Source organism: Triticum aestivum, chromosome 4A, assembly GCF_018294505.1.
Source record: "Triticum aestivum cultivar Chinese Spring chromosome 4A, IWGSC CS RefSeq v2.1, whole genome shotgun sequence".
Lineage (NCBI taxonomy): Eukaryota > Viridiplantae > Streptophyta > Magnoliopsida > Poales > Poaceae > Triticum > Triticum aestivum.
In genome coordinates, this window is record NC_057803.1 from 183,978,114 (window position 1) to 184,050,202 (window position 72,089).

Genomic DNA, 72,089 nt, shown 5'->3' on the forward strand with positions numbered 1-72,089 from the left:
ACAAAGTACGCGATCCCCTTGCCCTTACAAACTCCTTGGTTCAACTCCACAATCTTGTCGGAGGCTCCCAAGTGATACCTAGCCAATCTAGGAGACACCACTCTACAAGAATTAACAAATGGTGTGTTGATGATGAACTCCTTGCTCTTGTGCTTCAAATGATAGTCTCCCCAACACTCAGCTCTCTCTCATAGGATTGGATTTGGTAGAAAGAAGATTTGAGTGGAAAGCAACTTGGGGAAGGCTAGAGATCAAGATTCATATGGTAGGAATGGAATATCTTGGTCTTAACACAAGTGTAGGTGGTTCTCTCTCAGAAAATATAGGCTGGAATAGGTTTGTTCTGATGGCTCTCTCTACGAACGAAGAGGAGGTGGAGGGCTATATATAGCCTCCACACAAAATCTAACCGTTACACATAACTTTCCAAACTCAGTGGGACCGAATGGTTAAACTCGGTCGGACCGGTTCAGCAAAGCTAGTGACCGTTAGGGTTTTCGGTGGGACCGACATGCAACTCGGTAGGACCGATATGATTAGGGTTAGGGCATAACGTAATCTCGGTGAGACCGATTACACAAACTCGGTGAGACCGATTTTGGTAATAAGCTAACCAGAGAGTTGGTCAGGTAAACTCGGTGGGACTGATCGCTCATTTCGGTGAGATCGAAATGTTACGAAAGGGAACCAGAGAGTTTACATTGCAGTTTCGGTGAGACCGAAAGTATTGTAATAGGCAACAGAGAGTTTGCAATCCCATCTCGGTGAGACCGAGATCCCTATCGGTGAGACCGATTTGCCTAGGGTTTATGGCAGTGGCTATGACATTTGAAACTTGGTGGCGCTGGATAGAAAGAATCGGTGGGGCCGAGTTTAACTTTTGGTTTAGGTCATATGTGGATGTGAGAAGGTTGTTGAGGGTTATGGAGCATATCACTAAGCATTTTGAGCAAGAACCTCATTAAGCAACACCTCATCCCTCCTTGATAGTATTGGATTTTCGTATAGGCTCAATGTGATCTTGGATCACTAAAATGGAAAATGTAGAGTCTTAAGATTTGAGCTTGAGCCAATCCTTTGTCCTTAGCATCTTGAAGGGGTTTCACATCCTCTAGTCCATGCCACTTCACTATTGAACTTATCTAAAACGTACTAGATAAAAATGTTAGTCCAACAAGAGATATGTTGACATTAATTACCAAAACCACCTAGGGATCACTTGTGCTTTCAGCCACTGGAACTGCCGCAGCTCACGGGTAAAGGCCGGGCAACCCACCTCGTAGGGCAGGTCGCCAGAGCCCCCCGGTGCTGGGTGGTCGATAGTAGGCCCCGCCCGCCTATCTGATTGGTGGCGCGTGTCGCGTCGGCGCTCGATGGTGGTTCGAGCGTCTTCACGGGCTCACTCCCAAAGAACTTGGCACTGGTCACAGTGGGTCCGTAGGTCAGACGACGCTACAGAAATGTTATCACAAGCGCTATCACGACGGATCGACATCCGCGATGGCTGGCGTGGAGGAGGAGAGTGCACCGTGGCTGCAGTGCCCCCGATCCTTCCACCACTAGCATGCGGCGGCTCGATGGAGTGCCAGCTAGAGGGCCCCACCGGTCGTGGCTCATCTTTGTTGGCAACATCGACGAGGCTTTGGATGGTGGCTCTCCACTCATCGAGTTTCTCCGCAGCAGGAGGAAAGTCGAGGAGCAACTGCATGCGTGCCAAAGGTTCCGCTGGCGTGGGCGATGGCGAAAGCTGCATGGACCGTGATGCGCTCCGACTTCTAACCACGTTAGAAGGATCTCTATCACAGCCCAGCAGCTGTACGCCATTTTCACCAGCACTTCGGTGCGCGTGCTGGCCTTCTATGTCCCGCGAATGATACACAAGACTCTTCCCACAATGGTGCCCAGGGTCGCCAGCGTGGTGACGTTGCTCATCGTGCACAACCTAGGAAGAGCGCGCGTCGGGGGTGCTGGCGTAGGCGCCTCGAAGGTCGCTGCGCCGCCCATGGGTGGCACGATGCCGCCTTTGGAGGGCCCCACGCCGCCTGCAGGGGGTCCGGCTCCGTCTTTGGATTTGGTGGCGTGTGGCCCATCATCTCGCGCACGAACGATGCTGCTCGCCAGGCTTTGGCTGCCAGAGCGATGCGGGTGTTCGTGAGCCACGCCTCGGCTTCCGTCCGCGACCGCCCCACCACTCTCCCGCACTGGTACGGGCCGTTCGGCCCCCGACGAGCGATCGCCATGATCGTCTTCTTCTTGGGAGCCATGGCGATGAAGAACAGCTAAACCAACTGCTAGACCGGATTCTCACAACTGCGCACCCCCTACCTGGCGCGCCAGAGATGTTGGTGGGAAACGACACCTATGGGGTCACTGGGATCCCTTCTACGGTTGGCAGGCGCGGGGTTGTGCAAAGAGCGGGTCTGGCAGTCGGCATACAAATTGTTTACCCAGGTTCGGGCCACGGGGATGCATAAAACCCTCGTCCTGCTTTGGTGTGTATTTAGGTGTTCTTGTGTTCTTGAACTAGCTGCCGTAGCTCTCTAGTCCAAAAGATCCGAATCCCCCCTAGTACGCCTCAGGCCTTGTTTTATAGACAAAAGGGGTCGCCACAGTGGCACACAGGAGGTGGAAAGGTATACAGGGGCTGAGTCTATCCCCTGGCACCGTCGGACAAACGCATTTAATGCGCTGCCGACGTCCCCCTCTTGCTTTATTGGGGACGACAAAGAAGCTTGTCCTAGCTGTCGTTGCTTCGCCTGGCTCTAACGCGCGTCCAAGTTGATGAGGCGTTGTAGCGCCATGTTGGCTGGCTGCTGGGCTGGCACGGTGGTGGAGCCTTCACGAAGATCTGTATGCCACCACGCAGGTGCTTGCTGAGTTGGTGTAGAGGCCGCGCGCTGCCACGCAGACGCCTGCTCAGCTGGTCGAGCTGGCAGCTGTATGGGAGCGGCGGTGGAGTCTTGGCGGACGCAGGCCTGGCTGTGGCTTTGTAGACGTCCTCGACAAGGGTCTTGCCGAGGGCCCGACAAGGGTCTTGCCTTGGCACCGCGGTCGTCCCCGACAAGGATATTGCCGGGGCTCTCGTGGATCTCCATGGCAAGGATTTCACGAAGGACCGTCGTCTTCTGGTTTCCACATGATCTTGTGTGTCTATGATCTCTACAAAGATCTGCATGCCACCACGGAGGCACCTCCCGAGCCTTGGTTCCAATATGTTGTGGGAACCCCTTGGGCTCATGGGTGGCGTGCTCTGCTAGTGTTAGGCAAGTTGCCCCGGCAAAGATCTTGCCGAGGCCGCGGAAGCCACCCCGGCAAGGGTCTTGCCGGGGGAGTCCGCCTCGCCCTCTTTCTCTCTTTGCGTCTCTGGTCTTGGCGTTGCTCTGGTCGTTTTGTGCTCCGGCATCCCTCCCCTGCCCTGCTTAGTGTGGCCATGGGCGCGGCTCTGACTGCCCGTGCACAAGTTAAGGGGTGTAAAAGGAGAACCCCTACTTCTTTACACCGACAACATGATATCAATGAGTCTCTCAAATCCATGATAATTTCCATTGACGAGTGCAAAAGAAAGAACCGCTAAGATGCATGCTAAGAAAGATTGGTTTATAAAGGCGTGTTCTTCTAGTTTCCATAAAAATAATGATGAAGATCTAAAAGTGATTGATGTGACTCCTATTGAATCTTTGTTTTCCAATGTTAATCTTGATGAGGATGGGACTGGAGATGAGTCAACTTTAATTAGAAGGCGTCCCAATGATTCAAAGTTTTTAGATCTTAATGCAAAAAATGATAAAAGTGGGATTGAAGAGGTCAAAACTTTAGATAGCAATGAACCCACTATCTTGGATTTCAAGGACTTTAATTATGATAATTGCTCTTTGATATATTGTATTTCCTTGTTGCAATCTGTGTTGAATTCTCCTCATGCTTATAATCAAAACAAAGCTTTTTAAACATATCATTGATGCTATGATGCAATCTTCTGAAGAAAAGCTTAATTTGGAAGTTTCTATACCTAGAAAACTTTATGATAAGTGGGAACCAACTATTAAGATTAAAGATTGTGAATGCTATGCTTTGTGTGATTTGGGTGCTAGTGTTTCCACGATTCTGAAAACTTTATGTGATGTGTTAGGGTTCCGTGAATTGGATGATTGTTCCTTAAATTTGCATCTTGCGGATTCCACTATTAAGAAACCTATGTGAAGAATTAATGCTATTCTTATTGTTGCAAATAAGAATTATGTGCCTGTAGATTTCATTGTTCTTGGTATAGATTGCAATCCTACATGTCCTATTATTCTTGGTAGACCTTTGCTTAGAACGATTGGTGCAATTATTGATATGAAAGAAGGAAACATTAGATTTCAATCTCCATTAAGGAAGGGCATGGAACACTTTCCAAGAAATAAAATTAAATTGCCTTATGAATCTATTATGAAAGCCACTTATGGATTGCATGCCAAAGATGATAATATTTAGATCTATTCATGTTTGTATGCCTAGCTAGGTGCGTTAAACAATGGAGCTTATTGGGAGGCAACAGAAGTATTCTAAATCTCCAAATTGCTACAGACTATTCTGTTTTTGACAGATTCTGTTTTTCGTTTGTTGTTTGCTTATTTTGATGCATCTATGGCTAGTATCGGGGGGTATGAACCATGAAAAAGTTGGAATATAGTAGATATTACAGCAATATAAATAAGGAATGAGTTCACAACAGTACCAAAAGTGGTGATTTATTTTCTTATACTAACGGAGCTTACGAGATTTTTTGTTGGAGTTTTGTGTTGTGAAGTTTTCAAGTTTTGGGTAAGGATTTGATGGACTATGGAATAATAAGTGACAAGAGCCTAATCTTGGGTATTCCCAAGGCACCCCAAGGTAATATTCAAGGATATAAAAAATCCCAAGCTTGGGGATGCCCCGGGAAGGCATCCCCTCTTTCGTCTTCGTCTCTCAGTAACTTTACTTGAGGCTATATTCTTATTCACCACATGGTATGTGTTTTGCTTGGAGCGTCTTGTAAGCTTTTGGTCTTTGCTTTTTAGTTTACCACAATCATCCTTGATGTACACACCTTTTGAGAGAGACACGCATGAATCGTGATTTATTAGAATGCTCTATGTGCTTCACTTATATCTTTTGAGATAGACAAAATTTGCTCTAGTGCTTCACTTATATCTTTTAGAGCACGGCAGTGGTTTTATTTTATAGAAATTGACGAACTCTCGTAATTCACTTACATTATTTTGAGAGTCTGTACACAGCATGGTAATTTGCTTTGGTTATAAAATTAGTCCTAATATGATAGGCATCCAAGAGGGATATAATAAAAACTTTCATATAAAGTGCATTGAATACTATGAGAAGTTTGATTCCTTATGATTGTTTTGAGATATGAAGATGGTGATATTAGAGTCATGATAGTAAGTAGTTGTGAATTTGAGAAATACTTGTGTTAAAGTTTGTGTGTCCCGTAGCATGCAGGTATGGTGAACCGTTTGGTGATGAAGTCAGAGCATGATTTATTTCTTGATTGTCTTCCTTATGAGTGGCGGCCGGGGACAAGCAATGGTCTTTTCCTACCAATCTATCCCCCTAGGAGCATGCGCATAGTACTTTTTTCGATGACCAATAGATTTTTGCAATAAGTATGTGAGTTCTTTATGACTAATGTTGAGTCAATGGATTATACGCACTCTCACCTTTCCGCCATTGCTAGTCTCTCTAGTACCGCGCAACTTTCGCCGGTACCATAAACCCGCCACATATCCTTCCTCAAAATAGCCACCATACCTACCTATTATGGCATTTCCATAGCCATTCCGAGATATATTGCCATGCAACTTTCCACCATTCTGTTTATTATGACACGCTCCATCATTGCCATATTGCTTTGCATGATCATGTAGTTGACATCGTATTTGTGGCAAAGCCACTGTTCATCATTTTTTATACATGTCACTCTTGATTCATTGCACATCCCGGTACACCGCCGGAGGCATTCACATAGAGTCATATTTTGTTGTAAGTATCGAGTTGTAATTGTTGAGTTGTAAGAAAATAAAAGTGTGATGATCTTCATCATTAGAGCATTGTCCCATGTGAGGAAAGGATGATGGAGACTATGATTCCCCCACAAGTCGGGTTGAGACTCCAGACGAAAAAAAGAGGCCAAAAAAATGAGAGAAGGCCCAAATAAAAAAATGAGAGAAAAAGAGAGAAGGGACAATGTTACTATCCTTTTTGCCACACTTGTGCTTCAAAGTAGCACCATGATCTTCATGATAGAGAGTCTCCTATGATATCACTTTCATATACTAGTGGGAATTTTTCATTATAGAACTTGTCTTGTATATTCCAATGATGGGCTTCGTCAAATTTCCCTAGGTCTTCATGAGCAGGCGAGTTGGATGCACACCCACTTAGTTTCTTTTTGAGATTTCATAAACTTATAGCGTAGTGCATCTGTTGCATGGCAATCCCCACTCACTCACATTGATATCTATTAATGGGCATCTCCATAGCCGTTGATACACCTAGTTGATGTGAGACTATCTCCTTCTTTTTATCTTCTCCACAACCACTGTCTATTCCACCTATAGTGCTATATCCATGGCTCACGCTCATGTATTGCATGAAAGTTGAAAAACTTTGAGAACGTCAAAAGTATGAAACAATTGCTTGGCTTGTCATCGGGGTTGTGCATGATTTAAATATTTTGTGTGATGAAGATGGGGCATAGCTAGATTATATGATTTTGTAGGGATAAGCTTTCTTTGGCCATGTTATTTTGAGAAGACATAATTATTTTGTTAGTATGCTTGAAGTATTATTGTTTTTATGTCAATATTAAACTTTTGTTTTGAATCCTACGGAACTGAACATTCATGCTACAATAAAGAGACTTAATGGGTAAATATGTTAAGTAGCATTCCACATCAAAAATTCTGTTTTTATCATTTACCTACTCGAGGACGAGCAAGAATTAAGCTTGGGGATGCTTGATACGTTCTATAATTTTTGATTGTTCCATGCTATTATATTATCTGCTTTGGATGTTTCATATGCATTAATATGCTATTTTGTATGATTTTTGGGACTAACCTATTAACCTAGAGCCTAGTGCTAGTTTATGTTTTTTTTTCCTTGTTTTAGAGTTTCGTAGAAAAGGAATACCAAACGGACTCCAAACGGAATAAAACTTTCTCCATGATTTTTCTTGGACAAGAAGACACCTAGGAGACATGGAGTACAAGTCAGAGGAGACTCAAGGCGGCCACAAGGGTGGAGGGCGTGCACAGGGGGGTGGGGCGCGCCCCCGACCTTGTGGGCCCCTCGTAGCTCCCTTGACCTAATTCTTTCGCCTATATGTACTCTTATACCCCAAAACATCCAGGGAGCCACAAAACCACTTTTGCACCGCCACAACCTTCTGTACCCGCGAGATCCCATCTTGGGGCCTTTTTCGGTTTCCTGCCGGAGGGGGAATCGACCACGGAGGGCTTCTACATCAACACCATTGCCTCTCCAATGAAGCGTGAGTAGTTTACTTCAGACCTACGGGTCCATAGCTAGTAGCTAGATGGCTTCTTCTCTCTCTTTGATTCTCAATACAAAGTTCTCCTCGATGTTCTTGGAGATCTATTTGATGTAATACTCTTTTGCGTTGTGTTTGCTGAGATCCGATGAATTGTGGATTTATGATCAGCTTATCTATGAATATTATTTGAATCTCCTCTGAATTCTTATATGCATGATTTGATATCTTTGCAAGTCTCTTCGAACTATCGATTTGGTTTGGCCAACTAGATTGGTTTTTCTTGCAATGGGAGAAGTACTTAGCTTTGGGTTCAATCTTGCGGTGTCCTTTACCAGTGACAGTTGGGGCAACAAGACACGTATTATATTGTTGCCATCAAGGATAACAAGATGGGGTTTTCATCACATTGCTTGAGTTAATCCCGCTACATCATGTCATCTTGCTTAATGCGTTACTCTACTCATGAACTTAATACTCTAGATGCAGGCATGAGTCGGTCGATATGTGGAGTAATAGTAGTAGATGCAGAATCATTTCGATCTACCTAACATGGATCTGATGCCTATATTCACGATCATTGACTTAGATATTGTCATAACCTTGCACTTTTCTATCAATTGCTCGACAGTAATTTGTTCAACCATCGTAATAATTTCTATCTTGAGAGAAGCCACTAGTGAAACCTATGGCCCCTGGGTCTATTTTCCATCATATAAGTTTCTGGTGTACAATTCTAGTTTACTATTTACTTTCCTTTGCAATCTTTACTTTCCGTTCCATAAACCAAAAATACCAAAAATATTACTTTACCGTTTATCCATCTCTATCAAATCTCACTTTGCGAATAAACGTGAAGGGATTGACAACCCCTTTATCGCATGATACGTCTCCAACGTATCTATAATTTTTGATTGCTCCATGCTATTATATTATCTGTTTTGGATGTTAGTGGGCTTTATTTTATAGTTTTATATCATTTTTGGGACTAACCTATTAACCGGAGGCCCAACCCAAATTGCTATTTTTTTGCCTATTTCAGTGTTTGGCAGAAAAGGAATATCAAACGAAGTCCAAACGGAATGAAACCTTTGGGAATGTGATTTTCTCAACAAACGTGATCTAGGATACTTGGAGTGGGCATCAAGAAACAATCGAGGAGGCCACGAGGTAGCGGGTGCGCCTACCCCCTGGGCGCGCCCTCCACCCTCGTGTGCCCCTCATTTCTCCACCGACCTACTTCTTCCTCCTATATAAGTCCACGTACCCCGCGAACATCCAGGAGCACCACAAAAACCTAATTCCACCGCCGCAACCTTCTGTACCTGAGAGATCCCATCTTGGGGCCTTTTCCGGAGCTCCACCGGAGGGGGCATTGATCACGGAGGGCCTCTACATCGACTCCATAGCCTCTCCGGTGATGTGTGAGTAGTTTACTTCAGACCTTCGAGTCCATAGCTAGTAGCTAGATGGCTTCTTGTCTCTCTTTGGATCTCAATACAATGTTCTCCTTGATTCTCTTGGAGATCTATTCGATGTAATCTTCTTTGGTGGTGTGTTTGTCGAGATCCGATGAATTGTGGGTTTATGATCTAGATTATCTATGAACAATATTTGATTCTTCTCTGAATTCTTTTGCGGTGTGTTTGTCGAGATCCGATGAATTATTCGCTTTTCAATCAATTGCTCAACAGTAATTTGTTTACCCATCGTAATACTTATGCTATCTTGAGAGAATCCACTACTGAAACCTATGGCCCTCGGGTCTATTTTCCATCATACAAGTTTCCAATCCATTTTATTTTGCAATCTTTACTTTCAATCTATATCATAAAAATACCAAAAATATTTATCTTATTATTATTATTATTATTATTATTATTATTATTATTATTATTATCTCTATCAGATCTCACTCTTGCAAGTGGCCGTGAAGGGATTGACAACCCCTTTATCGCGTTGGTTGCGAGGTTCTTATTTGTTTGTGTAGGTACGAGGTGACTCGCGCGTGGTCTCCTACTGGATTGATACTTTGGTTCTCAAAAATTGAAGGAAATACTTACGCTGCTTTACTGCATCACCCTTTCCTCTTCAAGGGAAAACCAACGTAGTGCTCAAGAGGTAGCAAGAAGGATTTCAGGCGCCGTTGCCAGGGAGATCTAAGCCAATTCAAGACATACCAAGTACCCATCACAACTCTTACCCTTCGCATTACATTATTTGCCATTTCCCTCTCATTTTCCTCTCCCCTACTTCACCCTTGCCTTTTTATTCGCCCTCTTTTCCTTTCGCCCTCTCTTTTCTAGTTCGTCTCTTTTCGCTTGCCTCTTGTTGCTTGTTGCCCTTATGGCTTTACCAAAAGGTGTTGATATTCACCTTAAAAGGTTGGAAGAAATCGAAAACAACGTTAGGAGTTTTATGTCCTCGTAGTTTGAGCATAATAATTTCTTTAGAAACGAGCTTAAGGAACAAAAAGGTTTTATTGGTTTCATGAATAAAGAGCTCGATGATATGTCTAAGAAATTTTATGGTTTGAAATCTCAGTTTTCTCATCTTGAAAAATTAATTGCCCAAATTTCTGACAAGTAGGCCACTTTAGTTAACAAGATGGCCGCTAAACCAGAAGAGTTAGATAACAAAGATGAAGATCTAAATGTTATTGATGTGTCCCCTATTAAATCTTTGTTTTGCAATATGAATCTTGATAATGATGGGACTGGAGATGAGTCAACTTTAGTTAAAAGGCATTCCAATGATTCTGAATTTTTAGCTCTTGATGCTAAAATTGACAAAAGTGGGATTGAAGAGGTTAAAACTTTAAATAGCAACGAACCCACTATCTTGGATTTCAAGGAATTTAATTATGATAATTGCTCTTTGATAGATTGTATCTCCTTGTTGCAATCCGTGCTAAATTCTCCTCATGCTTATAGTAAAAATAACGCTTTTACTAAACATATCGTTGATGCTTTGATGCAATCTTATGAAGAAAAACTTGAGTTGGAAGTTTCTATCCCTAGAAAACTTTATGATGAGTGGGAACCTATAATAAAAATTAAAATTAAAGATCATGAGTGTTGTGCTTTGTGTGATTTGGGAGATAGTTTTTCCACACATGGAACACTTCCCTAGAAAGAAAGTTAAATTACCATATGAATCTATTATGAGGTCCACTTATGGATTGCCTACCAAAGATGGCAATACCTAGATCTATCTTCGCTTTTATGCCTAGCTAGGGGCGTTAAACGATAGCGCTTGTTGGGTCGCAACCCAATTTTATTTTAAATTCCTTACTTTTTGCTCCTGTTTAGTAATAAATAATTTATTGATCCTCTGTTTTGGTTGTGTTTTTTGTGTTTAATTAGTGTTTGTGCCAAGTAGAACCGTTGGGAAGACTTGGGGAAAGTCTTTTTTTATCTTGCTGTAAAAAACAGAAACTTTAGCGCTCATGAGAATTGCTGCCATTTTTATTTGTAAAGTGATATTTAGTTAATTCTTTTTGAAGATGATTAATAGATAAATTCCTCACTTCAAGAAATTTATTTTAGAATTCTTTGGATTCCATAAGTTTGCGTTAGCTACAGATTACTACAGACTGTTCTATTTTTGACAGATTCTGTTTTTCGTGTGTTGTTTGCTTATTTTGATGAATCTATGGAAAGCAAAAGAGTTTATAAACCATAGACAAGTTGGAATACAGTAGGTTTAACACCAATATAAATCAATAATGAGTTCATTATAGTACCTTGAAGTGGTGTTTTGTTTTCTTTCGCTAACGGAGCTCATGAGATTTTCTATTTTGAGTTTTGTGTTGTGAAGTTTTCAAGTTTTGGGTAAAGATTTGATGGATTATGGAACAAGGAGTAGAAAGAGCCTAAGCTTGGGGATGCCCATGGCACCCCAAGGTAAAATTCAAGGACACCAAAAAGCTTAAGCTTGGGGATGCCTCGGAAGGCATCCCCTCTTTTGTCTTCGTCTATCGGTGACTATAGTTGGAGCCATATTTTTATCCACCACATGATATGTGTTTTGCTTGGAGCGTCTTGTATGATTTGAGTCTTTGCTTTTTAGTTTACCACAATCATACTTGCTTTACACACCTTTTGATAGAGACTCACATGATTTGAAATATATTAGAATACTCTATGTGCTTCACTTATATCTTTTGAGCTATATAGTTTTTCCTCTAGTGCTTCACTTATATCTTTTAGAGCACGGCGGTGGTTTTATTTTATAGAAATAATTTATCTCTCATGCTTCACTTATATTATTTTGAGAGTCCTTTAGAACAACATAGAAATTTTCTTTTAGGAATAATATAAAAACTTTCATAGAACTGCATTGAATACTATGAGAAGTTTGGTACTTGATAATTGTTTTGAGATATGGAGATGGTGATATTAGAGTCATGCTAGTTGAGTAGTTGTGAATTTGAGAAATACCTGTGTTGAAGTTTGTCATTCCCGTAGCATGCACGTATGGTGAACCGTTATGTGATAAAGTCGGAGCATGATTTATTTATTGATTGTCTTATGAGTGGTGGTCGGGGACGAGCGATGGTCTTTTCCTACCAATATATCCCCCTAGGAGCATGCGTGTAATACTTTGTTTCGATAACTAGTAGATTTTTGCAATAAGTATGTGAGTTCTTTATGACTAATGTTGAGTCCATGGATTATACGCACTCTCACCCTTCCACCATTGCTAGCCTCTCTAGTATCACGCAACTTTCGCCGGTACCATAAACCCACCACATACCTGTGATAGCCTGGCTTAATAGGGATGATAGACTACTCATATCAATAAGGAATTCCTTCTTTTCCGGGAGCCCATTTAGACAGAACTCCAAAGTTAAGCGTGCTCTACTTGGAGTAGTGTCAGGATGGGTGACCGACCGGGAAGTTGCTCCCGGGTGCGCACGAGTGAGGACAAAGTGCGCAGAAAAGGCTAGTATTGATCTGTGGGGCCAGTCTAGATCCCGCCGGGAGTAAGGACCACCGGCGGGTGTGTCCGGTGTGTTACAAGTTGGTATCAGAGCCGACCCTCACGGTTACACGGATGGTTGCGGACAGGTGCGCGGTCATGTTGTTCATGACGTTTGTGACCCGTCGTGGCACCCGGCATGGCACATGTACCGGACTGGATGCACAGAGGTATGTGCCAAGAGGGAACATTCCTGTGGCCCGACGAGGACGTCGGTTCCTCTGAGTGGGGGTGTATGTGATAGCCTTGCTTAATAGGGATGATATACTACTCATATCAATAAGGAATTCCTTCTTTTCCGAGAGCCCATTCAGATAGAACTCCAAAGTTAAGTGTGCTCTGCTTGGAGTAGTGTCAGGATGGGTGACCGACCGGGAAGTTGCTCCCGGGTGCGCACGAGTGAGGACAAAGTGCGCAGAAAAGACTAGTATTGATTTGTGGGGCCAGTCTAGATCCCGTCGGGAGTAACGACCACCGGCGGGTGTGTCCGGGGCGTTAAAATACCTTCCTCAAAACAGCCACAATACCTACCTATTATGGCATTTCCATAGCCATTCCGAGATATATTGCCATGCAACTTTCCACTGTTCCGTTATTATGACACTCTTCATCATTGTCATATTGCTTGCATGATCATGTAGTTGACATCGTACTTGTGGCAAAGCTACCATTCATAATTCTTCATACATGTCACTCATGCATCATTGCACATCTCGGTACACCGCCGAAGGCATTCACATAGAGTCATATTTTGTTTTAAGTATTGAGTTGTAATTCTTGAGTTGTAAGTAAATTAAAGTGTGATGATCATCATTATTAGAGCATTGTCCCAGTGAGGAAAGGATGATGGAGACTATGATTCCCCCATAAGTCAGGATGAGACTCCGGACGAAAAATAAAAAAATAAAAAAAGAGGAAAAAAAGAAGGCCTAAATAAAAAAAATAATGAGAGAAAAAGAGTGAAGGGACAATGTTACTATCCTTTTTCCACACTTGCGCTTCAAAGTAGCACCATGATCTTCATGATAGAGAGTCTTCTATGTTATCACTTTTATATACTAGTGGGAATTTTACATTATAGAACTTGGCTTGTATATTTCAATGATGGGCTTCCTCAAAATTGCCCTAGGTCTTCATGAGCAAGCAAGTTGGATGCGCACCCACTTAGTTCTTTTGTTGAGCTTTCTTACACTTATAGCTCTAGTGCATCCGTTGCATGGCAATCCCTACTCACTCACATTGATATCTATTGATGGGTACCTCCATAGCCCATTGATACGCCTAGTTGATGTGAGACTATCTTCTCCTTTTTGTCTTCTCCACAACCACCATTCTATTCCACATATAGTGTTATATCCATGGCTCACGCTCATATATTGCGTGAAGATTGAAAAAGTTTGAGAACATCAAAAGTATGAAACAATTGCTTGGCTTGTCATCGGGGTTGTGCATGATTTAAATATTTTGTGTGGTGAAGATAGAGCATAGCCAGACTATATGATTTTGCAGGGATAACTTTCTTTGGCCATTTTATTTTGAGAAGACATGATTGCTTAGTTACTATACTTGAAGTATTATTATTTTTATGTCAATATTAAACTTTTATGTTGAATCTTTCAGATCTAAACATTCATGCCACAATAAAGAAAAATTACATTGAGAAATATGTTAGAAAGCATTCCACATCAAAAAATTCTTTTTTATCATTTACCTACTCGAGGACGAGCAGGAATTAAGCTTGGGGATGCTTGATACGTCTCCAACGTATCTATAATTTTTGATTGCTCCATGCTATTATATTATCTTTTTTGGATGTTAATGGGCTTTATTTTACACTTTATATCATTTTTGGGACTAACCTATTAACCGGAGGCCCAGCCCAAATTGCTGTTTTTTTGCCTATTTCAGTGTTTCACAGAAAAGGAATATCAAACGAAGTCCAAACGGCATGAAACCTTCGGGAACGTGATTTTCTCAACAAATGTGATCTAGGAGACTTGGAGTGGGTGTCAAGAAACAATCGAGGAGGCCATGAGTCAAGGGGCGCGCCTACCCCTAGGCGCGCCCTCCACCCTCATGGGCCCCTCGTTGCTCCACCGACCTACTTCTTCCTCCTATATAAGTCCACATACCCCGCAAACATCCAGGAGCACCACAAAAACCTAATTCCACCGCCGCAACCTTCTATACCCGAGAGATCCCATCTTGGGGCCTTTTCTGGAGCTCCGCCGGAGGAGGCATTGATCATGGAGGGCCTCTACATCAACTCCATGGCCTCTCCGGTAATGTGCAAGTAGTTTACTTCAGACCTTCGGGTCCATAGCTAGTAGCTGGATGGCTTCTTCTCTCTCTTTGGATCTCAATACAAAGTTCTCCTCGATTCTCTTGGAGATCTATTCGATGTAATCTTCTTTTGCGATGTGTTTGTCAAGATCTGATGAATTGTGGGTTTATGATCTAGATTATCTATGAACAATATTTGATTCTTCTCTGAATTCTTTTATGTATGATTGGTTTATCTTTGCATGTCTCTTTGAATTATTAGTTTGGTTTGGCCTACTAGATTGATCTTTCTTGCAATGGGAGAAGTGCTTAGCTTTCTTACGATGCTCGATCCTAGTGACAGTAGGGGAAACGACACGTATTGTATTGTTTCCATCGAGGTTAAAAAGACAGGGTTTATATCATATTGCATGAGTTTATCCCTCTACATCATGTCATCTTTGTCGGATGTGGGATTTCAGCAAACCTTTAAGGTTTGAACACTGGGGTGCGCTCGAAGTCTTCCCTTCCTACCGATCTACGCCCTAGCTCGCTAAGATCTCGCTGACGAACTCGATGAACTCGCAACGCGAAAAGACACGAGGTTTATACTAGTTCGGGCCACCGTTGTGGTGTAATACCCTACTCCAGTGTGGTGGTGGTGGATTACCTCTGGGGCTGATGATGAATAGTACAAGGGAAGAACAGCCTCCTGAGGTTGAGGTGTTCTTGTGAGTAGGCTCTCGATCGGGTTGGATCAAGCTAAGATGAGATGAGATGAGATGAGATGAGATGAGATGTGATTAGATGCCCCTACCATGGTGGCTAGCTCTACTTATATCGGGCCTGGTCCTCTTCCCAAATATCGAGCGGGAAGGGAGCCAACAACGGCGGGCCAATTTGAAGAGGACAGCTAGTACAAGCAATCCTAACAAAAGTGGTCATCGTCTGCGAAAAGCTCTGGTGGTGACGCCGTCTTAGGCTCCACGATGACCTCCGTCTTGCCGTCCTCTTGGTCTTGGTCTTGTTGCACCAATATAGCAACCTTTGCCTGATGCCTCGGTACTCTTCGCCTGCGCTGGCCTCCTTAGCACCAAAGAGGAAACAAGGACGTTCACGTGCTGGCGCCCGCCTGGTGCACACCTAGTGTCGTGCGTCATGGCTCACGTCAAGATGGCCTCGTGAGGTTTGCCCCGCCTTGATATCTCCGGTCCTCATGAGCCTGCCTGGCTAGGCTACTCCAGAGGAGGCCTTGCGCCGTCTTCCTCGCGAGGCTTGGACCCTCGCGAGGGTCTTGGATGCCTTGTTGATGAAGATGGGCCGTACGGCCTGCTGGCTTAGCCACGCCGTGGGCCGCAGGCAGGCAAGTCTAGGGACCCCTGTTCCCAGAATGCCGACAATAGCCCCCGGGCCCAAGGTGCGCTCGGGCTTGGCTTCGCAGCGAATCCAAGGGCCAAGTTCGGAGCACCATGGGCCCCCAAACCCTGCGGCCTCGGTTGACGCGTGGCGGTTGATTGTACGTGGGCGTCTCCGCTTCCCCATGCTGCCTCGACAACTGCACGACTTCACAAGTTCCTGTGACATGAAAGGAAAACCTTCATTACCTGCGATCGTGGGAGATGCGGGTTGGCCTTCTCTTTCTATAAATGGGGCGGGGGGGGGGGGGGGGCGGAGCCCCCGTCGCCCATCTATTCCTCGCTTGCTTGCTTCTTCCTCCTTGCTCCACCGCTGACAACAATGGCGCCCATCAGAAAGTTTTCGACTGAAGAGAAAGGTAAGGCTCCCCGTGATGATCCGGGGCCTCTTCCGCTGAAGAAAAGGTCGATCCATCGCCGTGATGAAGCGGCGATGCAGGTGGTGTTGAGGCCTTGGTGCGAGCGGCCTCCTCCGGGGTACCCGCTGCCCTTGTACGCCCGAGCCGAGGGCTCGGGAGGACGAAGTGACGAGTAGCGCTGCCCACGCCACATCTGGGGTCGCCGCACCACGGTGATGCGTGCCGTCGCCCCTGTGGTTGATGTCGCGGACTCCTCGCGCGAGTTGGTGCTGTGGGCGCTGATGCCTCCAAGCTCCTGGATCCGCTTCCCACGGTTTTTCTCCAACGTGATGCTGCCGAGGGCGCCTCTCGAGCTCTGGCTGCAGCACGCCAACTGGAGCGCTCCGACGACCGGAGCGGAGATCGAAGCGGTCCCCATCGGCAAGATCTTCATGACTCGCGGCTGGGGTGAGATCGCGCGGGTCTGCCATGCGAGGGGTGCCCTCACGATCCACTTCGAGTACAACGGAGTCTCCACGCTCTTCTTCAAGGTCTTCGATGCTGAGGGCCTCCGCCTGGAGTGCTGCTCCGGGTAGGAGTGTGACGCTGACGCGCGTCCCACTCGCAGCCACTCCAGCAGCAGCAGCCCTTAGGAGTCTAGTAGCTCTCCTGAGCTCTATGAGACTCCAGAGACGAGCGATGACAGCTACGTGCCCCCGAGCTCTCGCAGCGCCCGGAGCAGAGCTGTGGCGTCCGGCCGTTGCCGCCACTGATCTGGATGGGGTTGGCGCCGACCTCCCGTGGCCCACTGTTGATGATGGTGTCCACCACAGAAGGATGTAGATAGGATTCCCCTTAGTATCAGCTTTTGTTTCCTGTGAAGAATCATGAATTACCCCGTGGGGGCATGTAAGGGTCCGTAATGTCTTTTGTGCTTATCTTCCCTGCTATGAGAATTTGGTGAACGCATGTCCCGTTAAGGCTCGGTCCCCCCTTTCTTTCCTCGCGATAGCTTGTTGCTCTACGCTGACAGATCCCGGTCCCCAAGCAGGATATAGCCATCGCTTGTATGCCAGGTCGCGTGCCGTGGTCAAGGCCAGGAGGTGTGCGGCCCGAGGTCCAGTAAGAGCCCCTGAGGCGCGATGCTCAGGAGGTCCCCCTTAGCGCTCAAGCAGCCATGGTAAGGCGAGAAAGGGAGTTGACATGGCTGCAACGGGGTTGCAGCAAGGCGTGAGTGACCATTAGGCCCAAACATTTAGCCGATCTGAGTGCGGGACTTATCTTGTTGATCTCGTGGCGACTCCTGACGTTGTGCTAGGGCTGCGCGCCTATTCGTGCGGCATATCTAGGCCGGCACCTACGAGTTTCCCTCCCCTCATGCTCTCCTTAGTGCTCTACGTCCTCAGGTCCCGGCCCTTGAGCGAGCTCAGCCGCCGCTGGTATGCCAGGTCACGATGCCGTGGTCAAGGCCAGGGGGTGAGGGCTCGAGAGCTAGTAAGAGCTCCTGAGTCGCGATGCTCAGGAGCCCCCCTTTTAACACGCAAGCGAATTGCACAAGAGAAAAGTAGACTCGTGGTGCCGCTTGCTATTCTTCCCACAGGATCCCTGTGAACAGGCACAGGAAGAAACATGGTTTGCCATTACATCTATTAGCCTGCCGCTGGTTGCTCTAGATGAGGTGAAGGCACTGAAGGCCTGGTGAGGTGACGTGCGCGGGGCATGCCACGAGCCAGAGCTCGACCGCTCAGATTTGTCGGCGTGGCAGGGACGGACCCATGCACCTGCGCCGTGTGGAGGCGATGATCAAGTAGGTGATAGCAATTGGCAGGTTAAGCATGGAGAGCAGGTCAACTTGGATAAATGTAGGAAGATGCGTGCCACCGGGTCCGGCCCGAGAGGCTTGGGGGTGATGTAGCCCGAGGGGCGCCCCCAACAAGGTAAGCTAAAGATGTAAGCAAAAGGGATACATGCCGCAGGGCCCGACCCACGCGGCCTGGGAATAATGCAGCCCAAGGGGTGCTCCCAGCTAAACGAGCTTGGAAGATGTCACCTGGTTCTGTAGACGAAGTAGAGTTGGTGCAGCTGAATGTGTGCGTTGAAGAAATGAATCCTCATGAGCCGCCAGAACCCCGAGCCTCGGGAGGCTTTGGGGGCTCGGGAGGTTCCCTGAAGACCGTCCCCATCTCCTCCAGAACGGCGTGGCACCTAGCTTCCTGAGCCGCCAGGACACGTCGCATGTTACGCTGATAGGCCGACGCCATGCTCGGCAAGCCAAAGGGCATACGAACGTAGCTGTGCAGCAGGCCCTCGCAGCGGCCCACACGCGAAGGCCAGAAACACTCCTGAGATGCGGCACTGTTGAGCTCTGGGACGTCGATACAGACACGCAGCCCAGCATCCTCGCCAGGATGCGGAGCTGCGCCTCGTGGGCGGCTATCGCCGCGCATGGCTCTTGCTTCTTGCAGTTCCTGTGTGGTTTTGGTGATGAACTCCTGAGTGGTGGGCACTCCTTGCCCTGTGCTCTCCTGAGGGTCACATGCCACGAAGCACGCCTCCAAGTGGGGCCCAAGCGCCTCCCCGGTGAGGTTGGCAAGGTCTGAGGCCCTCCAGCAGAGAGCCCCCGAGCCCTGCCTAAGGTGGAGCCGGGCGCTCCTTCCTATGCAATGGAGGGAGGCGCCCCTGGAGCGGGTGCTGGTCCTGACGAGGCTCCTGCCGCGACACCATCCTCTTGAGGTCCTGCACGGCGTGGCTGTTTCTTCTTGGAGATGGCCTCCAGAGGGCGTCCATTTCTACTGTCGGGGTCGTCGATTGCTGCGGCTTGAAAGGCGCGCTCGAGGGAGCACACCGCATCCCTCTCTTCACACGGGACCGTGATGATTCCTCCGTTTCCTGGCATCTTGAGAATGTTGTAGCCGTGATGAGTGACTGCCATGAACTTGGCCAGGGCTGGATACCCGAGGATGGCATTGTACGGCAGGCGGATGTGCGCGATGTCGAAGTCGATGAGCTCAGTGCGGTAGTTCTTGCGCTCCCCAAAGGTGACGGGCAGGCGGACCTGCCCTATCGGTGTGGTGGAGCCGTCAGTCACTCCTGAGAAAGGCTTGGTGGGCTGGAGCTGTTCATATGGCACTTGGAGGTTGTCGAACGTGTCGATGGACAGGACGTTGAGCCCTGCACCGCCATTGATGAGAGTCTTGGTAACCTACACATTGCTGATGACTGGGGAACACAACATCGGGAGGACGCCGGTGGCGGCTGTGCACTTGAGCTGACCCGCCGAGTTGAAAGTGATGGCGCATTGGGACCACCTGAGCGCGCGTGGCCTCGAGTTTGGGGAGCGCCGCGTTCACTTCGCGAGTGAACTATTCGAAGATGCGCTGAAAGGCTGGGGCCTGGGCGCCGCCCAAGATGCAGGCGATCGCACGCGGCTCCTGGAAGCCCCCATCCCCCTCGTCCTGGTGGTGGTCGTCGTTCCTTCTTGGTGGCGGCAGCGAGGGAAGACCAGTGTTTCCCTGGGGGCGATCTTCACGCGGCGGGTCCCTCTAGGCGCCCTCATGAGGTTGGTCGTGCAAGCGGTCCTCACGAGGCCGGTCGCGCCACTCTTGGCGCGGGCCATGGTCGTCCCAGTGTCCGCCTCCACGTCCTCCTCCGCAGTCGTAGCCCCGGTCGTTGCGCTTGGGGCGTCGACCATAGTGTCCTTCCCGTATGGCTCTGAGCTCTTGACAGTCGCTGGTGTTGTGGGTGTTCAGGTTGTGGAAGGCGCGGAACGGTCGGCCGTTCTTAGATGACTCGGGCTGATCTCTGCCCCACTTGATGTCGGGCTCCGCTGCGAGCACAACTGCCTCCTTGCGCTTCACGTCCTTGGCCTTCTTCTCCTCCGCGCCCACGGCTGGTAGCTCAAGGAGAGAGAGGCGCTCCTCCTCAGCTCTTGCACACTTGTTCGCCAGGTTGAACAGCTCCTGAGATGTGCAGAGCTCCTTGTGGATGGCGAGCTCTTCCTTCATCTTGACGTCACGGACGCCGTCGGAGAACGCGGAGATGATGGCCTCATCCGTGACCTTGGGGATCTTGAGGTGGGTTTTGTTGAAGTGCTGGATGTACTTCTGGAGGGTCTCTCCTGGTTGCTGCCTGATGCGGTGTAGATCACCCGCGGCCGGCGGGCGGTCGCAAGTGCCCTGGAAGTTGGTGACAAAGCGGTCGTGCATCTCGTCCCAGGAGGAGATCGAGCCGTGCTGCAGGTTCAGGAGCCAGGAGCGAGCTCCATCCTTGAGAGCCATGGGAAACCAGTTCGCCATGACCTTTTTGTCGCCGTTGGCCGCTTCGATGCTCAGCTCATAGAGGTGCAGGAACTCCATGGGGTCGGCGGTACCGTCGTAGCGAGGAGGCAGATCCGGCTTGAACTTACCCGACAGGCGATGCTACGCAACTCGGGGGTGAAGGCGCGGCAGCCAGCCGTGGTTGCCGGGGCCCGCTTCGGAGGTGGAGCTTGGTCTTGACGAGGTCCGCGCTGCACCGCTGCGGGCGGTGCGCGGTCTTGACGAGGTGGAGCAGGGAGCACAGGTGCAGCTTCTCGCGGCTGCTGAATTTCTTGGCAGCTTCTCTCTTCGCGCGCGGGCGCCGGGCGCCGCAGATCATGCCGCGAAGCTGCGCGCCTTGGTGCCAAGGCGCCGTCTTGGGGCTGAGGTGGTGGAGGCACGCCATGAGCCCCGTCGCCCGCGGTTGGTTGAGGGGGAGGCAGAGAGTGGGACAGCGCCGGAGAGCCCTCTGCGGCACGGACGAGCTCGGCGACGCGGTCGAGGCACTCCTCGTAGAGGTCTTCGACGGGGCGGTAGCGCAGGAGCTCGTTCACCACGAGGAGCGCGACCCGTGCCTCCATGGGAGCGCGGTGCGCGTGAGACGAAGAACCGGCAGTGGTCAGCGATGGAGTGGCGATGCGGCCGTCCTGCTGCACTGAAGGATGCTGCAAGGACGCCTGCTGCTCGTTCCCCGCTGGGCCGGTGGCGGGAGACAGAGAACGGTGATGTTGCCCGCCGACGGGAGCCTTCTGAGCGACACGGGAGGTGAGTGTAGCTCGACGCTCAGCTCGAGCACGGCGAGCGTCCGCCATGGAGACGACGGAGCGACGAACTGATGGAAGGGAAGCTATGGCGCAACCCTACCTGACGCGCCAAATGTCGGATGTGGGGTTCCGACAAACCCTTAAGGTTCGAACACTGGGGTGCGTGCGAAGTCTTTCCTTCCTACCGATCTACGCCCTAGCTTGCTAAGATCTCGCGGACGAACTCGCAACACGGAAAGACACGAGGTTTATACTGGTTCGGGCCACCGTTGTGGTGTAATACCCTACTCTAGTGTGGTGGTGGATTGCCTTTGGGGCTGATGATGAACAGTACAAGGGAAGAACAGCCTCCTGAGCTTGAGGTGTTCTTGTGAGTAGGCTCTCGATCGGGTTGGATCAAGCTAAGATGAGATGGGATGACATGCGATCAGATGCCCCTACCATGGTGGCTAGCTCTACTTATATAGTCCCTGGTCCTCTTCCCAAATATCGAGCAGGAAGGGAGCCAACAAAGGCGGGCCAATTTGAAGGGGGACAGCTAGTACAAGCTATCCTGACAAAAGTTGTCATCGTCTGTGAAAAGCTCTGGCGGTGACGCCGTCTTGGGCTCCACGATGACCTCTGTCTTGCCGTCCTCTTGGTCTTTGTCTTGTTGCCCCAATATAGCAACCTTTGCCTGATACCTCGGTACTCTTCGCTTGCGTTGGCCTCCTTAGCACCAAAGAGGAAACAAGGACGCTGCACGTGCTGGCGCCTGCCTAGTGTCGTGCGTCATGGCTCATGTCACGAGGTCCTCATGAGGTTTGCCCTGCCTTGATATCTCCGCTCCTCGTGAGCCTGCCTGGCTAGGCTACTCCAGAGGAGGTCTTGCGCCGTATGCCTCGCGAGGGTCTTGGATGCCTTGTTGATGAAGATGGGCCGTACGGCCTGCTGGCTTAGCCACGCCGTGGGCTGCAGGTAGGCAAGTCTGGGGACCCCCGTTCCCAGAACGCCGACAATCTTGCTTAAGGCGTTACTCTGTTCTTATGAACTTAGTACTCTAGATGCATGCTGGATAGCGGTCGATGTGTGGAGTAATAGTAGTAGATGCAGAATCTTTTCAGTCTACTTGTCGCGGACGTGATGCCTATATACATGATCATGCCTAGATATTCTCATAATTATTCTCTTTTCTATCAATTTCTCGGTAGTAATTTGTTTACCCGTCGTAATACTTATGCTATCTTGAGAGAAGCCACTAGTGAAACCTATGGCCCCCGGGTCTATTTTCCATCATACAAGTTTCCAATCTATTTTATTTTGCAATCTTTACTTTCAATCTATATCATAAAAATACCAAAAAAAATTATCTTATTATTATTATCTCTATCAGATCTCACTCTTGCAAGTGTCCGTGAAGGGTTTGACAACCCCTTTATCGCATTGGTGGCGAGGTTCTTATTTGTTTGTGTAGGTACGAGGTGACTTGCGCGTGGTCTCCTAATGGATTGATACCTCGGTTCTCAAAAACTAAGGGAAATACTTACGATGCTTTACTGCATCACTCTTTCCTCTTCAAGGGAAAACCAACGTAGTGCTCAAGAGGTATCATCGTGTTTGGTTGCAATTTGGTGTTTGTTTGTGCAGGTATTCGGTGGCTTGTTGCGTAGTCTCCTACTGGATTGATACCTTGGTTCTCAAAACTGAGGGAAATACTTACGCACCTTTGCTTTCTCTTCAAGGGAAAAACCAACACCAAGCTCAAGAGGTAGCAACATGACACGTATGTATTGTTGCTATCAAGGGTAACAAGATGGGGTTTATTCATACGTGAGTTTATCTTGTCTACATCATGTCATCTTGCTTAAGCATTACTCCATTTTCCATGAACTTAATACACTAGATGCATGCTGGATAGCGACCGATGTGTGGAGTAATAGTAGTAGATGCAGAATCGTTTTAGACTACTAATCTTGGACATGATGCCTATGTATGCTCATTTCCTTGGATATCATCATAATTATTTGTTTTTCATTCAATTTCCCAATAGTAATTTGTTTACCCACCGTATGCTATTTTCTCGAGAAGAGCCTCTAATGAAAACTATGGCCCTCGGGTCTATCTTTTATCATATATTAAAACTAAAAAAACCTTGCTGTAATTTTTTATTTTCTATTTTCTTCAAATCTATCTATCAAAACTTATACAATTTAATCTTGCTCGTAACCGTTGAGGGATTGACAGCCCCTCCACGCGTTGGGTTGCAAGTATTTGTTGTTTGTGTGCAGGTGCTGTTTACATAGTGTTGCTTGGTTCTCCTACCAGATTGATAACCTTGGTTTCATAACTCAGGGAAATACTTATCTATATTGTACCGCATCATCCTCTCCTCTTCAAGGAAATCCCAACGCAGCTCACAAGTAGTGGGGGGCTACTCACTTACCGGGCCATTTAAAAGGCCACAAGGATATTCCCTCGGACAGTTGCATGGATTCAAAAATTTAAACACAACAATTATTCTTGAACAAGGATAAAAGTGTACCTCGAAGCTCATAACAAGGTTCTTGAAAACCTCATGCAGACCGGCATCCGTGGACCAGAAGCCCTCTAGCGCCGCGCCTATCAAGGCACAGTGCTCCTCCTTGAGGGAGGAGCCCTTCAAGGTATCCTCCCTTTATTTGGTCCACCCCATGCTGGCTCGCCCTTGGGTTGGAGGCGGGGATGGCATGACGACCTCGGCCCCAAGAACCTAGGTGTTTGGCCGAGTGGTCTCCAACTATGACGGTGGAGCTAGAGCAGACGACGGCTGGGCCGGTGACTGGCCTAGCCTCTCCTTGGCGACCTCGGGGATCGTCTTCCCCAGATCCTGTTGGGACGAGGTTTCGACCTTAGCCTTGACTCCCGAATCTTTGGCCCCTGCCATATTGACTTTGGGGGCCAGAGTGGGTGTCGCCTCCCCCAGCCTGTCATGAGCAGGTGGGGGGAGCAGCGAGCTCTGGGGCCCCACTGGCAGATGGCAGCCCACTCAAGGAGTCGTTGGGGTGCACCTTCGGTAGACTGCGTAAAAGGACGCCCTATGAGATCACTATTGCTAAAAGGACTTCTCAAAAGAACAAGGTGCAAAGGCAATGACTTACCCTCGGGGTGCCGGTTTATTCCTCCCCATAGCAAGGGGGTCTTCCTCTGATTCGTCGGAGAGCTCAGCTCTCTCAACGACTTGCCGGCAGCCCTGGCTGAGGTCCTCCTCGGCCTCTTCGAGCCCTTGGGCCGCATGCGGGCTTTGGCATCCTTCGATGCCGCCCTCTTCCCTTTGGGGGAGGGTTCTCTTCCTCCTCATCCTCCTCCGCATCATCTTTATGGGAAAAGGAGGTGTGGATCTTCTCGAACTGGGTGACTGAGGTCTCCCGGGTATGAGCACTCGCCTTGCCCTTCTGGGACTTCGTCCCCTTGTGGGCCACCATGCACGGCTCGCCAATGAGGAGCATCGTGAGCAGGGGAGTTCTTGGCTCCTCTGGTAGTGGGGCCGGGCATCACACTTTCTGCACCCAGGCAACCACTTCTGCAAATATCAAGCAGAGCGATTCATTGGAATCTACCAGTCAATGCAAGAGATAAAGACTTGGACTTGTGTGTTAGTGCACTTACCGGGGGGTGGGGGGTCGTAGCCATCCTCGAAGCCGTGGTCTTCCCCCTCCTTAGGGGTCTTGTCCTTAGCCAGCTTGAGGAGCCGCATCCACATGCTGTCGCCATAGCAAAGGATGTGTCGGACACCGAGTTCCTTGGCCATCCGGAGGCCATGGACGAGGGCTTCGTACTAGGCAACATTATTGGAGGTGGCAAAGTGGATCTGCAGTGTGTACTGCAGCCGGCTGCCCTTGAGAGAGGACAACATGATGTCGGCTCCCAAGCCGGTGCGCATCTTTGAGCCGTCAAAGTGCATGTGCCAGTGCGTCCAGTCGGGTGCCGGCGGCAGGTACTGGGTTTCCGCCCAGTCAACAAGGAGATCGGCCAGCGCTTGGGACTTCATGGTGGTGTGGGGCTCGTAGAGGATCAGGTGGCCGGCTAGTTTGATGGCCCACTTGGCCACCCGAACAGAGGTGTCGCAAAAGCCCATGATCTTGCCGATGGGGGACGTGCATACCACGATGATGGTGTGTGATACGTCTCCAACGTATCTATAATTTTTAAATGTTTCATGTTGTTATATTCTCAATCTTGGATGTTTTATATTCATTTACTAGCAACTTTATATCATTTTTGGGACTAACCTATTGACATAGTTCCGAGTGCCAGTTGCTATTTTTTGCTTGTTTTTTACTTTGCGGAATTTCAATACCAAAGAAACTCCAAATGCAAACAAACTTTTTGGAGATTTTTTCTGGATAGAAGCCACCCAGGGAGCCAAAGGCGCACACGCGAGGAGGCCCGTGGGGCCCACTAGGCACTAAGGTCCGCCAGGGGGCCCAAGCGAGCCCTGGTGGGTAGTGGAGCCCACGGTAAGCTTCTCCACTGACCTCCACCTCTATAAATACTATAAAATCCCAAAAACCCTAGGGGAGTCGACGGAATATAGTTTCAGCCACCGCAAGTTCTAGAACCACGAGATCTAATCTAGAGGCCTTTTTCGACACTCTGCCGGAGAAGGCAATACTCACGGAGGGGGTTCTTCATCATCCTTGTTGCCCCTTCGATGATGCGTGAGTAGCTTACCACAGACCTACGGGTCCGTAGCTAGTAGCTAGACGGCTTCTCTCTTTTTAATCTTCAATACAATGTTCTCCTCGACGTTCTTGGAGATCTATTTGATCTAACTCTTTATTGCGGTGTGTTTGTTGGGATCCAATGAATTGTGGGTTTATGATCAGTTCTATCCATGAATACTACTTGAGTCTTTGTTGAACTCTTATATGCATGAATTTTATAACCTCGTATTTCTTCTCCAAAATTTTGGTTTGGTTTGGCCAACTAGATCGATTTTTCTTTCCATGGGAAGAGGTGCTTTGTGATGGGTTTGATCTTGCGGTGCTCAATCTCAGTGACAGAAATAGACATGACACGCATGTATCATTGCTATTAAGGATAAAAAGATGGGGTCCATTCCTACATGAATATATCTTGTCTACATCATGTCAACGCTCTTATTAAATTACTCCATTTTCCATGAACTTAATACACTAGCTGCATGCTGGATAACAGTCGATGTGTGGAGTAATAGTAGTAGATGCAGGCATGAGTAGGTCTACTAATCTTGGATGTGATGCCTATATACATGATCATTGCCTTGGATATTGTCATGATTATTCACTTTTCTATCAATTCCCCAACCGTAATTTGTTTACCCACTATATGCTATTTTCTTGAGAGAAGCCTCTAGTGAAAACTACGGCCACCGGGTCTATTTCCTATCTTATTAAAATCCAAAATATCTTGCTGCACTATTTATTTATTTATTTTATTTTGTGTTTTTAGATCTATTTATCAAATCTCATACAATTTAATCTATCTCAATACAGAGGAGGGATTGACAACCCCTCTTATGCGCTGGGTTGCAAGTATTTGTTATTTTCGTGCGGGTGATGTTTACATAGTGTTGCTTGGTCTCCTACTAGATTGATAACCTTGGTTTCATAACTGAGAGAAATACTTACCTATGCTGTGCTGCATCATCCTTTCCTCTTCAGGGAATTTCCAATGCAGATACAAGTAATCAGGAAGAATTGCTGGGGAGACATCATCAATATCTATCAAGTACCCAATCAAAAATCTCATCTCCTTGCAATTACTTTATTTTCCACTTGCATCTCGTTTTCTCTGCCCCACTTATAAAAAGTTTTTGCAAAAATACAAAAATATTTTTCTTTTGCCTTTTTCTTGTTTGATCTTTTTGTTTGTTTGTGATCTTGCTTGCGTAGTCATGATGTCTCAAGAAAATAACAAATTCTGTGCTTTTTGCAATACTACTAATTGTTGGGGATATAACCCCACGATATGGCCCGCCATAACTGGGTCGGGTTACGTTGATGGCGACTTATGAAGCGGGACTTAAGATGGGCTGAAGATGCTCAAGCCCTCAAAGCCTACAAGGCGGCTTGAGAAGTGGGCCAACTCATTGGGCCAGAATCAGAAGGCGCCGGCTCATCGTCCGAAGTACAAGTCACAATATAAAGTTTCTTTACATAGGAAACAAGACAACTAGGAAGCATATCACATCACGGATGGCAACAAGACCCAGTCTCTATTGTAAACCCAGGGCCTCAACCAATATATAAAGGGGAGCCCGTGAGGCAAAAGATTTAGGTTACAAGCTCTCGAGTACTAGGTTATCCAAGTCGCACCCTTGTAATCGAGATCATCATCATCAATATCAATCAAGTAGGAGTAGGATTTTAGCTCCACCGAAAGGGGCCAAACCTGGGTAAAACCCTTGTCTGTCGATTCCGATCAACCCCGTTCAAGCAATCACCTAGCGGCGATGTCCTCACAACTCTTTCACAAGGACATCTGCTGTGACAAAACAATGACAGTTGGCTCCCACCATGGGCCCCACACATAGTGGTTTTGAGTTCTTGAAGGGATCCTTCCCAGGGATCGAGGGATATGCCATCGGCAGGATGACGAAGAGTCACCGCGGCAAGCTCTACATCAATGACACTGACTAGGTTCCCGAGGCCGACTCAATTGAGTACGGGTACCGGGCCCCCTTCGGCAAAATCCACGTCTTCATCAGCAAGATTGGCAAATCAGGGCCCGAGCCGGACATCTGGACCGACATCATCGAGCCGGCTCGATGCACGCAACCCGCCCAGATCCAAACCATCCAGAAGCACATCTTTGTTGGCTTTACACAAGGGGTTGACCTCGCAAACTCAGAGTCGGTGTCAGTGTACACAAACAGGGGTATTTGTTTCCCCCTGACTAGTGCACATACTTGTATGACCTCTCGGGAAATCCGATCCTGACGGGATTATCAAGCTCAAGAAGATGAAATTGAAAGCAGATCACCTTAGGGAAGCCTCCCTTGCCGGGCAAGAGAGCCCGACCAGGTTGAGGCTGCACCTGAGGGACATGACCAGTTCGCCCCGGCAAGTCTTCCGGGGCCGTCAAGCTCAGTACCCGCCAGGCTCTTTGCCGCAGGCCTCCACCAAGACGCCAACGCTCCACCTCATCACACATCGACTGCCAATTAATGCAGTGTCAAGCTCTCAAGTAACTAGGTGGATCCTGTCAGGCACGTGGCAACATGGTGAAGGGGATATTAGCTTTATTGACACCCGTTTAGATGGCGTGTCACGCTAATAAGGAGAAGATGGATAAGCGGCACGTCAAGCTTGCCGGGCTTCAACCTCAGCATGACACCTAGCAATGCATTTAATGCAATTTGTCCTAACTGCCAGAGTTAGGTATGATAACACTATTAGATATGAAATCATATCAAAATGACTATTTTGCCACTGTGGTCGCCCCTTAAGCTATAAAAGGAGGCCCGAGGCAACCTAGCAAAGGGTTCGGAGAATGGTTCCCTCAACACTTGTACAAGCACAACTGCTCTCCCCGAGGCACCCTTGCCAGGCTAGACTACTTTGCTCCTTCGTGCTCATCCAGCACAATCCACCACAGCAGGAGTAGGGTTTTATGCTGCAAAGCGGCCCGAACCTGGGTAAAAGAGAGCAGTCCATCGCCATGCTGCCCTGTTGCTTCTGCTCTTTGTTCAATGTGAGCATCTCTCCGCCGAGCCACAGAGGGGCATCCCTGCCCCATAGGTGATCGTGCTTCCACGCCGACATCTTTGGCATGCCAGGTAGGGGGTGTCGCTTGCGTGAACCTGGAGCTGCAGCCCGCACGTCGATCTTCATCCTCCTCCTGCGTCACCATTCGATTCCATGAAAAAGAGCAGAGCGGCGACAATGTCCCCTGTTCTAAAGGACCCTTCGTCCATGGCTGCGGGCGCCGCAGCCACGGCGGACGGAGTATGCGGCGTGGATGGCATGGTCACCGTAGATAATGCAGCTGTAGCTCTTGCCGCGACCTCCTTTGACCATAGGACATGACAACAGCGATGCAGGGGCGGACAATATGATTGTATTTGAGCCACACCCCACGGTGTTGATGTTTGCCCTTCAGGGATGAACGTTCAGCCGAGCCATGGGCCACGGCAAATCCATCGGGTCTCTGCCCGGATCAGCAGAGCAGCATTGTTGTGGAGAGAATCACGGCAAGGCATATTCCATCTTATCCCAGTAAGTCTCGCCACATGTCACAATACATGAAAATAATATTGCACATGGATTAAGTACCAACTTCCGTGTGCGAGACTTCCAAGGGAAGGAAGGATTCAGGCCTCCGCAACAGTGGCAATTGCAAGATTAAGAAAAGATAAGTTGTGAAAACTTTTTGGTTTTGGACTCTTTTATTTATCCTTCACAACTCCTATAGTTTAAACCCCAAGGCTTGTATGAGATATCCATAACACGAAGGGAATTTTCCATGATCGCTTGTATCCTTGTCAGTTTCGAGTCCACTCAACAGTCCAGGGAGCTGCATTGAGAACATCGAAGGGAAACTTGCCAATGGCGCCTACGCTTGCAGAATGATAGAGGTCCGCCCTCACAGCCGCACAGCTAGTGTCTGCCCCATCAAGCTCCCAGCATGCGCAAGTTCTATAATCATACAAGAACAATGGGCGAAAACAAACTTAAAGGATAGCATCAGTTCACACAACTACTTAAAGTACTATTACATCCTAAAGAGTAGCAAGGCCTAACATAAGGCTAAAATATGTCTTCTTGTTTGGCAACATTACAGGAAGCGCAGCAAGAGAAATTAGTCCCGGCCCCCTCCTTGTACCCGGGGCACATGAAGAACCTTTTCGGCCAGAGGCCCGACAACTTGCACCACGACATAAGTGTCCATCCCGCTTCTTGAAGGACCAGAGAGATCGACGTCAGGGTGACGCTGTGCAAAGTTGACAAGGATGGTGAAAATAGCGTCCCAAGCAAATTTCCGGGACTCATCGGCGAATCAAGCAGATCTATCATCTTCATATGTCTTCAGTCCATCAATGAGGCCTTCGAGGAAGTGTGTCAGCTTGATGCTCGGGGCCTCGTCTCATTGACGGAGAAGGTCAAACTCTTACTACTAGGGAAAAGCCTAACAGTAGCGCCGGTTTTTGGCCTATCAGTAGCGCGGGTAGGCGTGCTACTGATAAGGCGCTACAGCTAATGCTTAGCAGTAGCGCCTACAGGTACTCGCTACTGCTATATCTACTTAGTAGTAGCGCTTGCCTAGTCAAGCACTAGTGTTAATTACTAGTAGCGCTTTCGAAAACAATTGCTACTACTATCATTCCCTATTCCATTTCTCTTGAATTTTAGGTCGTATTCATATACCTGTATACAATTTTTCATACATTAGCAATTTAGAGATTGTTTTTATATCATAATGAGTTATTAAATCACTAGGTGAAAGAACCTTGGATTAGTTTCAAGTGCATGGATCCAAAGTAACCAATGGTCACTTTGGATCCATCCATTTGAAACTAATCGGCGGTTCTTTCACCCAATGACATAATAACTTATCATCATCATCATCATAATATCATTAACAACTTATCATAATAATACATCATTGTCACATAACTCCTCATAATCATCATTTTCGTCCAATGTGATATAACAACTTCGTCACTAGTTATAATAACAACTCCTCATCATCATCATCATAGTAATCATAATCACTACTCCTACTCAGCGTCACCATCAAGTCTAAGACATTGTAGTCATATATAAGCTAACCTACTCCTCTCTCCTAGCTAAAATAGCATAAAACAGATAAACCGGTCCTTCACCATAATGGAGAATGGACATAAACCTATCTCCAACTTGTGGTTTGCGCACATTCATTTTGTCTCCAATTATTTGCGTGTGCGCATTCATCACTTTGCTCCATTCTTTGATTTTGAACCTTGCATCATTTGAAGAAATCGAGTATGCAGTATGGTAAGCCTCCGAAGGAGTTGGTCGTATGCTAACCATATGCATATCACTTTCGGTAAATAGCATATCAGGCACAACCTGCTTCGGGAGCCTCTGTTCAAAAATGGAATAGTAACATATATAGTTAGCAATGGTTTACTTAAGAATAATGTATGCAATGAAGTTACCATCATTAACAAAATCTTACCAAGTTTTTGGCAATGAAGTTATCACCAAGCAATGTATGGACTAGTGGCACATATCTAGTATAATTTGGGCTGATAGAGTGACTGTTTTTGAAGGCCTCAACATCTTCTATGAATGAGACAAGATAACCTTTCTCCTCACAATTAAGCTTGGAGTCATAGCTGTAGTATGTGTTGTCTACTACCTTCCGAGTATTTCTTGAAGATAAGAAATAAGCTGAAAATTATAAATAAATAAGTTTAGTACGGACGAACACCAAATAGTTTTAAATTAACAACATAAATTGCTGAACTTAACAAATTAGTTTGGCAAACTCACATCTAGGAAAAACTGGAGGCATATCCACATCCACCCAGATGTCGATATTATCATCATCATCATAATCTGCGGGACGAATATCAAATCTTATTCGCATTCCCTCCTCAAATCCATATGACTTGCAGAGAGCATCCCAATTAGAGCAACCAAAATGGGAGCGATCGACCGCATTGTAGAACTTAACCAGAAACTCATAACCATGTTTAGTTCTTAAGTGAGCCCTCCTCGTCTCCACATTCTCAAAGTCATCTAAACCAAAACCAAGCTTCTCCAATACATATGGTCTAGCATGGCACGGGATGTACTAATCGAATTGAAAAAAATCCATAAATTACACGTTGAACAAAAGAAGCACAAGTGATGATATTAATTACGATGAAATGCTTGTCGTTGCGTACCGTACAAACATCGAAGGTATCTTCCAGCTTCACGGTGAAAAACCTATCGTTTTGCAGGTGAGGAAACCTGTCGCACACACCTCGGTCATCATAGCAGTACACAAACTTCAGGATCCCATCGTCATCAGACATCTCCTGTGTTCAAAGTTCAAAGATTATAACTCGACGGCAAAACCCAAAAAATCCGACATGACCTTTGCTAAAAAAGGACATATCGAGCACCTGAAATTTGCCGAAACGGAAATTAATCAACACTCCGGCAAAACATAGGCCACTTATTGATGGTCATTGCATTTCAATGGTTCAAAATATGAAAAAACATTTGGAAATATCTTATATATAATCCTAACACTAAATAAACTAGCTTTATTAACTACTTACTAAATAAATTAGTTTTATTAACTACTTACTAAATAAACTAGTTCTATTAAGCACTTACTAAATAAACTAGTTCTATTAAGCACTTAATATAAATAAACTAGGTATAATAATCACTTACTAAATAAACTAGTTACCTATGATTTGCAAAAATAGAGACAAGGGAGGGAGGGAGGGAGGAGAGAGGAGGGGAAGGGGGCGGCCGGAGGAGGAGGAGGGGCCGACCGGAGTAGGAGGAGGGAGGGGCAGTCGGAGGAGGAGGAGGGAGGGGCTGTGGGAGAGGGCTACCGGTGGAGGAGGGAGGAGGGGGCGGCTGCAGGCGGAGGGAGGAGGAGGGAGGAGGGCACAGTGGGAGGAGGAGAGACGGAAGGAGGGAGTACCTCGGTGGCGGACGAACAATGGCGGCCGGCGGCGGCGACGAACGACAATGGTTATCGGCGCGGGCGGGAGTGACTGAGAGAGGGAGAGTGAGTGAGAGAGACAGGGTCGGCCGTACGTGTGGGGATAAGGTAGGGTTAGTAGTAGCGCGGGCATGAGAAAGCACTACAGCTAAGCAAATAGCAGTAGCACCGCAAGGCATAAGGCGCTACTACTATAACTAGGTGGACGGCGAGGTCATGTCAATGGGAGCAGCAGCGCGGTTTAGAGATGACATGCTACTGCTATTTTCTATTCAGCAGCGTGTTTTCCCAGAACGCCCTGCTGCTAAATAGCAGTAGCGTCGTGTTTTGAAGAGCGCTGCTGGTAATATTCTGTGTATAAGGTTTTCCCTAGTAGTTGTTCATCTTGGCGATCTGGGATGAGATGCACTCAGCTATATTGCTTAGGCTCTTCGACCAGAGGTCTTACAAATCAACCTGGTGCTTGAGTTTGAGTTTTGCAACCTTTCGGAGAGTCCCGACAACATTTGCCTCTTCCTCCAAGACCTTCTCTCTATCCTTGGCCCCTCAAGATCCTTTTCCAAGCTGGAAAGTTTAACATTCAAATCCTCCATGGTACTAGAGGCAGTAGTCAGATCCCGGTCCTTGGTTGCGGGCTGTGTTTGCAGCCCCTCTAGAGTGTTGGCTGCCTTCCGCGCTTCTTCTCGTAGGGCCTCGGTCTCCTTCTTGCTCCGACAACTCTTCCTCTAGCTTTTCCACTTATGTTTCGAGCACTGTTTTGGCTTTGGAAGCCGCGGCAAGGTTATCAGCAACCTCCTTGAGTTTGGCTGCCGCATCCTGAGTCCGCAAGTCTATGGCTTTCTTGTGGTTGTCCTCCAGATCCTTGGTACACTGCTGAACAAGGCTTTCCAGCTCATCATCCTTACCTCGAAGAGTGTCAACCAGAGCCTGCTTCATGTCTGCCCTGTATTATTGGGACCACTCGAGGGGGCTGGCTTTCCACTACCCCCCTACAAAACTGTCGGATTCAGGGCTCCGCAGACCCAAGAAAGGTTCGAACTCTAGGGTGTGTGTGTGAAGAACTCCACCACACCAACCAGCCAGTTCGTCGCCCCCATGGCCTAGCTCAATGAACAAGGAAGAAAACATACACGACAAGGTTCGGGCCACCTTGCGGTGTAAGACCCTACTCTTGCTTTGTGGTGGATTAGCCTAGAGAGGTGCTGAGGATGAACTAGTACAGAGGAAGAACAACCTCACGGGGTCTATTCTAGTGCGGGTATGAGGTCTCCCTTTTCTATGGTGGTGGCTAAGATATTTTTATAGTGGCCTTGGTCCTCTTCCTCCAAACGAAGGCGGGAAGGGATCCCATAGTGGCCAATTTCGAAGGGGGACAAGAAGTACATCATATCATGGTGAAAGGTGGTCTTCACCTGCAAAGATGCTAGTCGTGATGCCATGGTGGGCTCGGCGATGACATCCGTCCTGGCGGTCTTGGTATTGTTGCATGGGAATGGAAACCTTTGGGTGATTCCTCGGGATCCCGCACCTGCGCTTGCCTCCTTAGCACCAAAGAGGAAACCTGCTGCCATGCGCCCGCTGGCGCCCGCCTGGCCTTGGTCGTCATGGCTGGCGTCACCTCAACCTCATGAGGTGGGCGCCTGCATAGAAATCTCCGCTCCTCGGGAGCCAGCCTGAAGGGGCCGCTTCCTCCGGAGGTCTCGGTGTCGTCCACATCGCGAGGCTTGGCCCCTCGCGAGGGTCTTGTCTTGAAGGTGTTGAAGATGGGCCATACCAGTCCATTGAAGGAGCCACGCCGTAGGCCGCAGGCAGGTATGTCTGGGTACTCTGGTTCCCAGAACACCGACAGTAGCCCCCGGGCCCAAGGCGTGCTCGGACTTGGCTTCGAGGCGAAGCCAACGGGCAAGGGCAAAGCGCTGCGGGCACCAATCGCCTACGGGCCCAGCCGACATGTGGTGCTTGATGGGATGTGGGCGTCTACACTTCCCACGCCGCCTCGGCAACTGCCCAGGCTAACAACTGGCACCTGTCGCTCAGCCTTTTGAGGGAGTCATGGATTAGGGGGTCCTCAGGTGTCGGGGCTATTTGATATGGGCCGGACTGATGGGCCGTGAAGATACAAAGCGGAGGACTTTCCCCCATGTCCGGGTAGGACTCTCATATGCGTGGATGGCAAGATTGGTGTCCGGATATGTAATTTCCTTCCTCTACAAACCGAGTCTGTACAACCCTAGGCCCCTTAGGTGTGTATATAAACTGGAGGGTTCAGTCCGTAGAGGCTATTAGAATTCTCATAGGCTAGACATATAGGGTTTAGCCATACGATCTCAAGGTAGATCAACTCTTGCGACCCCTATACTCATCAAATACAATCAAGCAGGACGTAGGGTTTTACCTCCATTAAGAGGGCCCAAACCTGGGTAAACACCATGTTCCCTTTGTCCCTTGTTACCTTCGATCCTGAGATGCACAGTTCGGGATCCCCAACCCGAGATCGGTCAGTTTTACACCGACATTGGTGCTTTCATTGAGAGTTCCACTATGTCGTCGGCAGAAGGATCAATGGCCTGTTCGACATCGACAACGATGCTGTTTCCGGGGAAACTTTCCTCCCTGGTCAACTTTTTGTGTTCGACGACTTCACTCTGCGTGCCAATTCAACTAGTCACCTTGAACAGATCGACAACTACGCCCCGGTCCTCACATTAGGTTCGGAAACCTGAATTATATCGCTGATTTCCGAGGAGACTTTATCTTCGAAGGGTTCTCGGCCTCGACCATTGTTCCGTATCTACAAGAAGGAAACTCGTCGGATCCACCATCAGGCTCCGTTCAAGGATCAACCATCATTGCTGCCCTAGCCTTAGATCCAGAGTGGACCAGCCTGCCCGATGACGGGAGTATGAACCCCGCCGGACCCTCTCCTACTACGTAGCTCCCTGCTGTAGACCCAGAGGTGACCATCTTATCGGCAGGCCTGGAATCAAACAGGACTCTCCCTGTCATCGGGAAGCCGGACTCACCTCTGGATGCTAACTTTGAACTCTCGAGGTCTGCGTCCATCGAGCACAGTCAGGTGGTGTTCTTCATGCCTAGCTCTGCAGGTCCTCAATCACCCGTCCAGCCCTCGCTCTAAATGAGGCTCTAGAATTAATGCGATCTCTCCCTATTACGGAAGTATCACTTCCAAACTACGCCCAGCCCAAACTAGGGGCCGAGAGTGGGGAACTTTACATCCCACCTGCCACCCACTTGATAGCCACCGTCGAGGACCTAACAGACATGCTAGATTACACCTTCGAGGATATCAACGGCATGGACGATGATGTCGGAGCCGAATCAGGCCAAAACCCACCCATCACTGGACGTTGGACGGCCACTTCTACATACGACATATACATGGTGGATATGCCCGAAAAGAAGGACGACTATGGCACTTAGGATCGGATCGAGGACAAGCCCGTCCAAGCACCACCAAAGCACCGACGTCAGCGGCGCCGCTCACGATCGCGTCGGGAAAAGGACAGTAATACCGGCACCGGAGACAATAACACCCCAGACAACACCAAAGACTCCGACCACCCTGTTGAGCCTACCCTCGAGCAGGATGAATGGGAAGAAGGACAAGTCAATCCTGACAAACCTGTCGATCGTGAGGATTCGGAGGATAGTTACTATCTACCGATCTCCGAGGAAGATGTTATTCTTGGTATCGAAGATTTTATCATACCATAGGAACCCCTCGAACAGGAACGCTTCAAGCGACAACTTGTCGCCACTGCGAGGAGCTTGAAAAAGAAACATCAACAACTTCAAGCCGAACATGATACTCTCAATGATAGATGGACTAAGGTCCTGGCTATTGAAGAATACGGTTTCGAGTGCCCAACAAAAAGCTACCCGAAGCGCAGGATGCTACCACAATTTGATGATGAGGCCCTCGAGCCAATACCATCAAGATATAATCATGCTGATGAACAAGACCGACCACCATGTGTACGTGATAAAGTGGCTACTTACGCCGAACACCACCTCGCCGTCGAGGCAAAGAGGCAGCGGCTCCTCACTATACTTACAACTTACGTCAGGACCTGGACAATAGAGCCGGTTAGACTAGATCAATCTATGGATCAAGGGGACATGCTCCAACATGAGACGACGACCATCAAGCTTGGCGTGATAAGCATAACCAAACTCTGGCCAAAAACCGAACATAGATGTCATCCGAACTCCGCCATGACGTTGCCCGATACAGAGGCGCCGCACACTGCTTGTGCTTTACGGATGTGGTAATGTAACACCCGTTTCCAGAAGAGTTTAAACCCATAAACATTGAAGCATACGATGGAACGACAGATCCTGTTGTAAGGATTGAAGATTTTCTTCACCATATTCACATGGCTCGTGGTGACGATCTCCACGCCATTAAATACCTCCCCCTAAACCTAAAAGGACCAGCATGACACTGGTTGAATAGCCTCCCAGAGAACTCTGTTGCCAGCTCGGAAGACTTGGAGGATGCTTTTCGAGACAACTTCCAAGGTACTTATGTCCGGCCACCGGACGCTGATGACCTTAGTCACATAGTCTAGTAAACTGGAGAGTCTGCCCGCAAACTCTGGACTCGATTCTTAATTAAAAAGAACCAAATCGTCGACTGTCCGGACACCGAAGCCTTAGTGGCCTTTAAACACAGCGTCCGTGACGAATGGCTCGCCTGACACCTCGTTCAGGAAAAGCGGAAGACCATAGCAGCTCTTACTACACTTATGACCCACTTCTGCGCGGGCGAAGATAGCTGGTTGGCTCATAGAAGCAATAGTACCAACGACTGAGGGAGTCCTGGACTAAGGGGTCCTCGGGCGTCCGACCTACTAGAAATGGGCCAGATTGATGGGCTATGAAGATACAAAGACCGAAGACTCTACCCGTGTCCGGATGGGACTCTCCTTGGCGTGGAAGGCAAGCTTGGCGTCCAAATATGAATAGTCCTTTCTTTGCAACCAACTTTATGTAACCCTAGATCCCTCCGGTGTCTATATAAACCGGAGGGCTAGGTCCGTAGACATATATCCTCATAATCATAGTCACACAGGGTAGAGTTTAGGGTTTAGCCATTACGATCTCGTGGTATATCAACTCTTGTAATACTCATATTCATCAAGATCAATCAAGCAGGAAGTAGGGTATTACCTCCGTAGAGAGGGCCCGAACCTGGGTAAACATTGTGTCCCTTGTTTCCTATTACCATCGACCTTAGACGCACAGTTCGGGACCCCCTACCCGAGATCCGCCGGTTTTGACAGCGACATTGGTTTTTCATTGGGAGTTCCATTGTGCCGTTGTCAAAAGGTTCGATGGCTCCTTCGACCATCTACAACAACACTATCCAAGGGGAAGTCTTCCTCCCCGGACAGATCTTTGTATTCGACGGCTTCACACTATGGGCCAAACCACTTGGCCATCTGGAGCAGATCGAAAGCTACGCCCCTAGCCATCAAGTCAGATTTGGAAGCTTGACGCGGATATCCGCGGAGACTTGATCTTCGACGGATTCGAGACCACGGCAGCCGCTCCCTGCCACCACGATGAACATGACGTAAATCTGTCATCGGACCATACCCAGGAGATAGTACCTATAGCTGCTCTGGCCCTAGATCCGGAGTAGATCGCGCCATCCGAAGACGGGAAGCTCAACCCCGCCGCGGAAGCCGCAGACTCAGTGGAGGTGGAGCCGCACACAGACCTAACTTCAAGTGACATCTGTGTCACTGGAACCATGGACTCATCTCTGGCTACAGGTTCCGAACCTTGTGTGTCCGTGTACGTCGAGCTTGATCGGTCATCAATCATCGAATTCAGCTCCACGGACATCTTCCGACACTCACCTTTGGGCGACATGTTAAACTCACTAAAAAATCTATCCCTGGCGGGGGACTCTTAGCCGAATTATATCCGGTTCGAACTGGAGGCTGATGACGGAGAATTTCGTTTCCCACCAACCGCCCACTTCATAGCCACTGTCAAGGACCTAGCCGACAAGCTCGATTACGGCTTCAAAGACATCGACGGTATGAACGACGATGCAGGAGAAGAGGAGGCCCAAAACCCGCCGTTCACCGGACAATGGACGACCACCTCCTCATATGACATATGCACGGTGGATGCACCAAAAGAAAATAGCGGCGATGACAAAGAGAATCCAGTTGAGGATGAACCTCCTAAGACAGAACCAAAGCGCCGGCGTCAGTAGCACCACTCTAAATCACGCTGCAGCAAAGACATCAACACTGGCACGGGAGACGATAACACTCCGCACGGTGCCGAAGACAGAGAAGATCCCGACGAATGAACTGCCGAGCAGGACGATCGGGAAAATGGGCAAGTTAGCCCTGACGAACAGGCCATAAACGATGACTCGGAGGACAGTAATTATCTTCCACTCTCTGAAGATGAGGTGAGCCTCGGCAGCGCAGATTTTATCATGCCTGAGGAACCTTAGGAGCAGGAATTCTTTAAACGCCGGCTAATAGCCACTTCAAGGAGCCTGAAAAATAAGCAGCAGTAGCTCCAAGCTGACCAAGATCTGCTCAACGATAGATGGAGTGATGTCCTAGCAGCCGAAGAATACAGCCCCAAGCGCCCAGCCAAAATTTACCCGAAGCGCAAATTGCTACCTCTGTTCGATGACGAGGTGCCGGAGCCCATACCATCACCGCACAATGCGGCTAACCGACCACCATGCGGTCGGGACAAAGCGACAACTCAAGCCGAACACCAGCCCGCCCCACCTCACCGTAAAGGCAGAGACAACACATCTTGTGGTCACACATATGACCTTTGGCAGGACCTGGAAAATAGAGCAAGACATACCAGATCGATCTACGGATCGCGAGGACGTGCCCCGTCACGTGACGACGACTATCTATTCGGACGTGATAAGCCTATTCACACCTGGGCCGAAAACCGCAGACGGACTCCATCAGAGCTACGTCGCAATGTGGCCCAATATAGAGGCGCCGCACACCCTCTTTGCTTCACAGACTAAGTAATGGAGCATGAATTCCCAGAAGGGTTTAAACCCATGAATATCGAATCATATGATGGAACAACTGATCCCGCGTATGGATCGAGGATTTCCTCCTCCATATCCACATGGCCCGCGGAGGTGAACTTCATGCCATCAAATAACTCCCACTAAAGCTCAAAGGGCCAGCTCGGCACTTGTTAAACAGTCTTCCCGAAAACTCTATTGGCAGTTGGGAGAATTTGCAAGACGCCTTTCGCAACAACTTTCAAGGTACATATGTCCGACCACCAGATGCCGATGACTTAAGTCACATTGTCCAGCAGCCAGGAGAGTCAGCAAGGAAGCTCTGGACTAGGTTCTTAGTTAAAAAGAACCAAATCGTCGACTGTCCGGACACGGAAGCCCTAGCGGCCTTCAAACACAGTGTCCGGGACAAATGGCTCTTCCGCCACATCGGTCAAGAAAAACCAAAATCCATGTCAGCCCTTACCGCTTTGATGACCCGTTTTTGCGCAGGAGAAGACAGCTGGCTCACTTGTAGAAGCAACAGCACCAGCGATTTGGGCACTTCTGAAGTCCGAGATGGCAATGGCAAACCACGACGCAGCAAACACAAACGTCACAATGATAATGAAAGAACGCGCGACACAACAGTCAACACCGGATTCAGCGGCCTCAAACCCAGTCAACGGAACAAGCCATTCAAGGCAAACAGAGATAGTCCATCCAATTTAGACAAGATATTGGATCGGCCCTGCCAGATTCATGGCAGCCCCGATAAACCAGCTAATCACACCAACAGAAGCTGTTGGGTCTTCAAGCAGGCCGGCAAGGTCAACACCAAACACAAGGGGAAGAGGCCGCCCGGTGATAGCGATGACGAAGAGACTCACCAACCAAATACCGGGGGTCAGAAGAAATTTCCCCCGAAGTAAAAACAGTGAACATGGTATACATGACACACACCTCTACTGGGGAGCATGAGAAGCACTCCCTCCGGACTAAGGATCATACTACGGTTACTTCGGCCGAAGTACAAAGAGGCCTTATTAAACTGCATCCCTTGTCGTCCATTAAGCCGCCAGTCTCCATTCAGCAGGACCGACCAATTTTGGAGCGGGATTAGCAGTTCAGCTTCCGCCACCCGCCTCATACACCTGCGAAATCTGTATCGCGCATACATAACTATGCACTTAAAATACCATGGGCATCGGTGGAAGCACAATACGGACGGGCTTACAAGCACAAACATAACCTTTTTCCTCTTTCTTTCTTTTCTAACTACTTTTTCATTTTCATTATCCTTTACCACAGGTGACTCGTAGGGTGGTCATCTCACCGACTTTATCGGAGTTCAGGTTTGTACATTCACCCAAAGGCTACTCCTTTTAAGGAGCCCCTTAATTGAGGAAAGGCGGCACAAACGTGCGACATGAGGTCCAAAACAACTTTTTGTAGACCACACTCTCTATTTTGCGAGCTTGTAAAGTGCCTTCTTCCTCAGCCGTCGACCCCTGGCATGTCAAATAGCCGGGGTTGTGGCATTATTATATACAAAACTACGATTGGCATATCACTCACGTTCTAGTGAACATAATCCGTATCCAGTATTCACTTTCCTCTAAAAGAACTGAATTTTGCTCCTCTGGTTATTTCACACACGCACCCCGACATAACTTGTCGGGGGCTCGGGATGGGAACAAAAAGAGTTGCCAACAAGTCCGAACAGCTTTACAGCATACTTCGGCATCGCGAGTTTGGCCTTATATGCATCATCTCTGAATCATGTCTTGGGTCAATAGTTGGGTTGCCCGACTCCTGTGCTTACTACCTTACGTTCCGCTCTATCGGCTAGGGTAGTAAAGGGAGAACTACTGCGATTGTGTTTCCAGTTCATCCAATCAAACACCTCAGTAGAGAAAGACGAAAACTGACTGTCATGATGCGGCGAGAGCTAGTCAACCACTCGATGACTTATTAGAATCTTTAGCGATTCCCTCCGTATTACACGAAGGACCTTTCTTCAGGTCATACATGTAACGCACCATATTGGGGTAACCGCGTACATACCAGGGTCTATATCGTAGACCCACCATAAAACTCTATGGCTAAGTGAATGTGTTAAAGCCCTATAGTCCGATTGCCTAGTTCGCCGCATTGACACCTCCTTCATGGACCAAGACGTTGGGTTAAGAGTGATCAAGTGCTTTTCTGAACACCCCCCAATTTTCTACGAGGGGGCTGAAGCCGACGACTCGAAAACTTTCAGATTATACAAAAACAGTCGCACAGGAGGATCCAAAGCTTTTAAGCGAATATCATAATATTGTCTTTTGCAATTTCAACACATTTCATTCAAATATCATGCATTTCGACCACTGACCCTCGATCAAGCGGGAACCCTCTAAGACGTCCTCGAAATAATGCTCTGGTGCGTGATGGTCCTTGCCCATGGGTGGACTCTTCGCCGCAACATCGGTTGCCTTCATCTTCGCCCAGTATGTGTTGACACGGGAAAAGGCCATCCGTGCACCTTCAATGCATGTTGAACGCTTAATGGCGTCGATACGCGGCACCGCATCAACAAGTCATTGCACCAAACTGAAATAACTATTTGGAACTGGCTCAGTAAGCCGCGGCCGGACTATGACGTCCTTCATGGCAGAATCGGATATCCTATGGAGCTCGGCCCACTGGGCCATTTGTTCATTCAGTAACAGCGGGACGCTTTGGCACGCCAAATTGTGACCAAAAACGTTCCTCCGTTGCACACCCTTCCCACACTTGGTAAAATTGTGGCGCATCGTAGGCGCTCTTCGGCAGGTCCAAGAATGTGTATGGAGAGCTCCACATTTGATTAAGCGGGGAATACTTCGGATCACCGAATTTAGTCGGCAATAAGAAGGGCTTACTAGCCACTATCTCCCTAGCTTGTCGGATATCTTCCCAAGCCGCTCTAGACTCAAACCGTGCTTCTCTCGCCTTTTGTAAAGCCTTGTCAAGATCGGCCGCTTTGGCTTTGTTATCCCTCTCAAGGAATTCGCACTGGGCAGTGGTTTTCTCTAGCTCGCGCACCATGATAGAAATTCTCTCCTCGCACTCGCATCGAGCAGACTGTTCGGTTTTCAACTCATCAGCTGCCTTATTGGCAGCCAAATTACTCATCTGGGCTTGCTCCTTGGCAAGGGAAAGTTCAGCCCGAAGAATCTCCATCGCGGTAGCACCATCTGCAGTTATGCGTGTCTCAGTATACAATTCTAGCTTCATGCTCATGTTATCATACATACATATACTGACAGCCCTAGAAACATACCTTGCGCCTCGTCAAGCCGCCTGTTGATAAGCGTGATGTCGTCATCCGCCTCATCAATCTTCCACTGTAGATCTGCAACCTCTGTGGTTCGGGTAGTAGCCAGGGAGGTAACACTCTGTGTTCCAATTAGTCAGATTATTTCCTGGGCATATCTTTTTGATCCTCTGATCGCCCCCCTTGGGAAGCCAATCAGAGTCTCAGGGGCTACTATCTATACACAGGAGCATTTTGTGCATAAAACACAATCGAAAACATTACAGTACAAACCTCGGGGCCTCTTAGCAGGCTCGTGAAGGCCTCATTCAATCTGCTTTTCGCGGACAGAACCTTTTCATCCATCGTACCCATCAAGGTACGATGGTCCTCTGAGACGGACGCCTTCGCAGCATGTTCGTCAATATATCCGGCGCTTCTGGATCTCCGGAAGCTGCTGCAGTACGGCCTCCCTTCGAAGGGATCCGTTTATCCGTCCCTAGAGTTGTCTCTGGCTGTAAGAAGGACAGCTTGGGGCCTTTATTGTTGGCCCTCGGGCCCTGGGCTACCGAAGTATCACCTTCGGGTAGTGTCTTCATCATCCCCTGCACCACTTGTTGATCAGGAGAGACCCTCCGAGACGACACCTCGAAGTCGTCCGCCCTATTGGTTTGGGAGACCGGTGGAGGCGTCTCGCTCTCCATCATATCTGGGAGGAGATACCCCGAGGAAGAAGATTGTTGAAGAAGACCGTGCGCTGAAAACATATATTTTAGATGTTACCTTGGTCACAGGAGAGGAACAGGATATGTTTACAACACCCTTGTTCACTTACGATTTGGCTAAAGGCTTGTCCTCGCCATGGGACTGCGCGATGACGTCGTCCTCCAAGGCCGAGTCGCTCGACAGTGGCATTTTGCCTCGCTTAGGAGCCTTTTCCTCCCAACCATCGGAGGCGGCCCTTTTCTTACCATGAGGAGAAGGGATGTTGGCTTCTCCTTTACCTTTGTCTCCAGGCGATGGGATTTTGATCTCCCCAGACACAGCGTCTCATATACCTTCAGGATGGAGGCCACCTTCAACCCTCCCGCTCTCCGTCTTATCCTCCTTCATAGGCATCTGGTACGGTGCCGGGGCCAGCATCCTTGTTAATATGGGATCCGCTGAGTCTTCGGGAAGGGGGGCCGAACACCTAATTCGCTCTGCTTTCTTTATCCTGCCTTGGAAGAAGATAGTGTGATCAGTATCGCATTACGGCACGCATAGCTAGAAATTGTTCGAGAGTCGAGTGCTTACCGAGGTATCTTGAAGGTTGCGGTCGTGGCCGATGTCCTCGGTGGTGTCCGGCCATTGTTTTTGCTTGTCGAAAAACAACTTCCACATTCCTTTGTGCATAGTACCGAAGAAGTCTTGGAGGGTTCGTGGTCCTTCCGGATTAAACTCCCACATACGGAGAGGCCGTCGTTGGCACGGCAGAACCCGTCGGACTAGCATTACTTGAACCACGTTGATAATACCAACGTCCTTCTCAAGGAGGCTCCGGATGCGGCTCTATAGAGTTTGCACTTCGTCAATTGATCCCTAGTCCAGCCCCTTATTAATCCATGATGCAAGCTGTAACGGAGAGCCAGATCGAAACACAGGTATAGCCGCCCACTTGGTACCGTGGGGTTCATTGACATAAACAGTAACACCCTCGATGCGACTATATCTCCCACGTGTCGAGGCACGACTTAGAGGCATAATCGCATTGACACCATATGTCGCAAGTAAGGCAATCTTCACAACATCCCATGTAATATAAATAATAAAGGGGAGATAACATAGTTGGCTTACACTCGCCACGTCAAACAAGGTACATAAATAACATTACATCATCCAAACACTCATGGGCCGACTACGGCGCCAAAATAAAAGATAACCCAACATGCGACACGGTCCCGATCACCCCAACTGGGCACCACTACTGATCATCAGAAAAGGAAACATAGTAATGTTGAGAGTCCCCATAGAACTCCCACTTGAGCTCGAGCGTGTCACCTGGAGCGGAATCATCAGGCCCTGCATCTGGTGTAATAGGAATCTGTGAGCCACAGGGACTCAGCAATCTCGCACCCTCGCGATCAAGACTATTTAAGCTAAATAGGTAAGGTAAGGTAAAAATATGTGGAGCTGCAGCAAGCGACTAGCATATGTGGTGGCTATCCTGTTCGCAAAAGAGAGCGAGAAGAGGGGGCAAAGCGCGAGCGAGAAACTAGAGAGCAAACTACGCAAGCATTACTCCAACACCGTGTCCACTTCCCGGACTCCGCCGAGAAGAGGCCATCACGGTAACACACTCAGTTGATTCATTTTAATTAAGTTAAGGTTCAAGTTATCTACAACCGGACATTAACAAATTCCCATCTGCCCATAACCGCGGGCACGGCTTTCGAAAGTTCAAATCCCTGCAGGGGAGTCCCAACTTAGCCCATGACAAGCTCTCATGGTCAACGAAGGAATAGACCTCCTCCCGAGACATTCCGATCAGACTCGGTATCTCGGTTCTTCAAGACACTTCGACAGGTTAAAACAAGACCAGCAACACCGCCTGAATGTGCCGACAAATCCCGATAGGAGCTGCACATATCTCTTTCTCAGGGCACACTCAGATTGTCTTAGGTACAGGTAGGCCAGCCCAGAGTTGCCCCTGGTGGCCACCGGCAGCTGACAGGTGGACCAACACTCAGAGGAGCACTGGCCCGGGGGGTTTAAAATAAGATGACCCACGGGCTCCGGAAACCCAAGGGAAAAAGAGGCTAGGTGGCAAATGGTAAAACCAAGGTTGGGCATTGCTGCAAAAGCTTTAATCAAGGCGAACTATCAAGGGGTTCCCATTATAACCCAACCGCGTAAGGAACGCAAAATCCGGGAACATAGCACCGATATGACGGAAACTAGGGCGGCAAGAGTGGAACAAAACACTAGACGAGAGGCCAAGCCGTCCACCCTTTACCAAGTATATAGATGCATTACGATAACATGGCAATATAATGATATCCCAACAAGTAAATAAATGTTCCAACAAGGAACGGCCTCCAATATTCACCTGCAACTAGCAACGCTATAAGAGGGGCTGAGCAAAGCGGTAACATAGCCAATCAACGGTTTGCTAGGACATGGTGGGTTAGAGGTTTGACATGGAAATTTGGGAGGCTTGAAAGCAAATGGTAGGCATCGTAGCATTGGCATAGCAAAAGAGCGAGCAAACTAGCATAGCAAAGATAGTAGTGATTTCGAGGGTATGATCATCTTGCCTGCAAAGTTGTCAGAGTTGACTGGATCCTCGAAAGCAAACTCAACGGGCTCCTCGTTCGTGAACTCGTCTCCCGGCTCTAACCAAACAAGACAAACAAGCAAACGGAACACAATCAATCACGTGCAAGGATCAACCAATATGATGCAAACATGGTATGCTATGCGGGATGCGATGCGGGATGCATATGCAAGATGTGACAGGAAATGCAAGATCCTGGCCTCAACTTGGAAAACCTAGTGTGCCACTGGAAAGATGAGATGAAATCGCTTGAAAACGATATAAAGAACGCCGAAATCGGAGTTACGGTTTGGAAATGGCAAGCGATTCAAATATGACCATGTTTTACGATTTACAGCAAGTAGCCATCTAAATGCAATGAGATGAACATGCTACAGCACTCAAACATGGCAACAAAAGACATGGCAGGGATGCATTCAAGATGCTTAACAAAAGTCTAGCACTGAGATACGGCCAATTCATCCATTAACAGGGTCAAACAAGCATGGCAAAAATGCATATGGTAAACAGATCTCAGATCAGGTAGCACTCTCGCGATCAACAAAACTACATGCTACAGGACCTGACATGGCAAAGTAAAACATGGCAATGAGCTACTCAAAAAGCTTAACAAAAGTCCCTTAGTGACCTTGAGCCAAAAGGGATCAGAAAACACATTTGCAAGCATGTGAACATGGCAAAAGCATAATCAGTTTTCAGACTTAGTGAAAACTGGCACATGCTAAAACATATCTCAAGTAGGCATGTTTACGAGCTCGATGCACTCACTACGGTGCAAGTCATGATAAGCTAAGCATACATCCATCAAGAATACACAAAATGCAAGCTAGACATGGCAAGAACAATAGCATAGCATGCACGGATCAACTACAACATCATCGGCAAAATCGCTAACAAGTAGACAATCTGCCTAGATTCACGAAGTAGCAAAAGTAGAGCTCGATTGACTCAAGCTAGGGTGCTCCATAATTGCAAACAAATACTTGGATGGATAGAGCACTACAAGATTAACAAAACGTCCTTACTGACCATCCTCAAAAGAGGCACGGATCACTAGGAAACAACATGAACATATGGCAACATGAGATAAACAGCTCAAGGACTTGGAAATGCTAAGTCCCTGAAATCAGAATTACCAAGTGCCTCACTTTGCAAGCTCGTGCTAGTCACCACACACATCACAAAAATACATGGGTTGCACCTCTGGAAAGATGGCAAAACCCTTAACAAAACATATGTAGAGCTCATGGGCATATCATGCACACAATAATCATGGCAAAAATGACAAATGCCTAAATGGAGCAGCAGATCTGACAATAAACTCAAGTAGCCCTCTTCTAACAGCATTTCGGGCATCAAGATGAACTCAAATGAAAATGATTCAATGGAAGGAAATGTTTTACTCTCTGAGAAGAACATTTTGATATGCTATATGCCCAAATCGGAGCTATGGATGAGGAGATACGACACGATGAACAGGAGCATATGGATCTGAGATTTGGGGACTTAGGGAAAAATCCGAAGTCAACCTAGGTTTTACTGTAGCCTCCCGATCCGGATCTGGCGAAGGGCACTATAGCGGCGGTGGATCCGAAGCTCGCCGGCGACGAGAGCTTGCCGGAGGAAGGAGAGCTCGTCGGGGCCTTGGCCGGCCGGCGAGACGGCGACGTTGCGGCGACGGTGGACGGAGAGGCGGAGGGGCGAGGCGGTCGGTGCTGACTCCGGCCAGCGCGGCGTCCTGCGGTGGCGCGGTGGCGTCCGGTGGCGGAGCTTGCCGGAACCGGAGAGACGGCATGGAGGCGGCGGCGCGCTCCGGCCCGGCGCTTGCGGGCGGCGGGGTCGATCGGGGCGGGCGGCGCGCGGTGCGGGCCGCGGGGGCCCTGCCTGGGCTCGGCGGGCCGGTGGCGGAGAGAGGCGGCCGGGCGTATGTGGAGGTGCCACATGGTGGTGGCGGGTGCAGCGGACACGTCTGGCGCCGGCGGACGTTGTCCGGCGCACGGAGGAAGAAGAGGGCTAGGGTTTTGTGGGAGAGATCCGAATTTTTGGAGGAGGACCTATTTATAGGCATAGAGGGAGCTAGGAGAGTCCAAACGAGGTGCGGTTTTCGGCCACACGATCGTGATCGAACGCTCTAGATGATGGAGAGGGTTTTGGTGGGTTTTGGGCCAACTTGGAGGGGTGTTGGGCTGCAACACACACGAGGCCTTTTCGGTCCCTCGGTTAACCGTTGGAGTACCAAAGGAAGTCCAAATGATACGAAACTTGACAGGCGGTCTACCGGTAGTAAACCAAGGCTGCTTGGCAAGTCTCGGTCCAATCCGGAAATGTTTAATCCCCACACACGAAAGAAAGGTAGAAATGACCACCGGAGGAGAACGAAGCGCCGGAATGCAAAACGGACAACGGGGAAAATGCTCAAATGCATGAGATGAACACGTATGCAAATGCAATGCACATGATGACATGATACGAGATGCATGACAATGATAACAACACACGGAGACAAAGACCCGAACCCGAGAAAATAAAATAACTTAAAGCCGGAAACGGCAAGAGTTGGAATACATATTGGGAAAGTCATATCCGGGGTGTTACATAAACCCACTCCTACTGCCATAGGCTGGGAGTTTTGGTGAAAGAGCCTTTTGGCCAGGGAGCATTGGTAAGCTTGCTCACTGTAGCACCTCTGGACTCCGCTTGTTCCGCGTCGACTACCTTCGGCTTCACAGTAAAGGTCTTGAGCCATAAGCCGAAGTGTGGGGGAATACGGAGAAAGGCCTCGCACGTGATAATGAATGTCGAGATGTGAAGGAAAGAATCAGGGGCTAGATCATGAAAATCTAGTCCGTAGTAAAACATGAGCCCCGGACGAAGGGATGAAGAGCGAATCCTAGCCCTCGCAGGAAGTGGAGATGAATACGACCCTCTCGCCGGATCTGGGAGTAGGAATAACCTGTCCTCGAGCAGGAAGCCTGTGGGGGATCTTCGCGGTCAGGTATCTGGCTGTACGAAGCTTTGCAATGTCCTCCATTGTAACAGAGGAAGCCATCCATCGGCCCTATGAGTTGGGTTTCGGACATGATTGGGCAGCTTGAAGCAATGAAGTCGAACCTGGGGTGATAGAACTCGAAGTTGGAAGGGCTGAGGAAAGGGTCGGCATAAAATAAGACGACCCTTGGCCCCTTTATAAAGGTAGCGGGCATCGAACACCTCCTCCCAAGCCTGAAAACCTGCCTATTCTGAAGGGATCCTTCCAATGAAAGGTTGGGTTACCCATGACCGTATTGATGAGAATCCAGTAATAGGGGGACACAATCTCTGTTTCGACAAGACGTGCCAATAAAAACCGCGCCTTGAAACATGGAACAGAGGGACAAGAAACGGTTCGAAATAATGACCTGGCAAACGTGGTGTCACATTACAAAAAAGTTGTCAGCAGATTGGACTCGTGATATATTATACTCTCCGCGGTTGTGCGTGGTACTAGTGTTGCAGATCCGGACACGTTCATCACGTCTAAGACTATCTTGGAGTATTCGGAAAGGGGAACCCGCCTTGCAATGCCGAAGACAATCTGCGCGCCGGACACCTCGTCATTGAAGCCTGGTTCAGGGGCAACTGAGGGAGTCCTGGTCTAAGGGGTCCTCGGGCGTCCGACCTATTAGACATGGGCCGGATTGATGGGCTGTGAAGTTACAAAGACCGAAGACTCTACCCATGTTCGGATGGGACTCTCCTTGGTGTGGAAGGCAAGCTTGGCGTCCAAATATGAAGATTCCTTTCTCTGTAACCGACTTTATGTAACCCTAGATCCCTCCGGTGTCTATATAAACCGGAGGGCTAGGTCTGTAGACATATATCCTCATAATCATAGTCAGACAGGCTAGACTTTAGGGTTTAGCCATTATGATCTCATGGTAGATCAACTCTTGTAATACTCATATTCATCAACATCGATCAAGCAGGAAGTAGTGTATTACCTCCGTAGAGAGGGCCTGAACCTGGGTAAACATTGTGTGCCTTGTCTCCTGTTACCATCGACCTTAGACGCACAGTTCGGGACCCCCTACCCGAGATCCACCAGTTTTGACACCGATAGCGACCCTAGCACCTCTGAAGCTAGGGATGGTAACGGAAGGCCACGATGCAACGAAAACAAGCTTCAGAACAATAATGAAGAAACTGAAGATACGACGGTAAATGCCGGATTCAGTGGTTCTAAACCCGGTTAGCAGAAGAAGCCATTCAAAGGAAATAGAGATGGTCCATCTAATTTGGACAAGATACTAGACATGCCTTGCTAGATTCATGGCATCCCCCACAAGCCTGCCAACCACTCCAACAGAAACTGCTGGGTTTTTAAACAGACCGATAAGTTAAATACCGAACACAAGGGGAAAGGGCCTCAAAGCGAGGATGATGATGAGTCCCGTCCACCGAATACAGGGGGGCAGAAGAAATTTCCCCCTGAGGTGAAAACAATGAACATGATATATGTCACCGATATCCCCAAGAGGGAGTGCCAGCGCGCACTAAGGGACGTCTACACCGTAGAGCCCGTCGCCCCAAAATTCAACCCATGGTCGTCTTGTCTAATCACCTTCAATTGCAGGGACCACCCAACTAGTATCTGTGATGGAGGTTCGACAGCCCTGGTACTCGACCCAATCATTTATGGATACCATCTCACTCGAGTCCTTATGGACGGCGGCAACAGTCTAAACCTGATTTATTAATACACTGTCCATAAAATGGGTATTGACCCGTCAAGAATGAAGCCTACTAACACTACCTTTAAAGGAGTGATACCCGACATAGAGGCCCGGGCTCCTTAACATTGGAAGTAGTCTTTGGTTCACCGGATAAATTCCAAGGCAAAGACTTGATCTTCGACATTGTCCCTTTTCACGGTTACCACGCGCTGCTCGGACGAACTGCCTTCGCCCGTTTCAATGCAGTCCCGCACTATGTTTACTTAAAGCTCGAAATGCCCAGACCGTGTAGTGTTATCACAGTCAATGGAAATATGGAACGCTCCCTCTGTACTGAGGAGAACACCACGGCCCTTGCAGCTGAAGTACATAATGGCCTCATCAAGCTGAACAACTCATCGGTCGTTAAGACCCGTGACACTGCCAAGCAAGTCCGGTCTACTTTACAGAACGACGGCTCGGTGGATCCAGAGCTTGAATAGAAGTTTTGTCTCCGCTGACCGCCCCATAAAACCACGACATACATACCGCGCGTGCATAATTATGCACTCAAAATACCTTGGGCGGCGATGGAGGCACATTGCGGAAAAGGTCCATAGTGCGGCTTGACCCTATTAGGACCTTAATTTTTTTCCTCCTTTCTTGTTCTTACTCTCTCGTACTACGGGTTCATTAAAAACCCGCCTACCCTACAGTCGTGCACGAGCTCTTTTTCAGGCCCCCTTTGTATAAATGACCATTTACTTCTCCTCTCAAAGGATTTTTTACCAAGGAGAAACGGCGCAGACATCTGACAGGGCGCCACTGGGATCTTGAAGACTACCTTTTCTTTTAAGTCTTGTATACGACTTCCCCTTGTGTACAAATTGTCGACATGTAAAATAGCCTTGATGTTCATGGCATTATCTGTAATAGGATGTCTTGACGTATTGATCAGAGTATAAAGGAAACAATTGATCGCCAACTTCTGTTAGGTATTGGGTTATTTTACCATCTGTATTCACTTCCTGCTCCAGATTGCCACATATGCCTTGGTCCGGCCTAAACACCCGGGGTTCTATCCGGCTATGCATATTTTCAAACGTCCGAACACCTATAGGGTACTGTTCGGCGTCCCGAATATCGCATTATATGCATGAGCTTCGAATCATGTCTTTGGTCTATAGTTGGGTTGCCCGGCTCCTGTGATTACCACCTTACATTCCGCCAGTTCGGCTAAGGTAGTAAAGGGAGAACTACTGCGATTGTATTTCTGGTTCATCCGGTCAAATACCTCAGTAGAGAAAGCCGAAAACTAACTATCATGATGTGGCGAGAGTTGGTCGGCGATTCGACGACTTACTACAAATCACTAGTGATTTACTCCGTGTTGTACGAAGGGCTGATCTTCGCCCAGCCATGCGACAAAGGCATCCTAGTTCGGATCGATGCATATGCAATAGGGGCTAGTGCTTAGCCCCACCATCAAACTCCTATGGCTAAGTGAAAGTAATAAAGAGGCATAATCTGGTTGCCTGGTTCACTGCGCGGAAACCTCCTTTACAGACCAAGACGTTGGATAAAGTGTGATCACACGCTATACCGAACACCCCCGTAGCATCTACGTGGGGGATGAAGCCAACGACTGGCAAACTTTAAAAATTAAAATGGCCACATAGGAGGAAAATAATTAAGGATAAAGGTATAAATACATGAAAAGCCTTGGTTCACAAAACAAAGTTCTTTACAGCCCAGACACATTTACTCAAACATAACGTCCTTTGAGAATTGGCCCTCTACTATTCGGGCACTCACTAGGACATCATCAAAGTATCTCTCCGGCCTGCGGTGGTCCTTGCCTTCGGGCGGTCCTGCGGTCGCCACGTCGGTGGCCTTCATCTTCGTCCAGTGCATCTTGACACGGGCAAAGGCCATCTGCACACCCTTTATGCATGCTGAGCGCATCACAGGTTCAACTCGGGGCAGCGCATCGACGAGGCGCCTCACCAAGCCGAAGTAGTGATACGTCCATTTTGCATCATGTTTTCTTACTCTTATTTATAATGTTTTTATCCATAATAATGCTTTTCAGAGTAACTCTAATGCCTTTTCTCTCATAATTTGCAAGGAACACACCAAGAGGGATAATTCCGGCAGCTAGAAATCTGGACCTAGAAAAGCTACGTCAGGCCACCTATTCTGCAAAACTCCAAATGAGCTGAAACTCCATGGAGATTTTTATGGATTATTTAAGAATTACTAAATTCAATAAACACCAGAGGGGGGCCACCAGGTGGGCACAAACCCACCTGGGCATGCCAGCCCCCCAAGCGCGCCCTGGTGGGTTGTGGCCTCCTCGGCCCACCTCCGGTGCCCATCTTCTGGTATATAAATCATTTTGACCTAGAAAAAATAATGGGGAGACTTTCGGGATGAAGCGCCACCGCCTTGAGGCGGAACTTGGGCAGGAGCACTTTTGCCCTCCGGTGGAGCGATTTCGCCGGGGGAACTTCCCCCCGAAGGGGGAAATCATCGTCATCATCATCACCAACAACTCTCCCATCTTGGGGAGGGCAATCTGCATCAACATATTCAACAACAACATCTCCTCTCAAACCCTAGTTCATCTCTTGTGTTCAATCTTGTTACCAGAACTATAGATTGGTGCTTGTGGGTGACTAGTAGTGTTGATTACATCTTGTAGTTGATTACTATATGGTTTATTTGGTGGAAGATTATATGTTCAGATCCATTATGCTATTTAATACTCCTATGATCATGAACATGTTTATCATTTGTGACTAGTTACTTTTGTTCTTGAGGTCACGGGAGAAATCATGTTGCAAGTAATCATGTGAACTTGATATGTGTTCAATATTTTGATAGTATGTATGTTGTTATATTCCCTTAGTGGTGTCATGTGAATGTCGACTACATGACACTACACCATATTTGGGCCTAAGGGAATGCATTGTGGAGTAGCAATTAGATGGTGGTTTGCGAGAGTGACAGAAGCTTAAACCCTAGTTTATGCGTCATTTCGTAAGGGACCGACTGGATCCAAAAGTTTAATGCTATGGTTAGAATTTATTCTTAATACTTTTCTTGTAGTTGCGGATGCTTGTGGGAGGGTTAATCATAAGTAGGAGGTTTGTTCAAATAAGAACATCACCTAAGCACGGGTCCACCCACATATCAAATTATCAAAGTAGCAAACACAAATCAAACCAACATGATGAAAGTGACTAGATGAAATTCCGGTGTACCCTCAAGAATGCTTTGCTTATCATAAGAGACCATTTTGGCCTGTCCTTTGCCTCAAAAGGATTGGGCTACCTTGCTGCACTTTTGTTACTACTACCGTTACTTGCTCGTTACAAATTATCTTGCTATCAAACTACTCCGTTACTTACAATTTCAGCACTTGCAGACATTACCTTACTGAAAACTACTTGTCATTTCCTTCTGCTCCTCGTTGGGTTCGACACTCTTACTTATCAAAACGAGCCACAATTGATCCCCTATACTTGTGGGTCATCAAGTAGCTGCTAGGAATTGGTTTGGCTGGCCAAAGCCGGACTATGAGATCCTTCATGGCCAAGCTGGACATCCTATGCACCTCTGACAGCTGCTTCATCCGGATGTTCAGCATCTTTGGATGCTCCAGCGCCAGGAACTGTGACCAGAACAGCTTCTCTGTCGAATTCCCCTCCTGGGCTTGGAAGAACTGTGTAGCATTGGCGGCACTCCTCGGAAGATCCGCAAAGGCATCTGGAGAAGTCCACAGTCGAGTGAGCAAGGCATATTTCTGACCCCCAAATATACTCTGCAAGAGGAAGGGCTTACCAGCCACTATCTGTTCGGCCTGCCGGATCTCTCCACGAGCACTCCGGGACTCGGTCCGTGCCTGTTTAGCCTCTTGCAAGGCTTTGGCGAGTTCGCTCGCTTGGGCCGTAGTCTTCTCCTCCGGGGCCTCGCACTTGCCGATGGCGTCCTTCAGTTCTTGCTCCACTTCGGCCACCCTCTCTTCGTGCTGGCGGCAGGCGACCTGTTCGGTCTTTAGTTTCGCAACCACTTTGTCATCGGCTACTTTATTCACCTTCACCTCCTCCTTGGCCTGGGCAAGGGTGCTGTTGAGAGTCTCGACCTTGGCCGCGCCAACTGCGCTCATAATCACAGCAGTACATGAGTTAAAATTCTAACCTACATATCACTTCAGATATATGATCAAACTCTTTAAAATACACGCAAACCTTGCGTCTCGTCAAATCGCTTGTTGATGCGATCTATTTCATCATCAACCATCTTCAGTTTCTGATTGAGTTCGGAAACTTCAGTGGCCTGGGAAGCCTGTTATACAATAAAACAATACGTTACCTCTTTAGAATATTATGTGATCCTCTGTCCGGCTTTTTCAAAACCCGACAGAGTCTCAGGGGCTACTATCTATGCATAGGTATGTTCCTTTATAATAAAGCGTCTAGAGCATTACGTCGCATACCTCAAAGCCTGTCAGTAGGTGATATGTCTCCAACGTATCTATAATTTTTGATTGTTCCATGCTGTTATATTATCAATCTTGGATGTTTTATAATAATTTTATAGTCATTTTATATCATTTTTGGTACTAACCTATTGACATAGTGCCAAGTGCCAGTTCTTGTTTTTTCTGTGTTTTTTACATCATAGAAAATCAATACCATACGGAGTCCAAATGCCACGAAACATTAAGGAGAATTTTTATGGGCCAAAAGGAACACAACGGGCCCTAGCTACGCCTGGGGGGCTGCCCCGAGGGGGCCACAACCCACCAAGGCGCGCCAGGAGGCCCAGGCGTGCCCTGGTGGGTTGTGCCCACCTCGGGTGCCCCCCGGACCGCATCTTTTCTCTATAAATACCCCAAAAATCCCAGAACCCTAGGGGAGTCGACGAAATATTCATCAAGCCGCCGCAGAGTCCAGAACCACCAGATCCAATCTAGACACCATCTCGGATGGGTTTCACCACCTCCATTGGCGCATCTCCGATGATGCGTGAGTTGTTCTTTGTAGACCTTTGGGTCCGTAGTTAGTAGCTAGATGGCTTCATCTCTCTCTCTCTTGATTCTCAACACAATGGTCTCTTGGAGATTCATCTGATGTAACTCTTTTGTGGTGTGTTTGTTGGGATCCGATGAACTTTGAGTTTATGATCAGATCTATCTTTTTATATCCATGAAAGTTATTTGAGTTTCTTTGATCTCTTATATGCATGATTGATTATAGCCTCGTATTTCTTCTCCAATATTTGGGTTTTGTTTGGAAAACTTGATCTATTTATCTTGCAATGGAAAGAGGTGCTTTGTAGTGGGTTCAATCTTATGATGCTTGATCCCAGTGACAGAAAGGGAAACAACATGTATGTATCGTTGCTACTAAGGATAAAACGATGGGGTCTATCTCTACATAGATAGATCTTGTCTACATCATGTCATCATTGTTATTGCATTACTCCATTTCTCCATGAACTTAATACACTAGATGCATGCTAGATAGAGGTCGATGTGTGGAGTAATAGTAGCAGATGCAGGCAGGTGTCAGTCTACTAATCTTGGATGTGATGCCTATATAATGATCATTGCTTGGATATCGTCATAATTATTTGAGGTTCTATCAATTGCCAATTAGTAATTTGTTTACCCACCATTTGCTATTTTTCTTGAGAGAAGCCACGAGTGAAACCTACGGCCCCCGGGTCTTCTTTCTCATATATTTGCCTTTGTGATCTATTTTTATTTTCTTTTATTTTCAGATCTATTAATCCAAAATCCCAAAAATACTTTGCTGCACTTTATTTTATGTGCAATCTATTTAGTTAATCTATTACAACTTTTTCCTGTCACACACCAATTCTGGCACCGTTACCCGAAAGCGATTGACAACCCCTTTAACACGTCAGGTTTCGAGGATTTGTTATCTGTGTGCAGGGGCTGTTTATGTTGTGTTCCTTGGTTCTCCTACTGGTTCGATAACCTTGGTTTCATATCTAAGGGAAATACATACCACCGCTGTGTTGCATCATTCCTTCCTCTTTGGGGAAATACCGACATAGCTTCAACCGACACCGGCTGGCTCTCGATGAACATGATGTATTCCGTTGCCTCCCGATGAACACGATGCATTCCGTTGCCTCCCCATGAACAAGACGCAGTTTCTCCGTTCTGACCCAGCCGGTTGGCTTCCGATGAACATGATTAGTCGTTGTACGCGTTAGAGACCCCGCCCGTATGTACGTATGTAGCCATATTTACTATCTTGCAGCATGGCCGTACGTACGTGTACATGACATAGACGGGACTACTTGACATGCTACGTCAGCGCCTGAACTTCAACATGTGCCACTCCTTACCCGGCCACGGTACGTCGCTGTAGAGACACCGATCGACCGCTATGTACGTACACGTTCACGGCCGGACAGATAACGCTACCTTCGCTTCAACTTGGTGGGTCCCAGCTGTCAGGGGGTAAGAAGACAGTTCCTTTCGTGCGAAGATAAAGCCAGTGGGTCCTAGCTGTCAGGGGGGAAATGTTTTTTTCACGAAATACAGAGGCCCTTCTGGTAGGTCCGAGGTGTCAAGTGGAGGAATCATTATTTTGCGCATAATAAGGAGGCACTTCCTTGCATGCCGCCATGGACCCAGCTGTCAGCCTCTCCACTTACAGTCCTCTTCTGATGGCTGTCGTTCATTGACCGCGTTGACGACGCCATATCACCCAAGATCACCAAGGTGGTGGACGAAGGAGCGACCTAGGAAGGGAACAACCCGGAGCCGGGGAATACGCAATAGTGGATGCCCACGCGGAGGGGAGTACGAGGGTTGATTGCTTCAGCTGCGGTTTGAGGATGTCGTCTCTGGAGAATAACATGGGGTGTGGGTGAGTAGAGAAAGGCCTGGCCAGTAGTAGTATGGTCGGGTGGTGAGGCCTGCGCGGCAGCACAGCCGAGCATAGGAGGCTGGAGCAGGCGGTACGGCGAGTGCAGGTTTGGGCGGCTGGAGCAATAAGACCAGAGGTTGAAGACGCAACTTGGCCGTTGGATTAACATCGAATGGTCAGTGCAGCTAGAATCGTTTATTGACTAAGTTGACAAAGCCCTCTGTACGCGTTAACTTAGTAGGCCCACAAGTTAGCCTACAAATCTGGTGGGTCCCAGCTAGCAGGGGGAATCAATATTTTTTGCATAATAAGGTGGCACTTCCTTGCGTGCGAAGATGTTTTCTGGTTTTTTATTTCTTCTTTTTTGAGTTAGAATAAAAAGAAAACAATTTAGGATCTTTGTTACAATCTATATTTTCATGAAAAGGATCATAATAAAGGTGGTGGGTCCTAGCTGTCACGTAGAGGAAACTTTTTATTTCCACGTAATAAAGGAAGCACTTCCTTGCGTGCGAAGATGTAGCTGGTGAGTCAAACCTGTCAGGGGGAGAAATTATTTGTTTTCGCATAATACGGGGGCACTTGCTGCGTGCGGCCATGGGCCATGTGGATCCCTACTGTCAGCCAATCCACGTACATGCCTCATCTGAGCTGCCCCCTGATCCAACGGCTGGCTAGCCGCCAGTTAGGCCGTGCCTTGCTGTGGGCAAGGCACTAGATCTCTGTCCCTGCTGGCTGTCGTTTGTTGATAAAGTTGGCCATGCGCGCCGAGAGAACCAACGCAGTGAACGTTGGCGAGTATTATGGAGGGAACAACCCAGAGCCAGCGAAGACACGGTAGTGGATGCCCATGCGGGGCGGAGTACGAGGGTTCACTGGTTCAGCTGTGATGTGAGGGTGCCATCGCCGGTGAAGAACAAGAAGTGTTGGTGAGTAGAGGAATGGCCTGGACTGCGTTTGGAAGTAGAGTGGGTCGGTGAAGCCTGCGCCGTAGCACAGCCGGCCACGAGAGGCGGTAGCAGGCGGTACCGCCGGCGGTGGTTTGGTGGCTGAAGCAAGGATATCCAAGATTGAAGAAGCACTACAGCCGTTGGATGGACATCCAACGGCCATTTCTTCTAGAATCGTGTCTTGACTATAAGTTTACAAAGCCTTCCGTGTGCCTTAGTAGGCCCACAAGCCTCCCATATGTGTCACTGACTATGATTCTCAAAAAAATAGTAGGCCCACAAGTGAGCATCACATCTGTGGAAGAAAACATATAGCCCATTTGCGATTTGTAATAGTGTACAACCCATTTTTGAATTCTAATGGAATTTACTACAACCCATTTACAGTCTATTAAAATTACAGCCCATTTTCTAGCCAGGACAATGATTAATAATTTAAACCAACCATTCAAAACAGAATTCAACCAAAATCCCACATTTTGATGGGATCTGAAAAAAAATTATCCTAAAATTTCGAGTCATATTAAATATAATTTCAAAATTAATTTGTATTAGGTAAAAACTAAATAAATACCGCACGCGCAATAAGTAATGAAATGAAAATTTCCAAATTCAAACAATAATATTTCTAAAACTAATTACTTGCTTGGTGCGTTTTTGTATATTTACAGCCCAGTTTTAATAACTACATCCCATTTATTATTTCTTAAAGCCCATTTTCTTGTTAGGCCTAATGCATCCCTCATAGGAAAGATTTACAGCCCAGCGGGGCGGAGAATAACAAGTTGACCTGGGTTGGGTATTCCACAAAAAAGTATAGCTATGGTAGCCATTTTCACCTTGAAAAAAATATCTAGGCTGGATATTTGGTCGACATAAAATAATAGCCTGGGCTAGACAAAAACATTGCTCAAGAAAAACTCCGCTTACACCTACAAAATACTGGTCGAGTTATTGGGTCGCAACTATTGGCCGCTCCTTGTGCAATTCTCTCGTTTATTGGCTATATAGGTTGATGATGGTGTGGGACCATCATGTCAGGAAACTAGGAGGAAGCAAAAAAAATTATAGTTGTATATAATAAGGAGGAACTTGCGTACGTATGACTATGGCCCTAGTAGGTCCCTACTATCATCTAGTACAAATAAAGTCATCTCTTGATTCCTCATGTTCATTGACCATGTTGACAATGCTCGGCGCCACAACGAGCACAACAACTTGAAGGACAACGAAGAGGACCTCGCGGGCCCTACGAATGGTCTGATATAGCTCCCGCTGCTCATTCAGGAAGCCAAGATCATCGGATACCTATGAGCACCTTCGAGAGACTGAGATGACATGAAACGGTATGGCCGCGCTTGGGAGCTCTGGATTGTTTCACACCTCTATTAAGATACAAGTGTAATTTACTCATCATCGGAAACAACGTGTAAAATACATGCGTAATGAAACCGAGGGCCCGAGGTCTGTAACGAAAACCGGCAAGTTACGCGTGTAATTTGAGAGACCAGTGTATATTTTACTAGTCGAAATCAACCAACCATGCGCTTTGCCCAAGACCATATGCTTTTATTTACAAGCGTCAGTTTTACAAGCGGTTTTGGTTGGAAAACGATGATCCAATCACGACCTAAGATGATGAGTTGGTCGGAAGATCATATGGTTTCACCTCTAACCTACCCGAGTTGTCGTATAGGCTATGAATGAAACATAAGACAATGAACTTCTTAAGCACAGAAACAACAGAAGAGGATGATATTCTTAACATGCAAACCACAGACATTAGATCAACATGCAAAACAATATGAAGCAATATTCTCAGGAGGCATGGTGAATAGCTCGTGATGCCGCATGCCACATCATTCCAAGCTCAACTTTGCAATCAAACTCACAAGGCGTGGCATTAGATAGACAACATTCAGAACAAACTCTTAAAATACCTTACATAAGTCAACATTCATGTGACTATGCATCTCAGCAGAGTAAATATTTACTTCTGAAGTGAAGACAGGAATAGGAAAAAATGATCGACGTTGATCACACAAAGGGCGTCAAAATAAAAAATATCAAATGCATGTCTTTTGGCTAACATCAATGAGCAAAATTTGACAAGGTTTTCCAATTCTAATATATTAAACTAATGTCTTCTTGCTAACATCAATGATTAAACTTTGACAAGCTTTTCCCATTCAAAATATGTAATGCCTATGATTGTGGAACGGGCAGGGTTTGTCAACAGTGGCTCAAGGTGATGACGAATGATTAGAGAACCACTCGATGTATTGTGCATGATGAAGTATTATGGAGGACAAGAACCATCTGAACATTTTGTGCAGTTCCACTAAAATCAAGCCAAGCATCCCTGTTGATTTCGTATTTATATGCTGCAAGAAAACAAAGACACATCAGCACACACATGAATATTGGCCCCAGTGTCAACCCACCAATCGGTGGACTAACAAACTAAAAGTACGGTAAACAGATTACCATACCCAGATACGCCATCATTGTTGCTTAGAGTGACATTGACAGACTTGGAGTCCTCTCCTGGCTTCTTGTACTTGTTTGGGCACCTATTTGCCCAGTGTTCCTCTGAACCACAAGTAAAGCAGCCATCTCTCCTTTTGTCTTTCTTCTTACCCTTCTTAATGGCCGACGTTGGCAGCTCCATTCAAACAGATAGTCCGGTGGCTCAAGGTGACGACGAATGATTAGAGAAGCATTCGATGTATTGTTCATGATGAAGTATTATGGAGGACATGAACCATATGAACGTTTGTGCAGTTCCACTAAAATCAAGCTTAGCATCCATGTGTGCATAAATACATAAAAGCGTGATGAATATAATAGTGGTACTAGTTGATTAAATATACGCTTACAACTATAAACATCATCATTATCTTTAATAGGAAAAGATTGCAATACAATAGCTTGAATTAAACATTTATTCGAAACAATACAACAATATAAGGAGCACAACATAACAAAGCACAATCATGTGGATGAAGGCCGATACTGACCTTGTTTGTTACAAATGCGTCGGCAACTGACTTGGTCACACCTTTCCTTGTGGACTGAATTGCCCATGCTCTCTGCAGACTAGTCATGTCACCAGCGTCTACTAATACTCTGTAAAGCTTCTTGATCATTCCTTGTGTAATGTAGCGCAAACAGTGACTTATTCCAGCTTCTTTCTGCAAAGTGGTAAGACCAACTAGACCCACTAATGCAGCAATTTGCCTTAAACACATTGGCTCCTTTTGTGCAATTCAACTAAAATCAAAGTCGAAATAAAACCGAGCAGAAATTTTGATATCAATGTAAGCAACAATAGGTATAAGGGAAACAATTACTGAGAAATAACGGTTGATGACGTGTACTCCAAGAAGAAAAACATACACTAATCTACCTTATCTTAATGGGAAACAAAGCAGGAGAGTAGAAATTCCCAATCAGTGTGATTCATTCATATTAACTGAGACATTATCTTAACAATGCCTTGTTTCAACATGTATAAAGAACGACAAAGCATAAAAGTACCATTCCTAAAATAATGTGACTGATTCATTTTAACAGAGACATTATCTTAACAATACCTTGGTTAAACATGTAGAAAGAACTACAAAGCAAGATAGTATGATTTGTAAAACACTGTAACTAATATATAATAACAAAGACACTATCTGAACAATACCTTTCTTAAACTTGTACTCCGGCCGATCCCTAACAAAAATGGTACTCCCGCCGATCCCTAACAAGTGTTGTAGTTTTGAACTAAGATTCAGTAGTTAATTCTGAGAGTGGCATTGCTTAATTTTACCAGCGGCATTAGATTAACGAAAAGCATAAATAGTTCTAGGGGAGAGTGAGCACAACAACATCATGTGCTTCCATCTACTTATAAAGGGGGTGATGTAGAGTTTTATTGTAACAAAGAAACAAGCATCATGTCTGGGTTGGAACAATTTTTGCTCACTTAATGGTAAAATACATCAGTTCAATAGCTTCAATTCAACATTTATCCAAAACAGTACCAATACAAGTAGCACAACATCTCAAAGCACACTACAACATCATGTGGATGAAAGTCGGTACTGACCTTTCTTGACCAAGATTTGAAACAACTCGCGAGGAAGACCTGAAAGAGATCTCAACACATATATGGAAATCTGGTCTCCTTTTGTTCAGTTCCGCCAAAATTAAGCAAAGTTACCGGTGTGACATTCAAGTTGAACTGCACAAAACACTCTTAAAACAAAAGTGTTTCACATAGCGAAGCAAAATGTCGCAATAGCAACAACTTGAATTGATATCCCTGTTTTAATAGAGGCAAAAAAGGAATCAATTACTAGCCAATAAAGGAGGATGAAACATGCAGCCACAAAAATGGTACTCCCGCCGATCCCTAACAAGTGTTGAAGTTTTGAACTAAGATTCAATAGTTAATTCTGAGAGTGGCATTGCTTAATTTTACCAGTGGCATTAGATTAACAAAAAGCATAAACAGTTTCAGGGAGAGTGGGTGCAACAACACCATGTGCTTCCATCTAATTATAAAGGGGTTGATCCAGAGTTTGTTGTAACAAAGCAATAAGCATCATGTGTGGTTGGTCCCATTTTTGTTCATTACTTAGGAAAGGATAGCAATACAATAGCTTCACTTCAACATTTATTTGAAACAGTACCAATACAAGTAGCACAACATCTCAAAGCACACTGCACAATCATGTGGATGAAGGCCTGTACTAACCTTTCATGAGACGAACAAGATAAAATATGAATCTACCAACACGAATAGGAAATCCAATCTCGTTTTGTGCAGTTGCACTGAAATCAAGCAAAGTTGTCGGTATGACATTTAAGTTCGCTATAGCAACAAGTTGAATAGATATCCCTGTTTTAACAGAGGCAAAAAAGGAAACGTTTACGGGCCAATAAAGGAGGATGAAATATACGGCGACAAAAAGAAGCATCTAACTTATCTTGATGGAAAACAATGTAGGACAGTAGCATTTCTAAAACGGTTGCATTGATTCATATTAACAGAGATATTCTCTTAAAACAACATTCGTTGAAAATGTAATTTACTTTTAACAGTGGCATTGCTTCAATTTTCCACCACCATTCTTAGATTAACAGCAGCAAAATAGTTGTATGGGACATGGGAGATGGGACATGCCAGCACCATGTGCGTCCACACGTATAAATGGGTGATGCAGAGTATGTTGCCAAGCAGCTTATCTGTGTTGGTCCCATATTTGTTCTATTTGAACCTTTTTCCAATGTGAGGGCGCAAATCTAGTCCTGCACAAACTACCCGACCCCCAGTTTCTTTCCTTTTTCAACAAAGAGACCGGTTCCTTATAGATGTGTGTACTAGGTTACCCTCTTTTTCCCTTTTCGACCAGCAAAGCGCCTAGATAGCCAGTCTATACTACTTTCCCTCCCTCCTTTCCTCATTGAACCACGTCCTAGATTCATGCTCCACCCCACCGCACCCTTCTTTCCTCTTTGAACCAATACCTAGATTCGACTACAGAATCGAAAAAGATCCACATGCAACTAGAGCAATGACGGTTTCAAAGAAAGTTATACCTTAGGGTCGTCGGGATGTGGCTAGGCGTGCGACGGCAGGCCAGATCTGCCCACACTACATACGGCAGCGAGGAAGAAGGGATCTGTGGCCCTCCTGCATAGGCGCTTGTCAGATCACGGGTTCCGGCAGACCCTTAAGGTTCGAACTCTAGGGTGCGCATGAAGTTCTTTCCCTTCTACCGATCTACGCCCTAGCTTGCTAAGGTCTCACGGATGAACTTGATGCACTCACAATACAAAGACACAAGGATTATACTGGTTCGGGCCACCGATGTGGTGTAATAGACTACTCTAGTGCGGTGGTGCTGGATTGCCTCTTGGGCTGATGATGAATAATACAAGGGGAAGAACAGCCTCCTGAGGTTGAGGTGTTCTTGTGCTTGGTGCGCCAAGGGTTGGCCTTTTATCAGATCGGATCTCTCCTCTCCCCTGGGTGGTGGCTAGTTCTACTTATCTAGGCCCTCGTCCTCTCCCCAAATATTGAGCGGGAAGGGAGACAACAACAGCGGCCATTTTGAAAGGGGACAGCTAGTACAAGTTATCCTGACAAAAGGTGGTCTTCGCCTGCCAAAGGTTCTGGTGGTGACGCCGTCCTGGGCTCCATGGTGACCTTTGTCTTGCCGTCCTTCTGGTCTTGGTCTTGTTGCACCGATATGGAAACCTTTGCCTGATTCCTCAGTACTCCGCGCCTGCGCTTGCTTCTTAGCACCAAAGACGAAACAAGGACGCTGTGCGCGCTAGCACTCGCCTGGTACCCGCAGTATCGATCGTCATGGCTCACGTCCTCCCGAGAGCCTCGCGAGGTTCGCCCCACCTTGATATTTCCGCTCCTCGTGAGGTAGCCTGGTGAGGCTGCTCCTGAGGAGGTCTTGCATCGTCTACCTCGCGAGGCTTGGCCCCTCGTGAGGGTCTTGAATGCCTTATTGATGATGATGGGCTGTATAGACCTGCCAGCACAGCCACGCCATGGGCCGTAGGCAGGCAAGTCCGGGGACCCCTATTCCCAGAACACCGACAGTAGCCCCCGGGCCCAAGGTGCGCTCGGGCTTGGCTTCGAGGCGAAGCCAAAGGATCAAGCGTGGAGCGCTGCGGGCCCCCAAAAGCCTGTGACCTCGGTTGACGCATGGCGATTGATTGGTCGTGGGCGTCTCTGCTTCCCCACGCTGCCTTTGAATCCGCCTGGCTATGCGGCCCCCGAAACCTACACAGTTATTCTCCCATTGCCCACGCCTTGCCTCCCCAGTCCTTCTGCTTCCTCGAGACTCCGTTCCTCCTCTCCGATCTGTCCTGCACTCCGCCTGCTTCGTCACCATGGCGCAGAAACAATCAGACAAGGGGAAGAAGCCTCTGTCTTCACCGAGTGCGCCTCCGTCCTTCGGGCCTGTGCTCGGCCGACCTCTGCTGCTCAACAACGAGGCCATGGACAAGGTGCGCCCCATGCTTGCTTCCAGTTTCAACGAGTGGGGAGATACGGCAGCATGGCCCGCGTCTCGTGCTCGCATTGCCCGGGCAACCACTGAGGTCCCAATCTTCGTAGATGCCCTCTGGGATGGCCTGATTCCCCCCTTCTCCGCCTTCTTCAACGCGGTGCTCGAGCATTATTAGATCCACATGCTGCATCTTGACCCTCAATTTGTGACTCTTCTTGCTGTCTTCGCCTTTGTGTGCGAAGCCATGGTGGCCATCACTCCTTCGGTGGCCCTCTTCCGCCACTTCTTCTCATTGCATCTGACAGACCCTCGGCAGATCTCGGGGTGTGTGAGGTTCCAGGCCGTGGCCATGATGGCGAGCGAGGGGATCGACTTCGAGCTTCCTCCATCCACGAGCGAGTTTCGGACACGATGGCTGCTTGTCAGCGCCAGTGTCCTCAGCCCTCTGCTCCATGCTCTGCGAGGGCCTGCTGTTCTCAATTCTAGTTGGGGCCACCAAAGGCTCGCGAACTCCCGTCTCGTTCCCGTCTGGCTCAGGCTGAGGAGGTTGAAGGACTGCAACGTGGCTGCGCCTATGGTGGTGAAGGAGTTCGTCAAGCGCCGAGTCGCTCCGCTTCAGCGCCATTCCCGCCCGATGTGGGCCTTTCTCAGCAGTCAGGACCATATGAGGTTTCAGGAGGAGGGGCTTCCTCTTAAGATGCGAGAAATGGTGCTTGCGGTCCTGATGGGTGCCCCCTGCCAGACGACGTGCCCAGGAAGAGCTGTCTGTTGTACTGCTGTGAGAACAACGCCGAATTTGCCGCGAGCATGCCCTCCTTTGATGAGTGGGGGCTGTGCCCAATCGGCCTGGTGGGGCCCTGTGAGAACCCCATCGATGTGGTTCCCTTCCTCGCCGTCGGTGCCGAGCTCGCCCTGAGTGAGGGTGCAGGAGGGCGAGCTCCGAGGGAGGCCGACGACCCAAGTGCTAAGGAGCACATGCCGCGTCGTGATCCTAGGGCGTCGTCCTCAGAAGCTCGCGATCCCTCCCCTAGGGCATCGGTTTCTGAGGCGACGCATCATGCAGTTCCCGAGGTCAAAGCCCCGGAGGCTTCGGGAGGTCGTGGTGAGACGGCGCCCGATTGTTCAACACAGCGGGGCACCCCTGAAGTTGTCCCTCCAAGCTCTTCCTCGGCCTCGCTCCGCGCCAGCCGCCACGTCCAGCACTTCGGTCGGCTTTGCATGGACTTCGAGGAGCTCCGCAAGAGGAAGGGATCCCCGAGCGGCAACAGCATCTTCGGGCCGTTGAAGCGACGAAAGTATATTGCCATCAACGAGTAAGTACCTTATCTCAGTGATCATCCGTGCGTTGCCTTCCTTTCCTGACGATTATCCCCTCAGGACCCCATCTTCCAAGGCCGTCAAATCTCCTGAGAAGCAGCTCCCACTCATCCCACTGGACCCGTTAAGCTCCAGCGCTGCAGGCTTGGGTGTTGCCCACGGCGTGGGGTCAGCCGTGGGAGTTGGTCCATCACCAGGGCACCCCAAGCTTGCGCCTTCGTCGTCCTTCCCTCATGGCCTTGCTCGGAGCGCAACGGGCGTGCCACGAGCTCCTCCCCTGGTCATGAACGGCAGCTGGTTGGCTTCGATCTTCAGCTCCTCCTCAAGTAGCGGGCCCTCCTGGCCGGGGCCCCTCGCGAGGTCACGTTGGAGCCCGGAGCGGCACCAGCCCGCAGCCCCCTGCCAAGAGGGGGCGCCTCGCTCTGTGTTTCTCCTGCAGCCCCCGTGGCGGAGGACGAGGTGGGTCGTGCGTTGGAGTTCGAGCGCGGGGCGGAGCGTTGCTCGTCACAAGCTCTTCCAGGAGGCGCTGGGCGCAATGAGCTGACTTGGTGAAGAGCTTGCGGGCATCGACTCGCGCCTCGAGGACGAGGGTCTGCGACCAATAGAGGAGTGGCACAGGCTAAAAGTGGCCATCAACCTTGGGCGCCACCAGCGCAAGCTAGAAAACACGAAGGCTGAGGCCTCTCTTACGAGCTCTGGAGGAGGCTCGTGAAGCTGACCGCCGTCATGAGGCTGCGGAGAAGCGCGTGTGGGAGCTCTATGCTTGGGGAGTGTCCATCGAGCAGCAAGTGGAGGCGCGCAAAGCCGCTCTTGCGTCGCTGAGGGGGAAGCCTGCCGAGGAACATGAGGTCCCGAAGCGTGAGGAGGCGTTGGCTCTGGAAGCCGTGGAGCGTAGCCTCGAGCTTGAGCAACCGGAGACAAGGGAACGTCAGGTTGCCCAAGCGGAAGATGTCGTCGGGGCTCGCAAGGCCAAGGTCCAGGAGGAAGTCGACCGTCGGGTGGCCAAGGTTCGCGCGGATCTTGAAGGTCGGCACGCCCTGAAGCTGAGACTTGCAGAAACCGAGGCAGCGGGCAGGACTTGGCCTCCGCCCGCGCCGAGCTGCTTTCTCTTCATAGGTGAGTTGATGATGCCGAGGCCGTCGCGCGAGCACGCCCCATGCTTCATGGCCTTTGGAACAGGGCTAATACCACCATGGGCTTCATCTGCGACGAGAATGCACCGCTCCCCCACTCGAATGACTACGCCAATCACCTGACCTTCTTCACCAATGTGGTGACGCACCTGGAAGCCCGGTCTAACAAGGCTCGCCAGCTTGTGGAAGAGAGAAGTCGCAGTCTGCTTGGGCGCGCGTTCTCCCGCGTCTTCAGCCACCTCCGGAACATCGATCTCAACGTTGACTTCGACGCCGCTATTTCTCCTGTGACGGAAGCCATCCAGGGCGACTTGGCACGGTGGGTTGAAGACCACGTGGATGCGCTGGTCAGGGCCTTCACTTCTAATGATGATGCGGTAGTGGTTGCGGTGGACGAAGGCGACATGGTCGATGACGGGGACGTCGGCGCTGGCGAAGGTGGAGGCAACGCAAACGACGGTGACAGCGATGCGAGCAGCACGTCTAAAGACAACATTGGGGACGCGGCGAGCGACATATCTAGCTAATTCCTGGTTCCTTTACTGCTCCACCCTGTATGCAAAAACTCGAGCGTGGCCCCTAAAGATTGTGAGAGCATTTTGGGATGGGGAGCCCTTCATGTAAGAAAATCGTGATTTCTACTCCTTTATGCCGAGCCGAGGGTGCATTTTGGTCGGTCATGAGTTCGAAGGCAAGTTCTGCTGCTGCGGCTTACCTTAGCTGGAGCGGGCCTTGAATCGGGCTGTAAGGTCGAGAGTCGCCACGGGGCTCCCGAAGGGTCTGCTGACCCGCCCGAGATGGCCTCGCGAGGTTCCTGTGCAGGTCGGCGCGCGTGCTGTGCTCAGCCCCACTCGCGAGGGGCCTGCGAGGGGGAGGCGGTGAGTGTGAGCTCCTAAACAAGGCAAGAACCAGATGGCAAGAAATCGCTTGAACGAGAAAATACACCCCCTGCACTCATCAACAAAAGCTCGACCTCAACTTAAATCCAAATCCAGAAAGCAGGGCTACAGAAGAAGAGATCCAAAGCAAATGGCCGCGTCCGGCACCTAGTCTAGTCTTCTGGTCTTTGAGTCTTCTCACCAGCGCGGAGCTAATTGCAGCCACTAGGCGTGGGTGGGATCCCCAGGGCCTGAGGCCGGCACCCCTGAAACTCCGAGGCGTGTACATCCCCACTCATTATTACGTGAGAGTGTCACGGACGGCGAGCTTCACAGGCACTGGGCCTTGTTCATAGGAACCGGCCTTGCTTCATATCACCGGACGAGGGCCCCGCCTTGCGCCACCCCCTGCCACCGCTAGGATGACCGGAAACCTGGACGTCCCAATGAGGGTGGAGGGGGCGCCAGTGGCGCCCTCGGCGACCACGGGTCCTGTGCCGGGGGAAAGGTCGAGGTTGCCACCCCGGTAGAGGGCCTACCTCCGGACGTTTCCCTTGCTCCGCCTGACTCGGGGAGGGGCCTTGCTCGTGGCCCCTTCCACGTAGCCCCCAGCGGGTCTCTCCTGTCGTGCCAGAACCACCGTTCGGCGCTGGGGCCTGGTTCATCTGTGACTCATGGTTAGCGTAAGCTTGCTCCTGAGGGATTAGTGGTACCATATATCTGTTGTCGACGGTGCGGTTGGCGGGGCTCTCCGGCGGCTCCTGGAAGGCATCAGCTCCTAATGCTTCCTCCTGCCAACCTAGCCCGAGAAACAAGCTAGGGTCGTCCTCCGATGTGTGCTCCTGATCCATCATGCGGGGCACATAGGCTTCTAGGGCTGTTACCCCAAACACCTCGCCGTAGTGCCCCACACTCCATGTCGCCCGACCCAGGGCAGCGTCCTGAGGATGATAATGCGACGACTCGCTGGGGCCATGAGGGGCAACGCTCGTGCCCGCGCTCACCAGAGGCGGCGTGGGGGCAACGGGGCCTCCGGCGCCGCCGGCCGTCCTGGGGCCGATGATGCCCCCAGGCGCAGCCGAGGGCATGCGGTTGTAGCGTGGCCTGTCGTGAGGCCCAGTGGCGGCTTGGGAAGGAAGCAGATAGCATAACGGCGGCGCTCCTGACGCTGCCGCATCTAGCAGCTCAGAGACACATTCCAGCAGTGCGTCATGTCCACTCTCCATCAGCCGGCACCGCAGCAACTCCCGCGCCACCGTGAGCGCGGCCCGCATGTTCGCTTGCTCCCGCCGGGTGTGTGGCGCCGTTGCTGCGGCATGGCTTGCGGCCCTTGCAGCAGCTCATGTTTGCCGTGGGGTGGGGGTGGATGACGCCTGGCCGTGCCTCCCACGCCTTGCAGTGTTAGGAGGCACCCGCACCGCCTGGGGCACGGGGTTGAGGTCTTCGTGGGCAGGTGTCGCAGCCCGGGCTGGCCAAGCTGCCCAGCGGTCGGAGTCAGCCCTTGGGTCGCCGGACATCGGGGCCGCGGAGCGTCGGCGGGTTGATTGGCGAGGAAGAGACTCCGGCACACCCCTACCTGGCGCGCCAAATGTCGAATAACGGGTTCCGGCAGACCCCTAAGTTTCGAACTCTAGGGTGTGCGCGAAGTCCTTCTACCGATCTACGCCCTAGCTCGCTAAGGTCTCGCGGACGAACTCGACGCACTCGCAACACAAAGACACAAGGTTTATACTGGTTCGGGGCACCTATGTGGTGTAATACCCTACTCCAGTGCGGTGGTGGTGGATTGCCTCTTGGGCTGATGATGAACAATACAATGGGAAGAACAACCTCCTGAGGTTGAGGTGTTCTTGTGCTTGGTGTGCCAAGGGTTGGCCTTTTATCAGATTGGATCTCTCCTCTCCTCTCCCTTGGGTGGTGGCTAGTTCTACTTATATAGGCCCTAGTCCTCTCCCCAAATATTGAGCGGGAAGGGAGCCAACAACGGCGGCCAGTTTGAAAGGGGACAACTAGTACAAGATATCCTAACAAAAGGTGGTCTTCGCCTGCTAAAGGTTCTGGTGGTGAGGCCGTCCTGGGCTCCATGGTGACCTTCATCCTGCCGTCCTTCTGGTCTTGGTATTATTGCACCGATATGGAAACCTTTGCCTTATGCCTCGGTACTCCGCGCCTGCGCTTGCCTCCTTAGTACAAAAGAGGAAACAAGGACGCTGTGCGCGCTGGCACCCGCCTGGTGTCGATCGTCATGGCTCACGTCATGAGAGCCTCGCGAGGTTCGCCCCACCTTGATATCTCCTCTCCTC